Raw genomic sequence first — 61,339 nt, 5'->3', positions numbered from 1 at the left:
AGAGAGAGCTGTATGGCTCGGGGTGGGGCTGGGGTGAAATGTTTGGGTGGGGGGCGAGAGCTGTATGGGCGCAGGGTAGGGTGCCGCGCTTTGGGGGGGGGAGGATGTGGGAGCTGGTGAGAGGAGTGCGGTGGGGGAGAGGCCAGAGGCAGGATGGGAGTGGGATGCCAAGATTGGAAGGTGTGGAGGGAGAACAGCAGCTCTGCAAGGGATGAGCTGCGTGCAGGGCCGTGGGGGGAAAAGATTGGAGAAAGAGGGGAAGATTTGGGGTGGAGAATGCAGGCCTGCTCAAGAGGATCTGGGATTTGTACCGTCATATTCTTGTAGACGCTGGGGTGGGCGCTGGTGGTGCTGGTGGGGGGAGAGGCGGGGTATGGGTAGGGCCTGGTGCATCCTGGTGGTGTCAGCAGTAGGTCCTACCTGTGTATAACTGCACGAGGGAGGAATCTAGGATTTGCTTGTCTGAAGCCGAGCCTCGGCCTGTGATAGAGCCTCGTGTGCAGGTACTGGATGGTGAGGCTGAGCATCTGCTTTATGGCAGTTCAGATTATTCTTTTCTGAATGAATAGGGACATGTTACTGAGCTCAGCCCAAAGCCTTTTCCTTAAAACTGGGAGCCTGGTAAAAACCGTAAAAGTCTGAATAAAACCCTCTAATAAATGCATGTAGTTATACAAAGATAAGGAGTATGAAATCTAATGTTAAACAACAGAAACCTGTGGTGCGGGAATTGGGAGGGCCATCTTCCAGTCCTATGCCTTGATGCGAGGCACTGCACTCTGGGGTCATTAAGACTCTCCCCTCCTCCACCTTTTAAAATGCCAGGAAATGGCTATTGCCGGGGGCAGGACACCAGACCTTTTGGCCTGATGGTGTGTTGGGGTATGGCAATTGATTTACTAGCCTGGCTAGGTGTGTTGGTAAATCCATTGTTTTAAGAAGTCCTGGTGAGTTGTTAGTAAATGCTGGCATTATTTATAGAATGACCCAGTAAGTGAGCATAGGCATCCGGAAGTGGGCATAAAGTAAAAAAATCTAACATTTTTCCTGGGATTTTGATTGATCTTCCAATGTTACTGCTGTTCAGCTCTGAGAATCGAGGCTAGGCTTGACATGTTGGAGTCTAAAATGTGCAGTGCCTTTTATAATGCTGGGTTCAGAGCCCTAAAAGTAGTGCAGAGTAAGAGCATCGCCGAAGTTGCCTGCAGTCCTTGGGGAGTGTCACCTCGCCACCTTCTTTCCCTCTGGGAGCAGAGCAAGCAGGGCTGATGGGCATACCTCATCCAATTGCCCTGCAGGCTTATGCATTTCAACTTTGCTTTCTCTTTTCCCTGTATTGTTTATGCATGTGGTGTCTGAATCTCCTGCAGTAAATGCTAAAGCAGGCAGAGTAGGTGACTTCTTTAAAGACGTATTAAATTACGTTCATGCCAAGAAATTACTTTGTCTTGGCTGGCTCAACGAAAGACATGGTTTATAGTTGTGCCTTGCTGTGCTTGTGATGAGCTTTGATCACCTTCTACAGAGAGATACTGGGATAAAGAAGTCTTTTGAGAAGTGCCAGTGGCCCTCTTACAAACACTGAGGGCAAGCATAAGTGCTAACGTGGGAAAGGTAGTTTGAGCATGGAAGCGTGATCCTCTTGGAAGTAAGTTTAACTCGCAGGTACAACTTGTAAGAATGCACATCTTCTTTCTCATGCATGTGATATAGATGTGAATGTCAGCCTGTGTTTGGCCCATAACCTGGTCTGTTCAAAGAAGAAGGTTGGCCTGAAAAAAAGCTTTGATTACCTTGGCGTTTTGAATTGCAGTGGGATGGGTTTTTTGGGGGGGATACTTTTACAGCTTCGGATCTGCATAGCCAGTCTTTGGCTGTATACCCTCTCTACCATGATATCACCGGCAGAAAAGCCAAGACTACTGTTGTATTTGTCACAAGTTAAAGTAACCTCTTTTAAGTGTGCACTGACTTCACAGTTTTGCTCGTAGGCAGCATCTGAAAGCTCTTAGGTGTAGGCTGAATTTTTAAAGTCTTAAAGAGTTAGTTGTTCAGTCTGATTTGTACAGGAGGAAAGATTTGGCTGTGAAAAGCCTTTCAGATTTCAGTTAGACTTTAGCTGTACTTATGCACACTTATGAGAACACGTCTGAATTAAAAATCTTTTTAGTAGTTTAGCAAATTGCCAGGCAAACACAGTGCTCATGAAACTAGTGGTGGGAAGGGCTAAATGAATGGAAGGTGTTGAAAATGGGTTAGTTTTCTGGGCCAAGTAAATGAAATTACAGGTGCAAATAAAAAAAAATACTTGTGTGCATGTTTAATAGATGATGTGTTTGCCTTTCAGAAATGTGTGCTCTATCTGTGTGCGTACAGTACATTTACCACCGGATTTGTTAGTCTGCATAATTAGCTGGTGTTGTCAAAGCATTCGTGCATCTCTGTTTTCGGATGTGACTGATGAATTTCCTATGCAAGTTGATTCTTGTCCAAATATTTTCCTCATAATGTTCTCCATAAGCTGCCTGATGTATTCCTGTCTTTCAGATTCTTTCGCTTGAAGTTCTAATTTTTGTTAGTACTAGCCGTTCCTTCTACAGTTGTCTGTGGTCACATATAGTGTGGACATGAAATAGCCCTTTTCATCACTGTGCAACAGGATGTTCACCTTCAGCTGAATTAGGTGACGCTTGTGCGTTTATCTACGGAATAGAGGTTAAATGTGTCTTTGGAAGCTGAACTTGTTGTCAGATGTCTTGCGAGCCTGCAAGCTTGCAGTGACGAATAGCACAGTAAGCAACATAGTAATTTCCTTGCAGTGTCTTGAACTAATCTATATGCTTTACTAGGTTCAAGTGGGAGGAACTGCTGTTATCTGGGCAGCAGATAATGCAGACCACGAGTTCATTGCTGTGGATGGTATTTGAAGAATGGGTGGTGCAGTCACAAATGGCTCGGGATGAGGTATAAGGGATGTAGCAGAAGAACGGTAGAGTACATGTGGTAAGACATGGAGGAGGAAGATGAGCTTTGAGATAAAGCTTCTTTAAAAAGTGTACTGATGCCACTCAGTTTCTAAAACTGATAGAGAGAAATGCCACTGTAGGTCAGCTTTATTGTAAGTAGAAGAGAGGCCAAATACAAATTCAGCAGGAGATAAGAGAAGTTTGAGTAGGTTTTCTTTTGCTGTTGGCTTAAGATGAAATGAGATGTGATTTCAATAAAGCAGTTAGCTATTCAGCTCTTAAAGGAAGGAAGGAACTATGGCTTTTCAGAACTGTGCTGAAGGGGTCTGAGGTGGAAGGGGAAAAAGCGTTACCTGGCACAGTAGCACCTGGGGGCTTGTCAGGCCTGGAACTCTGTGACACTGTCCCCTGTGTGAGGCAAGCAGGTAGGTGGTGTCTGCGCCAGGGACTTTCTGCCAGAACAAGAAACGGGGTGCCGTATCAATGGCTGCAGCAAACAGGCTGGCGCTAGCTTTTTCGTGGGTGGGGCTGGGGATGAGCAAAATGGGGAAAGTAACGAACCAAGACGATGGGACGGGTAGCCAGGAAGCTGAGAGAGGGGGATTCAGGGGGTGTTGGAGGAAACAGCCTGCTAGTGTGGCAGCTGGTGAACCTGCCTTGAGGGGCCGCGATTTGTATAGCTTTGTCTCCTCTGTTAAGCAGCACTCTCTGCACTTCCTAACAAATACTGTGTATTGTTAAATGAGTGCATTTGCTTAGGTATCTCATTTTTCCTGAATGCTTCTTCCTTGCTTCTACTAACATGTACCTAATCCAACCACATAACCTGACTGCAGTATTTAAAAAAGCTCATGGTTCTTGCTGTGTTTCTCAGGTTATCTATACGTTGTGCCTGTGACAGTGCTCTGTATATAGTGTCACTGCTTTCCTACGCTAGTTACCCAGTTCCTTTATTTATGCAAGTCTAATGAAGCAGTGCTGAAGAGAAATATTTAAATCCAGAGATCAGTCAAGGCAAGCTGCAGAATCTTGAGTGGAAAGACTCAGTTTCAGGCCTAGAAAATCTATATGAGATTTTTTCCTTGAATGAGTAGATAACAGATTCTTTCTTCAAAACTGAGGGGGGGAAACTGTTTTTTGATTATCTTCTTCTCTTGAGTTTGGAAAATGAAAATCGGTGAAGTCAATTTTAGGGTTTTTTACAGGCCAACCTCTTAGAATCTTCGTGCTAAGCTTGAAATGCTTTATTGGTATTTCTAAAAACCCAGAAATGTCTCCATAAAAGGCTTATTCCTGAGAGAACAAAGCATAAGCCAGGCAAACTTGGATGAGTTTGGATGGTAGTTTAAAAACATGGATTGCTTGTGTTTGTTGCCATCACACCTAATCAAAAATATTTGCTGCTTTTTGCTCAATTTCCTTCCACATTGCTGGTCCCTGTGGAAGGCAGGGTAGCTTGCTGAGGGGCGGCTGTTCCCAGGGCTGGGAGCATTCCTTTTGATGTTGTCACAATGCTGCAAGTGCACACGTAGAGAAACAAGCAAAATGCAACTGGTTTTGTTGCTGCTGTGTTATAAAATGACCAAGTTTGCTCAAGAGGCAGCAGTTCCTAGTTATGTAGCTCTGTTTAAATGCTTATCTTAGCTAATTTAGGTCTACTTGGTAAATAAAGCTCATTTGATAATAAAATCACAGCAGTTTGGCCTTTGTCAACTATTTGAGGTATCTTTGCAAGTCACTTCTTGGGAAACATTTTATAGAGGCTATGAGAATGAGTCGTTTGCAGAACTTCTTGCTTCTGCTGTGGGGAAATTTTTCTAGTTGATATTGAGGTTTGTTACATTACTGAAACACATTGGGTCTGCTTCTTCTATAGCTGGGTATTTTCAAGGGGTAACAGCCAAACTGTTTTCTATTACAGATGACTGAGAAGTGCATACTCTGACTGGTATGCTTGCTTAATGTGGCTTCCTCATAAGAGCTGACTTTTTATTGAGCTGTGTTTTTATTAAGGTTTTAAACCCACTGTGTAATAAACAATTTCTGTTGAAGAAAAGGTTTTGCTATCCATAGCACAATTCAGCTGTGTCTGAGGAGCATATTTAGATCCTATTCATGCTGCATAGTGAAACTAGTTTTATTCAGGGGACAAATGTGTTGACTCAATTCATTGATATGGTTCACTGTGCAATGTTCACAGGCTCCAAGGAAGCAACAGTTGAGGCATCAGAATCAATTGGATAAGTCAGTTGTCTGACCATCCGTCTCCTTAGCTAGACCACCTAATCCTTGGCAGCCTCTTCAAAATCGAGGGAAAATTTTGATAGTTTTCTCCATGTATTCTTGCAGAGGCTTTTTTAGGCATGTAATTCTTTTAATGGCAGTCAGATTCTTCTGTTTGAGTTTTGATACACTGGATGCCTTTCTCTTCACTGAAATTGAGTCTTTCTCAGTCAGCTCTTATTAGAGGCACTACTGTAAGTCAGATATAATTGGAGATGTCACTTAACTTGACAAGGTTGCTTTTTGCATAAACACTGAATGGCAAAGTTAAATGCTGAAGCACTGTTTCAGTATAAATTACTTTGTTTACCATCAGCATTTAAGTGTTCAAGGGAAGTAGGTATTTAAGAACGTGTTGTAGGGAACTAGTCAATTCCTCCTGAAGGTTTCACAAGATTTTGTGGAAATGATGTACTGCAAAAGGATGTTAGTGTTCTTTTACCTTTTCCTATCCACTTCCCTTAAGCTTTGCATTCTGCAGCGCTACATTGTTTGATACCTGTAATACCCTTATGCCTGGCAGTGTCATTCACGTGCTTGGTATTAAGCAGTCAGATAACATTCATTGTAGTGGAGAACTTCAGGAAACTGTATCTACGTTTTGTACATTTTGATGTAAATCACAGAAGCTGTTAGCCAGCAAGACAGCAGTAAGACTATCCCAGCTGCTGGTTCTTAGCTTGTAAGCTTCATCTGATACTGGCCTCGCAACTCTAGAGTTTCAACCCTTTTTATAACTGAAAGTGCACCACTCATTTTTCAAATTGCCGTTTTGCCATTATCTCTCCCTATCATTCTCTCAGTCTAGATAATGGAAAATTTTGGCTATGGTGGATGGTGAAGTGGCTTCCTTTATCCTCCCCTATCACGTAAACTTATTACCATGAGCTTTTGGCATGTAAGCTCTACGTTCCTGTACATTAAAGACCTATATTAAGTTTAGCTTGCATCCCGATTTGTTTGTGTACAGGTATAACAGCTGTATTGCTTGTGAGTTCTGAACAGGAATATTCTACTTGTTACTTGTGCCTTAGCAACATAATGCAAAAGTGCGTGCCTAAAATTATTTTATCGATGATCCAATAAATTCACTGTAGATGGCAAAAATTTGGGTTGACAGATTCAGGTTCTTAACTTTGAGAATATGTGATCGCGCTGCTAAAAAAATAAATAGAGAACATGCAGCTTGGAAGGAAGAAAAGTGAGATGTTTAGTTGTATGCTGAGTGGAAGACAGGTTGAAGTCATCTAATAACACTTTAATCTAATTACTAGTATCACTGTGGATGTCTTGTTATTAAAAAAAAAATTCAAACCCACAGAAATTACTGTGAAGAATCTAGTTTTGCTACAAGATTCATCTAACGGAAGGTAGAAGCAAAATTGATGCATAACTGGGGACACAAGTTCTTGCGAGCTAAACTTTTACCCAGATTTCTCTTACCGTATCTATTATGCTACAGCTTATTTCTCATTCTTGCACAGAAAAATTCCTTTGCATTCATTCTTTCTTGATGGTCATCATTATCCATAAAAGCTATTGTTCCTCTTAATCCTTGTATGTATTCAAGGATGAAGAAAAGGAGATTCTTCTAGCACTGCCTTCAAAACACTTTCAGCCTGGGAACGCTTACTGGCATCAGTGACATCTGTAGCAGTGGAACTTCCTCTGTGGGCTTATTTGTCCTGGATATATGGGTCAGTGTGAAAAGTCACTTTTGCAGCCAAAATCAGGGCAGCTAGACAGGTAAAGTTCTGCCTATGGGCATGTTCAGAGTCTGAAACGTGGCAGGTAGTACTAGACACGTATGTGGTAAGTTACATCCTTGCCATTTACAAACTCCATATTGAATTTTCTTGAATTTTGTTTTTGAAAATGCACTTGGGGTGAAGCGCAGCCTCATGAAATATAATCATATGTATGTTGGGAGTTTCGTCAGTCCACATGCACTTCAGTCCATAAACTCGATTCTTCTACGGTGGCTGGGCTCCCTATCTGGACTTGAGCAACAAATGCGGTTTGTTGAGGGTGAATCTCAGTGTGGTGTGTTTATAAGGAACGCTGAATTGTGTTTAAGTAACTGATCACTACTTGCTATTTTTAGGTTTTCAAAATGGTGTTTTCTGCATTAACCGTAGGTGGTGCGTTTGTGTCAGAACCCAAAACTGGCATTGAAGAACAGCCCACCCTATATCCTAGATCTGCTACCTGATACCTACCAGCATCTACGAACCATCCTATCACGCTATGAGGGGAAGATGGAGACCCTAGGAGAAAACGAGTATTTCCGCGTGTTCATGGAGAACTTGATGAAGAAAACGAAGCAGACCATCAGCCTTTTCAAGGAAGGGAAAGAGCGGATGTATGAGGAGAACTCTCAGCCTAGGTAACGGGGAGAAATGTTTTCAAATACTTGTGATATAAATTTGCTTTAATGAACAAGAGCTTGAACAAATGTCTGCTGGTTGATATGTTGTCTGTACATGAAAACACACTTTGAAGAGATGTAAGTCTAAGTGTAGAGTTTTAAATAAACTGTACTTGGGTATATTGAAATCTGAGAGCAGAGTTCAGAGCCTGTATAGCCTTAGTTGTTGTGTAGTTCAGTATGCTAGGTTAATATAAACAATTAAGTCTGCTGTGAAAAGGTTTTGCAGTCCTTTGCATTCTCACATAGAGAATGCCTTGTGAGAGAGGATGATAAGGTACAGAATGACATTTCTGGCAATTTTAGGAAACAGTAGAATATTTTATGTTACATAGCAAAACAGTCATCCAGACTAAAACTTGTTGTAATTGGTCTTTAGGCTTTACAGAACTTTTCCTTTTTCTGGAAACAAACTGTCCAATATTGCCGGAGGTGTGGGGAAGTAACCTTGTTTTATGGGTATAAAACATCTTACTAAAACACCATAACTTTCATACCTTGGAAACTTCATCTTTAAGGTAGATCAGGGTGCCACACTTGTGAGCTCTTCTTTCATTTTGTTCAGAAGGTATAGCTGAGATCAAGGGACATCTTCAAGGTGAACAGCACTTACTAAAAAAGATAGGTGGAGGTAGAAACTGCAATTGTATCTGAATATAAAGGTCTCTTGAACAAAATAGCATGAATTTGATGAGCACTGTGCTGTACCTGAAAAGGTGCTGCTTTCCTTCATCCAGCTTTAAGGAAAGGAGAGCCAAGGTGATTTAAAAGTAGAAAAAAGCTCTGGAAAAGGTTAATCTTTCATATTTGTCTAACTGTTGGCAGCAGGTCTAACGGACAGAGATATACAAAGCATACATTTGTAACTTTATACTCATTTCAGGATTTTGGAGTAGGTGCTGAATTAAAAAAAAAAAACCAACAAACAAACCAATGGAAAAAAGTAAAAACCACCCAGTAGCTGAACATAATTGCTCTGGGGAGAATGTGGTTAACACCCTGGCAACTACTTGCTTGCATTACTTGGGGGGCAGGGGTGCGTGAAGTGCTGGCACGTGTTTCTGGTATAATGTTGAACTCTATGTAGCATATTCTATAATACTGAACTCCAGCAAAAGACTGTGACAGTGGCTCCAGAAGGCATTGTTAGTGCTGTTTTATTTTTCACCAACAGTGTTGAAGAATGAATTAAGAAATGGAAGTTTCTTTCCGGATTGTTGTTTAGTATCATTTTTTTTGTGAGGTGATAAGACTTACTCTTAGAGTTTGTTTGAGACAGGGTTTGGGGAGTGTAAATATGGTATCTTCATGTGGTACACTTCCTTCTTTTACAAGTCCTTAGTTATCTGTATGAGGCCTTCAGGAATTAGGTTCAATGTAATGTGTGAACTCAAAAGTTAGATGTAATATTATCCACTTGTTGTCTGTGTGTGTGTGTCCTGGCCTTGGGAGAATGTGGTTAGTATAGGCACAATTGGCTCGTTGCAGGTGAGAAGTGGGTTTTGGGAGATGCTGCTAGCTGGAATTTTCAAAAAGTGTTATAGAAGATAATGGATATAACAAATATGGGGAGAAAAGAGTTCATTAGTCTGGTATGTTTTGCAGATGAGGTGATATTTAATAGAAAATTACCTTTTCCTTTTTTTTTAGCCTTCACTCAGGTCAAAATGAGCCACAGTTTATAAAGCTCCTTTTATTGTGAATAAATTGATTAAACTGATTAAAATTAATCTCTGGGTCTTCTGCTAGAACTGGTCATTTTCTTGTATCATCCTTTGAGATATTAACAACTTGGATTATAATTCAAGACTGTGATTTTTACAGTGCAGGGGGTTGCTCTTAAAATATTTTAAGTAGCACTTATCTTGAAAATGGTTTTGTGTGTTACTCCCATGTAATAGAATGGATGTTATTTTCTAGAACACTTACTGTTGCCTCCAGAAGTAGGCTAAAAGGGTATATGAAACCCTTCAGAATTTACCTGTGGTATTTGTTCTGGTTAACCGTGTGTGTACTGTGATCTGTCCATCATAAATATGGATGAGTAAATGATAGATAGCTATGTCAATCATAAGTCCAACATCTCATGTCCAGTCCCTTGGTTTTTTTCGGAGAGAAACAAAGAGAAATAATTCCAAAGAGTTAATCATCCTAGTCAGTTTGTAGGCAAACGAATTGACAAAAGGGGGCGGGGGAAATCCAAACCGATAGACGTGAACTTCAGAAACAGGATTCCAATAGATGCTTGCTTTCTCACAGAGGTTATGGGCATCTTTGGGGAATTGCTAATTGTACCATTTATGAATAAACAGCTTACCAGGGAATCAACTGTGGTGAGACTTGTAAACATAAGCGTAAAAGCAGAATCACATGCTGGCTGGTCTCATTACATCTTCCTTTGCTTTTCACTCAGCTCAGGAAGCAGCAGTTACTGTTTTGTCATAAAGGGGAAATTTCAGACACCCTTTTCCTGGTGCTGGTAATGAGTACGGTAACTTTCTCAATTATCTAATTTGTCATAGAAAAGAAAGAGGTTAGAGTAATCAGTGCATATGATTCGTATACCGGTTCAAGAGATACCTGCACAAAGAATGGCACTTTTGGTTCAGCTAGGATGCTGTGTTTCCAGCGTCAGACTTTGTGGTTGTGTGAGCTTTTGGAACCTGATCACTTTAAGTGCTATTTGTTTCATCTGAAATTTAGTTAAATGAATTTTTGCTATAAATGCACCTTTAGATTTAAAATGTATATAATAATTTAAGGTGAATAAACTTAAGAGATTTTCTCACTGTGTTAGGAGTTGAAGAAAAATATTAATTTTTTCTTTTGTAAGAATTAATGAATTCAAATACTCAAACTGGGGGGGGAGCTTTCTGGAAGGTTGTCAGCAGCCTGTAAACCAAACAAATATAACCTGAACCTGGTATTCACTGGAAATGTACTCATGGCAGTGTATGTATATGTACATATAAAAAAAATCGGATTCGCTCTTGATCTCATGCAAATTTGCAGCTAACGTTAGTCTGCAGTGTTTTGAAAACATGCCTTTAAAAATCTAATCTGGTGTACTGAATAATCGTTTTGTCTTGACTTTTTCTGACTTTTTTTTTCCTGTTGTCCTTGAAGCTTCTTTCTTCCTGTCTTCCAGATTTAGCATTCATTTTGTTTCCTGTTGTGTATGCTCTTATTTTCCTCCCCCAAATGTCTCTTGATGTGGAGCAAATGCACTATTTTGACATTTGCATAACTAGCGTGAAAGCTATGCAGGTGTTTGCTGCTAGCAAACAGACCAGTAATTAGAAATGACTGAAGGCTCTCTTAGATTGTTGGATGAGAATTGTCTTGATCACTTTGAGCATCAACCTATTTTTATTATTTCTGTTATTATTATTTTATTATTTTGTTATTATTATACTATAATAAATAATAATTTATTATTATTTTTATTATTTCTGAATTGCTCTTTGTGTATTTCCTCTCAAACTTTTTAGACATTCTCCAGTGTGTTCCTCCAAGGTGGACTAAGGCAGAATTGGAGCACAGCTGCGGAGAGCACCGTGTCTTGTAGCTGCTTGTGCTGCTTTGAGAGTTCATAATAGCTGCAAGATGTGTGTCGTCTAGTGTTGAGTGGTTTGGTACACTGTTGTGTATGTGTTTAGAGTAGACCGTGTGGGAGTGCAATAGGGATGCTATTTGGTGTTTGCTGTAAGGCAGGCAGTTTAAAATCCAGTACTACAAAATAAGATTGCAGTTGCGTATTGAACGTTTAGAGGTGTGTTTGTAAAGAGAACACACATCCTGATGTATTCTTTGCCTTTCAAACTACAGTAGAGGAGCAGAGGTGCTGAGAACAGGGTTAGAAAAGGCCTGTGTTAACACTCGCTGTGTTTACGGATGTGGGTGAATGTTTGTTTCTTCAGTTTTAAACTAGCTACAGTCACAGAGCTGTTAAAAGTGAATGCAGCTCTCCTCCTATGTCATACCTTAACCGTCAGCGTGCTGAAAGCATCCTCCTGTTGTGGCTAACACCACAGTTAGCGTCATGTCCAATGCTATGAATGCTCAGTGGCTTCCTTTCTTAGGACTGTAACGGCTGTTTTGTCTCTGTAACACTGTGGTTTTGATGTATAGTCGTTCAGATGAAGTTGTTACCCTCTTGCATAAACTCATACTGCGATTTTTGTGAAGAGAACTCACTTATTTTATTAGGAGAGCTTTAAAGATGCTACTTAAATTCTGCTTTAGCTCACTTCCATATCTGTTTAAAAATTAATGCTGTTGAGGGTGCTTTTGAAGCTATGTATGCACTTCCTGACTAATAAGTACATGCAGTAACATTTAGTTACTGTTTAAAGACTGAGTTTTAGCAAGTAGATCGGATTCAACTTGGTGACTTCTTCGTAGGTGTAGTTTTTTTAGTGGAGATAACTATATTGCTCCTCTTGAGTTTTGACAGCTTAGGAAGCTTATTTGGGTTGTCCCTGTTAATAGGTAGGTTGGTCTCTTAAAACAAACTGTATATATGGGGATCTGGTAAAATTAAATGGTAACATCTGCAGGCTTTGATATTGGAATCATAGTATTTCAAGAGCTAATAATTCTGGATATTTTGTCATATGCTTGCAGTAAGCTAAAAGTAAGTCATTCAATAATTGGTTGGCTGTGCTGCAGTAATTAGCAGGTATTCTTGAGGCTATACACACTTCCAAAGCTGTTGGTTCCTATGCTTTATAGATCCACAATGCTTTCTAATGCAAAAGGCATTTTAAGACTTGTCACTTGAAGTTTTAAAAACAAAAGAAAACCACTCAAAGGTGAAGTTTGTAGCCTGTATAGCTGAAACAGTGCAATAAAAGAAATTCTGTAGAGGGTACTTAGCAGGTCTATATGCAAAGGAGAAAGGTACACCTGTTTAGCACTGAGTAGCTTGCTGTGCTGCCTACGGTGGTAAATATGTGACTTCTCTGATGCTGTAAATATTGTGAATTTCTTGAGTTTACTTTTTAACTAGTGGTAACAAAAACTGGTTAAACATACATAATTTTTTCCTGCAATGTGATGGTTCCATTGATTGATAGTGCCATGAAGGCTAATGCCACAACTACTCTGAACATGCTGAACTTGCCTAAGCTCTTGATTACAGTTTAATTTAGAGGCTCAGTGGTTATGTTGGAATATTTTTTTTGTTTCTATTGCAGAAAGCTTTTACTTCTCCAGACCTTACTTGCACAGAGGAGCTGTCATTCGTCAGCTTTCCCCACTACATAAATTACTCATTGCAGCAGCTTTTTTGCAGTTGTGTAAATAGATTATACTTCACATGGCAAGACAGAGAAATAGCTTGCTGATCAGTAGGCAGGGATAGGAATTGTCTGTTACTTGGGAAAGGATGAATTAGGCTGAAGAGTCCGTTTTTCACCAATGAATCAAATTTACTGCTTATGTTAAAACAGTCTATTATGAGGCAAAATTCAGGAAATTTATTTTCTAAATAAAATCAGACCACTGCAAATGTTTCCATGCGAGAATGCAGTTATGTAGGCTGGAGGGTGGGGGTTAGGTGAAAGGCTGAGGAGAAGTAATTACGCAGGATGTGGATTGGATGTTTAGAAAATAGCACAAGTTATTCTCCTGGTTCAGCTTGCGTACTTTGGAAAACAAACTGTTAACAAAACTAACATATCTGTAGAGGAGAAAATGGGGTTAGGCAGGGAATATCCATGTAACATGGAGTTACAAAAAAGGTTTGGGAAGCTAGTCAGAAAGACAACAGTTAAATATGGACAATAGCCTTATGGGATGCTGGCTCAGCAGGATTTCATATTCTTCTCTAGCTCCAATGTGAAGACTTACTAATTTATACAGGAAAAAGCTACCAATATTTAATGTCTACTGGAAATGACCATGCATATCTCTAAAGGGGAAGGAAATGCATGAAGAATGACTTGGAAAAAAAAAATTGGATTTTAAAGAGGAAGAAGTTGAAAAACACTTGTGCTAAGCCATGAACGAGAAAAGCCCTCTGAGGGGAGGGGGGGGTTAGTGCTCTAATCTCGTATTTTAGAGTGCTTGCACACACTCCTGTCCAGTGAAAAAGAGATAGTATAAAATATGGCACTCAAATGGTGCATGGTGTGTGCGAGTCCTCCTTCTGTCACTTCCTTCTAATACAGCTAAAACTTTTTTTAACAAAACCCACTAGTGTGAAGTCTACATCTGCATTTAAATTAGAACATCTTAAAGAACAGGCTCCAAAGCTGACCACAAGAAAGGTTTCCTTGCCAGACTCCAGCATATGAACACTATCTAACTGCTTATTACCCAAGAAGAAATTCATTATCATTTAAATGTTGTTGGAGAGAGGAATGTGAATTATTTCTTTTTAATTTGGCTTTAAATTGCTAGTTTAGGTGATAGTTGTGGAACTTAAGTAACACTTAGCATAATTGGCATAAGATTGCACTTATTTTACTTTTCTTTCCCTCAAAAATTGGAGCACTGTCTTGAAAATCAATTTATGGGCAAATGTAATCTTTCAGATTATTGCATAATAAGGAAGTAAGATTTTTATTCTTCTTTGCTCTAAGAGCCTATAAAATTGTAGAGTTTTATGGAAGACTAACTCTGTGGACTTGATGTTGTGGATGGAAGCGCTATTTTGTTTGTAGTAATTATCATTTAAAGTGTGGATAGATTTCTTGATGCTGGCAAAAATGTGTTACTGCTACTTTGCAACTGTACCATGTTTCTTGGGTGCTTGGCTTGTGTATTAAGGGCCAAGATGCCATGTTTTGGATTTCCGTTGATTTGAAGAAGTCTGCAGTCATGGCCCTTTCAGCCAGAAAATGGATTGTGTTTTGGTGCATGAAAGTTTTTCTGAACTATAAGATAGTGTTGGAAAAAAAACCTCGGCTTGCTAGAAGGTACTGAACAAGATTAGGCCAGCTGCTTCCCAACAGTTTGAAGCAATACCTTCTGTGGTGGTAGTTTGTGAACTTGCTGGCTTTGCCCTGTTTCCATCCCTGGAAGGTGGACCAGATGGCACTCAATTATGTGCCACCCACAGCTGGCTCAGGTAATGCGACTTCCTGACTGCTACCCACCTGTAGAAAGGACTGTAAAATTATTGTAGAGGATAAGTTGGTCATGGTAAGTGAGTATGGTGAGTATGGTGTGAGGGGAAAAATGGAGATCTGTTACCAAATTACTCAGCAGGACAGCTACAGGCTGGGCAAGTACTGCCATTAGCTGCAATCCTGGAGTCTGAAGCTTGAAAAGCAAACATATGCCAGAGTTGTATGTTGTACTGGAGTATGTATGTTGCAAAATATCTTGGGTTTAGTATTTTGACAGGATGCGAGTGGATGAAGCGATAGAACTTACAGATCCTTCTGCCAAGATATCCCCCAGTGGCGTCATATACCCAAGATATTAGTTTTGAGGCGGATGAAGATCAAGCGTGAAATATGGAGTCTTCCTTGATTTGGAAACAGGGCTTTTGTGCTTTGTTTTTCCCTTTAACTGTAGCAAGTAGCCTCTGAAATATAAATTTTGACTCCAATGCAGAGAGCCAGAATGTAAGTATAATGAGTAGTGTTGTTATGAGCAGTAAGTTTTGCTGTGTAGTCCCTTGAATCTGGTAAAAGAATTAATGTTACCTAGGTGAGAGGTTATCCTTTATCTTGTCAATCCTCTGAGTTTACGTTGAGCTCTTTAAAGACCATTAATCATATCAAATGAATTATTCTCTTTACAGTGCTTTCTATAATATTTAAATCCAGAAAAATAAGTGGATTTTTACCCTCTTAACATTGAAAGAAATCTAACCTGTTAAAAATATAACACTGGCATTTGTGCCTAGAATAATAAGTCCAGATCCTTCAAAGGTCAGTAGGTTGGTGCTTCTGGTCAGCACACTGGACTGTGTTGTCCTTTCTGCTTCAGATCAGTCACATCCGTTTGCATAACGATACGAGTATGCCAAAGTTTTCTGGTCATTTGTGGCCTGCAGTATATTTTGCGTGACACTTTAAACTGGTTGGCATGCTCTACTCACAGAACTCAAGGTATTTAAATGTGTGTGTGTGTATATATATATATGTTAGTTGAAAAGTGCCAGGATTCAGAAGACTGTAAGGAAGCATGTATGTTTTGTGTAATGTTTCTGTCCTGTAATATCTAAAGCACTGATAAAGGAATTAGCCTATATAATTTCTTGCTCCTTTAAAGCTACAGTTGGTGCCATTTAAAAAAAATTAGAATGGAAAGAAATACTGCATGCAGAGAATGCCTTTCACTAGTTAACTATTGCATTTTTGGACGTAGACATAATTAATTGGTAAAAAAGGGGGAGGGAGTAGAGGGGAAGCTTCACAGCAGTCACAACTTGTACACAGATTTGTTGCAGATATTAAATAGAGTAAGTGTCTAATGTAGTGGTTGCAGTCGTTTCTGATTTGGCTTTGTGGGGGCCAGCTCAGGTGCAATGTCTTACGAATGTGGCAGTTCAGCTTCCAGATGCAGTTAGATGTGTGTTCTGTGCGGGAGCTGACATCCTTAGCCAGGCACGCTGGCACCTGCGGCATCCCCCGATGCAGACCAGCTCCTCCACAGAGGAGGTGACAGTGCTACCCTGCATTCAGGTTATTCAAGCCTGCTGTTGAGACTATTTAATGGAACTGGGACTGCACCAAGAATGGACAGAAATATCTAGTCCTGTGGTTTATGTGTTCCTGTTCCCATTTTGCTGTTACAGTAAGTGAAGTCTTGAAGTTGCAGCATTAACTAGCTGGTTTTATAGCTCTACAAAGAATGAAACAGTGAAGCCTGTAGTTCTTTAAATGGAAAAGTATGTTTGGAGCCGAACCTTGTATTAACAAGAGGTGATAAACATGTTATGTGTTTGTTTCCTTTTTACCAAAGGGTGCCGGGATGATCAATGTAGCATTAGCTGATGCTGTAAAATTCTATAGTACAAGCAATTAATTTGCTGATTCTAAAATGTCTGGTTTGCTGTAAGTCTGCTATATTAGTTGTCCTGTGGAAGTACTGTAAATGTTAGAGCAGTGGCCCAGCATAACTTTGTAAGGTGACTTCTGTTGAGCCAGTAATAGTTAAATGGAATTTCGTTCACTTCCTGTGTTGCAAGTTTTGTTGAAAGTAGTTCCGCTGTTTCTATTTTTGAAACTGATTACTGTGTGTAGAGGACTCTGAAGCTGTCTCAGTTATAAAGGACGTCTTGGGATCACCTCAAACATTCCCACTTACTGCTTACGTGCATAGGCTGGAGTTTTATGTTAACATGAAGAGCATGCAGAAAACTTCTTGCTGGTGTGGTAGCAGGATGTAAGATACAGTTCTTTCTGGAACCAGGCACAGCCACCTATCTGCTGAAATTGGGTCTAACTGCTCATGTCTGGTGCGTAGGCTGTAACATCTGAAAAGCATGTGTTATATGATAACCTCACACCTTTGTGGTTTCTGAAAGGTGCATTTCACTTGTTGGAGACTCGTTAAAAGAGCTGGGGTTTTTTTAGCTCTTAAATCTTCAAAATATCCAATTGTAAGAAGTAAAGTAGTTGCAGGAAAAAAATAATGTTTGGCTGTTCGCAGGACACAAGAACTGTTTTGGTTTGGTTTTGTTTTTTTCTTAAGTACCGGAGCTTGCATTTACCTGTAGTGGATGCTGACCCTGTCACCTAAACATCATCTGGTGGTGCGTAATTCCAAAGTAACTCTACAAGTGAGAGGGTAGGAAACTTGTATTTCCTTAGTTATAATTTCTTGCATTAGTACTTAGTACCTGGATAGTATTCTGCAATAATGAACGTGTGATAAGGAATTAGAAATTCCCCCAGTTGTAATTCTAGCTTCCAGCACTTTTTCTTTCTGTCCTTCAGCTGCCTCACCTGTAAAATGAGGTAAAAAACTTTCTCTTTTTTGCCTCAGAAAATTTAATATGATCTTATATTCAGAAGACTGTCAAAGTCCTGAAGGAAGTCTTACCCAAGAGTTGTTGAGGTGTGATTTACAGAAAAGCAAGCATTAATTGCTCAACTAGTGAAATAATTATGGTGTGCTTGCAGCTCTGCATGTCATAAACTTACATGGAGAACCACTGGAGGCGTAAGACTGCGATACCACAGAAGCCATTTTGGACTGTGAGTTGTTTTAAAAAAAACAACAAAACAGAAAAACCAAGTTTTCAGTAGTAGCAGTGAATGATAGTACAACGATTAGAGTGCATTTTCCCTCAGTTTAACTGGGCAATCGTCTCATTTCTAAGCCACCAATTGTAACTCTTTCACCAAATAAACGTAGAATTTCTGAAGAAACTAAGTGGTGCATCTGAGTTGTCCTGGGTGAACGTGTTAATTCTGCAATTCTGTGAGGACAGAAGCAATTGGAAACCACATGATCTGTTATAGGAGCCTCTGACTTTCAGTCAATGAGTTTAGTGCTAAGGTGTCAGACACTCCCACATTCTCTGTAATGGTTTTTCTTTTAATTTTCCATTAGAATAAATTGGTATACTTTTTAAAGAATGCTCTGTGGTCATTCCTCCAGTGTACTGAGATTACATTCTTGTTGTGAGCTGCATTTTTGGGTTATGCCTCTTTAAACAGCTAAATTGACCTGTAGAGAGAGCCTTCTCTTGAGTTTTGAATAGGATGGTTTTACAGTAACTTAGGTCCTCTGATTTGGATTCTTTTTACCCTCTTGAATCTTCATTGTTGATATGTAATTTTAGCCAGTTTGGCGCTGACTTTATGAAACAGAGCATTTTCTCAGAAGTATGTTGTGATGAAGTCAGTTGAGTCACGTTCAGCTTAATTTTGTTTTGGGGCCGAGGTGGAGGTGTGGCTGTGTTTGTCTTAGCTTCCTGTGAAGAATCTTTGTTAAACGCAGCCTATTCTTAGAGAGGCTGAACGTTATTTGTGAAAACTCAGTGTTCACGAGTGTAACTGAAGTCAGTGGGAGTGCAAGTACAAAAATCCCTTTCAAGGTTCAGTCATAAATAAGAAATATACACAATAACTTCAGAGAATTGAAGCATTTTGTAGTTGGTTGTCTTGTGTTACAGCTCTTAATTCCTCCGTACAGTGGTGTTTGTAGCATGCTTTCAACAGAATGAGCTTTACAGACGTGACACTATGTGGATGTCAAATTGTAGCATGTGAGCACAATATTGTGACTAAATCATCCAGTGGAGCAGTCTCTTTGCTATGTGTGAGGAACAAAATTATACTGTGTCAGTTGGTTAGCTGTGAAGTAGTTGAGAAATATTGGAAGAAAATGAAAAAATTCTGGCTGGCAGTGGCAGAAATGGTAGTACTATATTAACATTGCCTTGAGGTAAGAAAGGCATTTTAGTCATGAAGTGCATTAGGTGCTGTATGACTTTGTAACTTGAATTAATTTAACTAATTGTATCGACGTAACTGAAAGAGGCAACGCTCTGATTAAAACAGTCCTCTGCTGTTAATGGTTTTGAGCCCATACGGTGGAAAAACATTTTTGTCCAGCAAACAGGAAACTGGAAAAGAAAAATCTGCCCTAGGTCTGGGGGAGGCAGCAGCACCAGAAAACCCAGCTGGGGCCCGGCCTGCGGAGGGGCCGCAGCAAAGAACTGCGGTGCAAATGGAAGTGCCTGCTTGACCTTTTGACTTCCGCTAAGATGCGCGGAGCAAAACCAGTCATGAAGCAGGAAGGAAGCAGCACAACCACAGTGGAGGGGGCACGGAGGAGGGAGGACGAAGGAAGATGCCTGTTCAGCCTGCAGAGCCGCCTGCAGAGCCGCCGGCAGGCCTGGCCTGGCCTTGGGGAGCCAGCTGATTAATAAGCACTGGGTAATTGAAGAAACAGTCCTTGCTTCATGCTGGTTTTTGTTCCCCAAAATGGTTGCTTGAGTCCTGCACCTTTAGAGCCCTGTCAGTGTCAAGGTAGTGCAATTTTACAGGCTAGTGTAACTGCAGCTAAACAGGCTCTGGTGATGTTTCTGGGTTGTTAAAGAAACGGTTCTCTGTTAACACTGTGTGTATGGAAGGAATAATGCCTCCATGCTAGAACTGGAGATGTTTCTTAGTAAAATATTTGGTTACTGTATAGAGTGGAAAAATATTTGGCTTTCTAAGCTTTCACTTTTTCCATATGTGGTTGATTCACTATCTAACAATAATAAGCTGAATACTGTGCATGTATGTGTGAAAGCACTCTCACGAACATGAAATCCTACCTAAACTGTAGCTCTTGCTCTGTCTCTGGACCTAACTACTGAACAGAAACATGCTGTAGTTTTTCATTTGAGGTTGGTACAGGTGTTGCCTTCAGCTCAGTTGCAAACTGATGTGGCTTGCGGTCCCTGGGTAATGTTTTCAAAAGTGCTTATATGACAGGTGTTTAAATTCTACTGACTGTCAATGGGATTTAGGTGCCTAAGTCAGTGATTCCCAAACTGTGGTTGGCATACCTCTGGTGCAACTCTTGGTAACAGTATTTGTGTTTAGCTACAAGTTTGAAAGAGGGCCATCCTAGTCTATAAGAAACATGGAAGGTTGCTGGAGGTCTGTGGCCAAAAATGTTTGGGAATCTCTGGTCTAAGTCACTTAAGTGTTCTTTGAAAATATTACCCTTTTTCTGGGAGAACTCTTGCTTCTGTTTAGTTGAAGCAATGGTGATGAGGACAGTTGCTGATGTTACTAAAAATAAAATACAGTCATAATCACTACACTTTGATATGCCAATAAAAAATGTTCACTGTAATTGCAAGCATTTATTTGGTCTGTATTAATTTACAAATGTGTAACTTGGCTTGTTCAAATAAAGGAGTGTACTCCTGAAAGAAAATGTTTGTCCTTTTAGCACAGGACTGGTAACTAGTTGCTGTATGTAGAAGCTAGTTACTAGCATAAAATGTTCTGCAGTTTGCTGCTCTTTATGTTCACTTCCTGTGTTTCCTGTTATTGCAAGCATTTATTTGGTCTGTATTAATTTACAAATGTGTAACTTGGCTTGTTCAAATAAAGGAGTGTACTCCTGAAAGAAAATGTTTGTCCTTTTAGCACAGGACTGGTAACTAGTTGCTGTATGTAGAAGCTAGTTACTAGCATAAAATGTTCTGCAGTTTGCTGCTCTTTATGTTCACTTCCTGTGTTTCCTGTTTTTTACCTAAGATGCAGCTGAATGTTTGTAAAAAAAAAAAAAAAAAAATGATGTTAACCCTAAGAGAAAATGGTCAATGTTCACTGTAATTGCAAGCATTTATTTGGTCTGTATTAATTTACAAATGTGTAACTTGGCTTGTTCAAATAAAGGAGTGTACTCCTGAAAGAAAATGTTTGTCCTTTTAGCACAGGACTGGTAACTAGTTGCTGTATGTAGAAGCTAGTTACTAGCATAAAATGTTCTGCAGTTTGCTGCTCTTTATGTTCACTTCCTGTGTTTCCTGTTATTTACCTAAGATGCAGCTGAATGTTTAAAAAAAAAAAAAAAAAAAAAAATGATGATAACCCTAAGAATTGAAAATGTTCAGGTATTAGAAACTTTTTTGGAAACAGAGTCCCTCAATATGTGCTTGTGTGTGTAAAATCGTTTGTTTATCCATCCTTAACCCTGCAGAAGTTTTTCTTTCTCTCGCTGAAATGATGTGCTCAGCTGAGTGCAAGCGCTTCCTGAAACTCAGCTAAGGAAGAAGGCTCTTAGGCAGAAGCCGTAAGCAACTGGACACAGGAATATACCTTGTCTTCTTGCAGTATTAACTGTTGCTTTGTTTAAACCGTGCACTTGTTCACTTAGCTTCTTGTTCGAGGGTCAGAAATGCATGAGTGTGCTTGCCTGGTCATACCCAAATTTTCACACTGTGCTGGGCAGCAATAGGAGAGTATGTGCCTGAAATGACTTTCCTTCTGTCTACCAGATACTGCATATGTTGGTTTCAAGCATGCTTAGAATTTTTTCACAAATAGGACATGATTTTTCAAGTGTTAAGAGTGCTATCAAGTCAGTGCTAGCTTGTGCCGTATACCTAAACAGCTTTAGGATTGCTAGCTTTCTGGAAGTCACTTGGCAGTAATGCATTGCTGTGAGATGCCACTTTACCTGCTAAGATTGCACACAAATATCGCATGCTAACCCTTCAAGGAAATGATTCAGAATTACTTCCACATTAGTGTAACAAAATAATTAGCATTTTTTGCTCAAGCCTCCATTTTTATAAACTTAGTAAAAACAAATACCATCTTTTTTTTGCTTGAGTTGCAGATGGATTAAATGATTCATAATAGCATGGTGTTTGCTTTTTTTTTTCCCCTCCTTGCACTGCCATAAACTGTCATCTTTTCTGTCATTTTATGGAAATGAGGACTTTCGGAAGATGGCTTGGGGAACAAGCTCTGCAGCTAGAACCTCTGACTTGCAATTTTTCTAGTGTTTGTCAGCCAAAGGCATTGCAGGGATATGGTGGGAACCTACCCCCTGGAGGGAGGAAGGGAGCTGGGGTGTGAGTGTACAGTTAAATCATCTCCTCTGTAGGATTAGCCAGTGGCTGTGTCTCAGAATCTGACCCTTCCCCTGGTGAATGCAAAGTTGCTTATCTGCTACTGGAAAGAGGAATACACAACTTTGAATTACATAACATTACACCAGGGTGGGGAAGTGCACAAACAGATACTACTGATAAGGCAACAGCCTGGTTTTGTACTGCTGCAGCTTCTTTGTGTATCCATATATCTAGGGCCTGAGCCACTGATCTTCATAAATGTGATTGTGATCACATAGGAAGCCGCTACTTTGCTGTTCTGATACAGCTTAGTTTTTCCTACACACGGAATCCTGTATAGTTGTGGTTTTTTTAAGATGTGCTGAATAAACCTTCCTAAAAGCAGAAGGCAAGGAATTACAGTAGCACTGCAAAGGTATAACAAAACTGCAAAAGCAAGATGACTGGAAATTGTGATACACTAGTAAGGCAAGGGGACTTTCTGACAGCCCCTCTGTGGAGGCTAGTTAACTGACAAAGAGTGGTGAACAACAAAGCTTTTCAGTCGGTGTTTATAGAATCAAACAGCCAAATTGTATAGCTGCTTTAAACTACACACGGTGTAACGCATCCAGTAGAGAGCTGCTGAATGGAGCAGCCTACAGAAGAGCATCTGGGTGGTTTTACTTATGTTAATCTTGAGCACCTGTTGTTATCAGATGTATGAAATGACAAAAACCAGAATCCCTTGCTGTATAGCTGGCACCTTCTATAAACACTTCGAGCAGCTTTCATTGCTGAGACACAAATTAAAATGTAGTTGAATAAATAAGGGTAAGAGAGGACAACTACTGTCAGATACTGTGGTATCTTAAAAATGTCCAAGATGAAGTAAATCAGAACCAATCCAACCAGAATACTAAAAATTGGTGAAAGGCTGAAACCTGGGGGGAGCTTAGTTTTCTGCCAAACACGGCTGTCTTCAGCAAGATGGCACACTACAATAGTAGCACACTTAGTGAGAGAGCTTGGAAAACAAGGCATTAAGGAAATGCTATGTGACTGGGGATGCTTCTAGCCCCTTTCTAAATGGTTCGGTATTTTGCAGTCTGCAAAATAACTTGTTGCTCAGTGTCATGACTGAGTCTGTGCAATGCCTTGATGGTTGATGCAGTCTTCTGAGCAGCTCCAGTCTGTTGGGACATAGAAGTTGTCCTTTCCCACGTGATACTAGTTCCTTCTTTTACCTTCAGGCATGTGACGTGGGGGTGAAAAAAAGCCTCTGACCTAGAAATATCTCTGTCTCTCTTCAGGAACTCAATTTTCCTAGCATCTGGAGAATATAATGGAGTGGAGGAGAAGAGAGTCATCCTTTATTTGGATAAAGGAATGAGAAAAAGAGGTGCCACTACTGAACAGATTTTTTTTCCATCTACGAGTAGAAGACAACCTCTCTAGTGTGTCATAGTGCTATTGTTTGACTCCTAAGTAGGAAGACTGTTATTTTGGTATTCCTGTAGTGCTACAGGCACTGATGCTTTGAGGTACCCAAGCTAGCTCTATTTCTGCATAGCACAGTTACAACATAGAGCTTACCTCCTTCACATAGTTGCTAAGACTGCAAGCTGGGAAGCAGTCCTGGGCTGCAGTTTGTATTGCTGGGATTTGATGCCAATCCAATGCAAGTTTCTTGTGAAGCATGTAACCCAAAATGCTCGCAATGCTGCTGTGTCCTCTCTGCTAAGCAGTAGTCCTCCTGTCTTCTATTTCTGGAAATCTTTTGCACATTGACTAAATCCAAAGCAGACAATATCTCTTCTCTTCTTCTCCAACTTTCTCTCTCCAGTTTAGATAAAGGGCATACCCTGATGGACTAGAGCACTCCTGATATATGTGTGTCATCAGGCAGAGAAGGGACTTGTGGTACCAATTTGTAATTCAAATTGGATAACTACTCAACACAATGTAGTTGAGCGCCCTAACTGTCAAGCTTTTGTATGTAAGTTATTACCATTTTAGAAGAAAACTGCAGGTGTTTTGACCTTCCCTTGCGAGCTGGGCCTGTTATTATTGGTTAGATGTTCTTTGAGCAAATCTACTGTGTTGGGACCCTCTGGAGACTTGGAAAGACATTCATCTTACATGATCCAAGGCAGTAGTTTTATGTGATCTCATAAGGAATTGTCAGACCCAAGAGAAAAGGAGTCTGATGAGGTTTTGGCCCCAATTATGCTGTTATTTAATCGGTAATGCATGAATATTGGTTTTGGATATTTTCTGTGAATGCATTTCCTTGGGGGGGGTTGCCTTGGAAATAACCTGCCCGCCTCAAAGAGATTATGCAAAGGTAGTCATTGTGGAAAATGTCTTGACAAACACAGACCTTGCCGATAAGTACCGTGTGACGGATGTGTTCTGAATGCTGGGTAAATACTTGAAAGGTGGTCCCAAATAAGAGGAGTTTTCTAGGCTGGGATACTTCTTGAATTGCAATAGGTACTATTTCTGTTTTGTTCAGAGTGCTAAACCAGGTCTGTCTTTTCTAAAAGAAATGTTTGTTTTTGTGGTCCTTTGTAGACGTAACCTGACAAAGTTATCCCTGATATTCAGCCATATGCTGGCAGAACTCAAAGGTATTTTCCCAAGTGGCCTTTTCCAGGGAGACACGTTCCGGATCACCAAGGCAGATGCTGCAGAATTTTGGAGAAAGGCTTTTGGCGAAAAGTAAGTTTCTAACTGTGTTTAAAAATAGAGATGTGGGAACAAATTGCACACAGCACTGTGTATTTTTAAAAATTCTGTTTTGCGGTTCAGAAAGGTCTTTGTCAGGTTAAAATGAGCGATGGGAGAGAGCTACTAGTCATTTGGTCCACTCTCTGGGGTGAGATACAGGATTGTTCCTACATTATATTTCCTAGTTCTTTGTCCTGTCTTGTTTTAAATGTGTCAAGTGATGGGTCTTTCCCCACTTTCCCTAGGAGACTCTTGTACTGTCATGGAGTTTCCCTCTATTATTCAGCTTAACTTTTCCTCTCCTTAATTTAATTCCTTAACTTGTAAGTAAGGTCCACGAACTATGCAAAATAATCTGCTTTCTTCTTCCAAAGGTTACTATGCCCCCAATATTAGTTGTCCTTTAGCTAAGCCATTATATTAAATTCTTTTCATCTTCCCTCCAATTAGTCTTTCCAATCACTTAGTCACCTTTCTTCTGGCTTCTCTGAACTTTTGTCAGTTTGCATAATGGCTTTGTTAAGATACAATGAAGGAGAAAGTGAAATGCAATGTGTATTTGCGTGGAAACTGTTGAAATGTCAGGTTTAATTTTTGTATCTAATAAAACGCTAACTAAATGAGCTGTAGAGGTGTCCACAGCAACGTTTGAGGATTAAAGTTAATGGAATTGGGTACTGCTTTCTAACTAAGGTAACTAAGGTACTTCACTTAAAGAGTTTAATTAGTAGCTGTCAGAACAAAAAGCAATAATATATTTACTCATGAATAACACAGTTGTCTGAAGCTAGACATGTTCCTTCTATGTTTCTATTCCACTTGATATTTTAAAAGAAGGAAAATATTCCTTTAAACAGGAGCCTCTGTTCTGGCTTCTGATTATCTTACTTCTCCAGTTAATCCCTCTTTAGAGAATTGTTTGCAGCTTTTTTATTTTTTTTAACTGTCTAGACCTCTATTACTGTTAACTCCTTATCTACCAGCTGCAACATTATGATATTCTTATCAAGTGATGGTGTTGTATACAGCCCAGGGTACATACAAGTGTTGACATGATAGGACTGCACAGAAAGGCAAAGGAGAAAGCAGAGCTGGACTTCAGATTCCAAAATTTTGCATGCAGAGAAATTTGTCTAAAGTTCATTTGGCTGCTAATTTCCTGCAGTACCAAGAAATGCCATGCTTGCATAACATGAATAAATCTCTTGCGGCTAATTTTGATTTTGCTCTCTTCCATTATCATGAGGTGCGTACTCACAAAAAAAATGTATAAGGTATGTACGTAGTGGTGGTCTTCAGGCATATCACGCTTACAGATGGCTTGGTTTTCCCCAGGACTATCGTTCCTTGGAAAAGCTTCCGTCAGGCCTTGCATGAAGTGCATCCAATCAGTTCAGGGCTGGAAGCTATGGCCCTGAAGTCAACGATTGACTTGACATGCAATGACTACATTTCAGTATTTGAATTTGATATCTTCACACGTCTTTTTCAGGTAAGAATTGAGGAACGTGAATCACTTGAAATGTGTCTCACTGCTTTAGGTTAGACTCTTCCCAGGACAAACTATATTTTACACACTAAAATGACATTATTTATGCTGTAAGGGATTTGGTCATCTTGCCCTTCATCCCCTAAACAGCTCTAGTAATACTCAGGACCCTACATTGCAGTAAAAGTATGTGATACTTCTGGTTGTAGAAGAAAAAATTGTCTAAATACATACCGCAACTGTAAGGCACATTCAGTATCCTCCCATGAATCAGTTTTTCCCTTTCAAAGGTCACTTTTAGACTGAAGTTCTGACACAATTTCTGTAAGCCAGGAAATATGAAGCTTAGTTTATCAGTCTGTCTTTCCTTATCCTTTTCTTTCTCGTCAGACTTTTTTTTTTTGGGGGGGGGCCTTGTTCAGGATGGAGCACAAGCATGGAAATTTGGGCTTCCTAGCTTTTGAACTGACACAGCCAGGATGTTGTGGACATGTCTGTGTTCTGTGCATGAGAAATATCTATATTACTGAAGTGATATTAGTAGTAGGTAAAATTCTAACCCACAGTCTTTAATAGTGCTAAACTCAAAACCAGAGCTTCTGATGGTGCAATTGGGTATTTACAAGAGCAAACACTTACTTCTTTGGCTCTGACTTGCCTTTTCCCATGTGATAGTTGAGTTGTAATTAAGATATGTCTAGATGAAAAATTCCCATGTTCGGTGTTGCAATGTAGCTGATCTCATTCAGTAATTTTTCCAACTATAGTACATAAAGAGCAAGTTAAGAGTTGCTGCAATTTCCAAGAGATGCAAAGTACTTAGGGAGAGCTAATATCTTCTTTTAGACAAGTTGAGAAATTTGGAAAAATTGGATGAGATTTAGACACCCAAGCCCTTCTCAGGATTGAGAGCTTTCAAACTGTTTTTATGACTTTTTGTGCATCATTTTAAGGAATATTTAACCTGTATGTGCTGGTTTATTTATTCAAATCTTAGACTAGCCAGTAATCCTTGCCACACCCAAGTGAGATTAGGTGGTTAAGGAATAGTCACAAGCATCTTACACACAGTGAAACTGAGACAGAGAGGGGAGGTCACTTTCCTGAGGCTGTATAGGAAGTCGGTGTTAGAGATCAGACTAGTCATGGTTTCTGGTCCTGTGCATAATCTTATTAAACTCCTGTCTTTATCCCTGTCTCAGGAATGAGTCATTGTCTCTGCAGAAGCAGCACAAATTGGTAGCTATTCTTGAGCTGTCTTTTTGTGACCTCAGTGACTTCTCCCTTGGCATTTATTAAAGGAGTTTTGATTAAGGTCTGTCTTAGGTGATGTTTTTATCACCGACAAGGGAGAAAATCAAATGCTAAGGCTGCTGCATGAGAACGTAGGTTTTAGTTCCTCTACTGGATTTATGGTGGGATAAGAAACCTGCTTCTTTAACTGAAGAACTGATCCCTTTGATTAAGGAATATTATATGTGTTGATACCTTTTAGAAGTGCATGGTTAATATAATTCTTTGTTGTTTCTATAGCCATGGTCCTCTTTGCTCAGGAACTGGAATAGCCTAGCGGTGACTCATCCTGGTTATATGGCATTCCTAACGTATGATGAGGTGAAAGCCCGGCTTCAGAAATTCATTCACAAACCTGGCAGGTTAGTGCTTGGCAGCAGTGGCTTTTTTGATCATTCTTGATAACGTCGCTGATTACTACACTGTCTGAGGAGATTGGTTTTATTTTGTCTTTGTCCTCCTTCCTCAGAAATTTAAACTGTGAAAAACCCTAGCTTGCCCTGTACTTGGAGATCATCCTCTGTGAGGTGACTTACCTCCAGCCCACCCCCACAATTGTCACAACAGCTCCCTCGGGCACAAGCAGAACACAGACACAGACACTGCCAGAGTGAGCCTAAACGGTGGGCTGTTTAGGACCATGGATAAGGGAATGTATCTATAGGACCCGTAACTTTCTGGTGTATATGCATAAAGCCAGGAGAGCTGACCAGATTGCAGCCTCCAGAAGCAGTGTGTACATTTGAAGCCAACTTCAGACAGACAAGGGAGCTGACCAATGTTTGCGCTGGCAGAAAGCAGCATGGTAGGCAGAGTAGACTGCAAGGTAATGCTGCGGGCTGGGTGGACTTCAGAGGCTGTGGGGGGCAACACATGCTTCTGGGGGGGACTGTGGACCTGAGCAGTTTTGGGCTACCCTACCTGGGTAGAACTTGGCCCAATGCAACAGGGCTAACAGATTTCTTTTTACGCAGGAAGGGCCAAGTGTTCATTTCTGGAGGTTGTTACTATACTGTTAGTTCTGTGCTGGTTTTAAAAATGGAAACCTTGTGTAGTCTGTTTGTTGGTTTTGTTGTTTGTTGGGGTTTTTTTAAAGTTAATTTGAAACAAATGATTTTAAGGATGCTAACTTTTCTTGCTCTGGATTCTGGGTTTAATTTCACCTGGAGGCCAGTGCTTGGATGCTTTTCTCGCTTTGTATCAGATTGCAAGTTCTCCTTTTATCTGCCTGGGGGTAAATTGAGGAAAGCTGGTATAAATCATCAAGTTATTCCTACTAGTTTTTATTTGCTGTCTTGAGATAGCCAGACAAAGTCTGCCTACTTGACATTTAATCTTTCCTGTCTGTTCCAGTCCAAACTGAAGTTTCTTTTCCTTTGTGCTTTTTTAGTTATATTTTCCGATTGAGTTGTACACGACTCGGTCAGTGGGCTATTGGCTATGTCACTGCAGATGGGAACATTCTTCAGACAATCCCCCACAACAAACCTCTTTTTCAAGCACTGATTGATGGCTTCAGGGAAGGCTTGTAAGTAACTTTATCAAAATTAAGTTTTTTGCCCTTTTTCACTGTGAGTTTGTTTTATAAATCTTAATCCTGTGGTGAGGTCTTAAAGTCAGTTGAATGGTAAAACGTACCCTCTGGGTTCGTCACACATTATCTACTTCACAGGAGAGGCAGCATGTTGCAGAGGTCAAGCAATCACTGTTGACATCACTGAGCCCTTTTTGGACATCTCTCAGCTCTTCCTTTTTATTTAGACCTTGATTCAGCAAAACAGTTCAATCATGTGAACAGTCCCATTGATGTCAGTGGAATAATTCATATACGTAACTGTTTTGGCACTTGAGAATACTCAGACAGCTATCCTTTGCACTGGAGAGCTGTACTGTCCTTTGCAATAGCAGACGATAAGTGTGTGTCAGCGTTTCCCTTGTCATAGATTCTTTTCCAGTCGAGTCCTTAATTTGAGCCACCGCAACTGATATTATGGCGTTAGTTTTCTTACTCTGGATATTACAGTTTCGCTATAGGATGATTTAAGAGGAGGAGTCTGGGACCGTAACATCCTGTTTAAAATAAAAATTGCTGCCAGGAAGAAAAACAAGCTTATTATTATTTTTAAGAATGACATGTTTGATTTTTGTCCGATAGTAAAATTCTTCCAAAACTTCTTTTGAATTCAGAATACCTTGAATTCCCACCCCTCGCTTCTCACCCTCATTCTTTCTTTCCTCCACCATCCCCAAAAGAAACCTTATATGTGTGTTCCTATGGGGGGGGGCGGGTGTATGTATGCGTGTGTGTATATGCACATATAGAGAGAGATCTTTTGTTTCCCCAACTGCTTACAGTTACTTATTTCCCGATGGCCGGAATCAGAATCCTGACTTGACTGGCTTGTGTGAGCCCACACCTCAGGACCACATTAAAGTTACACAGGTGAGCAAAGTATTCTATCCCATCAAACTTGCTTGCTTTCTTTCTAATTTCCAGCCTCCTTAGCTGTTTATACAATTCTGTCATACTTGGTATCCCCAAGGCTTGTTTTTAAGGCTGATGTATTGTATTTTACAGGAGTTGCAGAAATCTTTGAATGGTAGGAATGGGCAGAGGAGATTGCAAAGGTTAGGTAAAGCTTTATGCAGGGCTGACAGATTTTAAGATTTTTTTTTTAGAATGTTCTGCCAAATATTCATTCTTTTGTGCCATCCAGCATGTCTTGAGCCCTGCTTTCCTAGGCTGTTCTAGGGACACCTAAATGAAAACCTGGGATAACTTGAAGTCCGCTTTTTTCGGAGCTTTGACAGGTGTATCTAGCACATAAAATTATAGTGAAATTTTTGCAGATTTCTGTTCTCCTTTGTGTTCTTGTGTTTAGAATTTATTTATTCCTGCAAATCTTGCATTGGGTTTCTTGTAGCTATGACTAATCATGCTTGTTATTTTACAGTATTAACCATGTCTGTCTGTCTTTTCCCAAGGAACAATATGAATTGTATTGCGAGATGGGCTCCACGTTTCAGCTGTGTAAAATATGTGCTGAAAATGACAAGGATGTGAAGATTGAACCATGCGGCCATCTGATGTGCACGTCCTGTCTCACTGCGTGGCAGGTGAGGCATTGCCTCTCGTTAATCTCTCTGAGTGAAGCTAGTTGCTTTTTTACAGAAGCGGTATATGCTCTTCTCAAAACTGTTCAGTTTCCTTCAGGTATGGAGATAAGATAGCATAACTGAGGATGTAAGCTCATAGTTCAGTAATATCAGTGCATCAGTGCCAGCTTCACCAGCACAGGAAGAAGCTGGTTACATGCCTGATCTCTTAATCTAGGAATAGACCAGAAATGTGAGGACTTGCTAAAAAGCTGTTTTTCTACTTGAGAGAAAATACTCCATATTTGTAGCACAGTTTGCCTTTCTGTCTTCCTCTCAGTTGAAAGGTACCTGCCAAAAAGCAGGTTTAAACCTCTTTGTATATTAACTATGTGTTTAATTTCTGCATCATAGTGGCTGTTGTAACAGATCTCTTCTCTTCCTTGAAGGAATCAGAAGGCCAGGGTTGTCCTTTTTGCCGCTGTGAAATCAAAGGCACGGAGCCAATTGTAGTAGACCCATTCGACCCCAGAGGAGGAGGAGGATTATCACGGCAAGGGGCAGAAGGAACTCCCTCACCTAGTTATGATGATGATGATGATGACAGAGCTGATGATTCCCTCTTCATGATGAAAGAACTCGCTGGTACCAAAGTAAGGTCACCAGAGTGTGTGCTAGTAGGTGTGGCAGTATGTACAAAGACTGCATGTTCTCCATAGTTTTCTGTGGTCTTAGCGATTTGTGTGTGTGATGGTTGTCAGACCTTATAACAGGAAAGATTTTACTCAGTATGGAAAACAGGGATTTAGGTTCAGTTTCGTCAGTTCAGTTCACACTGTCAGTTCTATTAAGCAATGGTGATCACACTTTGAAATCTTTGATCTTTTGTGTGTTGTCTTGAAAGAATCTAGAAGGGTGAAAAGGCTGGCTTGACCTATTGGAATGTAAGATCTAGGTTTATAACACTTCTCTGCATGCTTAGCAATGCTGCTTTTGATTTATTAGCCATAGTTCACCCATATCAGCAAAAATCCATCCATTTTCCCCAGGGATGAATACAGCCAACCAGATATAGTCTTCCCAAAGTCCTGATGACTAACTGGGTAGAGGGCAAGCTATTTTGCTGAGGAAGTCAATTTGACTGTCATCTTTTTATATGGTGTCTGATAAATTTGTATAATAAAGGTGTGATAACTCACTGCCATTAGTGCTACTTCCTTCCAGGAGATGTGTACAAGATAGGCATTCTTTGTGGATCCCTGCATGTTTTTTCCTAAAAGCCCATTGCTGCTCTTGCACATCTGCACTTAGCATTGTTTTACTGCATAGGGAAGTGGGTTTGAATTTGGCTAATTTTTAATAGTTCAATTCGCTAAAATAAGCTGCCTTTCCTGGTCAGAAAAAACCCTCTACACTGGTTTACCTCTGGTCATATTTCTCTTTAGCTTCCACCCTGTGATATAGTGTACTAAACAGTAAACGGTATTCCTGGAGGTAGTTTTTTGTATACATAGCTTGGGGAAGCAAAGCAGTTTCCTCAGTGTGACATCCTGTCATGGTCTGCAGTAGGCTAGTACTTCGTATTTGTTGGCATTAGTGAGTTCAAACCTGTGTAAAGCTTTTCAAAGTTAGAAAGCACTAGCCTTGTTTGTAAAATGACATCTATGAAAAAGAGAAGAACAAATCAGAAGGGCGCTGTTCTGATTTGTTAGGTGGAAAAACAGCTTTCCAGGGACAAAAATGGAGGTTTTGGTGCACGCTAGTGATTGCTGCAACAGCCGTGACACTGTAGTCGAAGTAGTTTGCACAGTGGTGCCTGCAGTGATAAGTAGGATTTGCAGCAGATCATGCCCTCTTGTGTCAAAAAGAAAAGAAGCTTGCTTCTGCTCAGGGCCCAGTAAGGCAGGTTTGTTACTCCAGCCAAACAGCTTGTCTTTTATTGTGCCATTGCTAAGTGTGCATTTTTAGTTGTGTGCCCCAGCTAAGCCCATTGGTGATCGTCAAGGCTTGCTGCAAGTCAAATGCTGTTGTGCTGTGAAATTGCCTTCATTTACTGGTGTGTGATTGTTACTAATACAGTAATTTGTTACCGATAGCGATACTGAAGCCAGTACAAGTCACAGAGCTTGAAAGCCTCTCTAGAGAAAAGGAGTTCTGCTGGATTTTGTCATTTGTTGATTTTCCCCACTCTTTTCTTTTTCAGGTCGAGCGTCCTCCTTCTCCGTTCTCAGTAGCTCCACAGGCCACCCTTCCTCCTGTGCCACCACGACTGGATCTTTTGCAGCAGCGAGTGTCCAATCCGCCTGGGGCTTCCAGTCCTGGGACCACTTCAAAGGTCAAACACACTGTTTGCCCTTTCAGCTATGATTTTGGTGGGGCAGGCAGGAAGAAGAGCATTCTGGTGAACGCTACGTGTTCTCTGTGACATCCCTAAGTACTTTCACACAAGACTTTTTCTTCTTCCTTTTCTGTAGTCCTGTTAGGCTACTTTCCTTCCATTCCCCACAAGAGCCTAGTCTGTCCTGAAAGCAAATGCTTCCTTCTGGAATCCATGGTAGGAGAGTCCCTTTTTGCTGTTTAAAGGGCCTGTCTTTTCTTCACATTCATCCATGCAACTGCTAGAAAGAAGCTGGTCCTAAGCTGAAGTACTTGCTCACTTAAGGTGATTGGTGTCCTCCTGTTGAACTACCAAGTTATTGTTATTACCAATATCTTCACTGGTTTTCAGCCTCAGCCACTGCTGCCTGTGCCCTTTGGACCCACATTTATGGGCTTGTGTTTTGTTCTAGCTAGCAGGCTAGATGTGGGAAGGTGTCATATTCCTGTCCAAACTTCTCTTTTCTTCACAAATTTTTCCATAGAAAAATAAGGAAGGAATGAAATGTGTGTGACTGGGAGAGAGTAACTGGTTTTCTGATTGACTAGCAGAAGGCAGTAGAGTGATCTTAGTGGCATTTGGTCATTGGCTGTTGAGGTATGGCAGCGGTTCTTCAGCTGGTTTGGATGAATTAATAAAATCATGCTTGAAAGTTCAGGCAGAAGAAAATACCCAATTCTATGAATATTCATTGCTGACTGATGAATGTTAACTTGTATAAATAACCCACAATTGAATCTTTTTTTTAAATGATGGGTATCCTTTGTTTGGAATCCAATCTAATGCTGCTGTAAGCTTTTTTTTTTCCTTCAAGAAAAACAATCTGGGGTGTTTAGTGCCTAGCTGTAGCTGCACGTAGTTACTGCGTTATCTCTTCAAGCCTGTAGAGAAGGTGTCTGGAGGGTTAACTTGTGGAGATGTGGAGAGTTATCTCCACATCCTTTGAGATAATTTCTTGTAAAAATAGATAAAACAAAAACCAAAACTCACCCTGCTGCCACCCACCTCCCTCCTTTTTATGTTTTGTGGATAGACTACCTTTGTTAAGCAATATTTTACATTCTTCTGCCTTCCAGGCTGCACCTGGTACTCTTCACAAGGATAAACCTTTGCCGATCCCACCCACGCTCAGAGATCTTCCGCCGCCACCGCCTCCGGACAGGCCACATTCCATTGGGACTGAAGGTCGACCTCAGAGACGGCCCCTGCCCTGCACGCCAGGAGACTGTCCTTCGAGAGACAAACCGCCCCCTGTGCCCTCCAACCGTCAGGCAGATCTGTGGCCATCCAGGCCAATTCCAAAAGCCCCATCTGTAGCTCTCAGCCCTGGTGACCCTTGGGCTGGGAGAGAACTGTCAAACAGACACTCGCTTCCCTTTTCCTTGCCCTCTCAGATGGACTCCAGGGCTGACAGCCATCGGCTTGGGAGCACGCTCAGCCTGGACAACCCAGTGGTGAGTACGCCTATTGGAGGTGAAGGTAATTTGTGAGGAGTTAAGTCTTCCAAGGTGCCCTCTTCTTATAGTTTACATCTGAATAGGGCGATCTTGTGCCAAGGGAGAGATGGAAAGGAACTGGTGAATGCCGGGCAAGGGAGAATAATGGGAGGGCTTCTTAGGGACGTGCTTTTGTGCCTCTTGGGAGCAAGGCTGAAATCCCAGTTTGAGCAGTTAAGCCACAATTTCATGATCACTGTTCACACTTCAATTTTGTAAAACTGAGAATGTTTTGTATTGGGAGCTGGTATGCTGAAAAAGTGTAATTTTCTCAGTTTTCCATCCTGTAAAGCCTGCACACAGTAGCTGTGGTTAGTTTAACACAGTAAAATCTGAGTTTAATTTGGATCTGTTACTATTACCAATGTCGTGATGTGTAACTTAGTAGTCCAACGTAATTGTTCTCTAAAAGAAATCCCAGGCAGTTTTGCTTTCTTTGATTTCATTCCCCTAATTTTTCCTTTTAAAACCTCCAGCTTTCTAAAAATGAAAGCAAGTACATTTTTAGCCAGATTGGCTAAGAAAATGACACTTGCACAGTTGTCATTCTGTCCCTGTGTGCTTGTCTGCATCCTTTTCCTCTTGTCCCCCATTAACATTTTGGCCTTTTGGCCTATTTTGGCTGAATTTGCCAGAGCCATTAGAGTCTCAAAAGATATGAAGTTCCTGCAGTTTTTGTGTAAACAGGCAGTTGGCTACAGGAGAAAAACCCTGCTTGTGCCCTCACTGAGGGAAAACTGTGACAGACCTACTGGATTTCTAAGGTGTCAGTAAATGCTTTGGAATAATGAAGATGCTTCATTCCCCCAGAGGATGTGTTGAATGACTGGCTGATAGCTTTGCAACTACACTGGTATATGTGGTGTTTCTGATTCCTGGTTTGAAATTTTTTCTTTCAGAGCTTGAACAGTGGTCCAACAACAACCCCAGAGTGTGAACACCCCAAAATTAAACCCTCCTCATCTGCCAATGCGATCTACTCCTTAGCTGCCAGGTCTGTTGTTTTCTAGCAAAAGTGCTGTTTATGGTAATCGTAGGGCTCTCTCCATGCTGGTGCCAGGGACAGAATTTGACACAACTCTGTCAGCCTTAGTTTCAGTCTCTGACAGATTCAAAATACACAATCTAGAGAAAGTAGATGAAATCAGCATCCCAAAGATCTGTGGGTAGTGGTGGTAGTTACCCTTGGCTGTGGCAATAGGAAACAGGCTACAGATGCCATTAGCTCTTTTATGAATTCACTTCTGAGTTGGTCTTTATGTGAAGTAGGTGATGTATAAAGTTTATGATATTGTCAACTTCCTTTTGCATAATGACCTTGTGCCAGTGTGACCTTGCAGCTGGGCTGCTAAGAATCCTGAAAGCCAGGTTATTTCTTTAGACAGAATCACTATAAGATGACTGCTTGTTACGTCCGCTGTGGATTTTAAAGGCCACTTTGATATTAATTAGATTTGGCATAAATGTTTTTCTGATGTTTATATCTTGTTTCTTCTGCCTCCAGACCACTGCCTGTACCAAAACTGCCTCCTGGGGAACAGTCTGAAAGCGATGAAGACACTGAATACATGTCACCATCCTCTCTGCCTGTGGTGCCTCCAGGTCCTGCTGTACAAAAACCAGAGATCAAAATGCCTTTGGAAGCGACTCAGAGTTTACGGTGAGATTCTGTTTGTATGTACTGTGCTTCCTCCTCACAGCTCTGGGAAAGCATATTTGTTTACTAGGGTGGAGATTTTGCTTGCTCCATTTGCTGAATTCCCCCAGTGGTGTTCACCAGATCTAGACTAACATAGCTAACTGTAAATGAAATGTGACTACTGCTCTTTTGCAGAATCCTTACAGAGTATTAAAGGAGTCAGATAACCACTCCCACCTCTTTCCGCCAGTAATGTTTTGAGAGCAGCAGCAACTGAAATTCAGAATTCTATTAAAAGGTTGTGTTCTGGTGGTATCAATTAAACTCTTTTAAGCTGATATGCTGTATTGCAATAGACATTACTAGAGCATTTTCTGGAACAAATATTCTTTCACAGAACGGTGGTGATTTCACTTTGAAGCAGGGATCTGTGCAGAATCTCACTCGCAGAACTAGGCGGTGGTGGTTGACCACTGTCGCATGTCTGAAGGGAAATATGTGTTCTCTCCCTCAGAGTTTTAGACTGCGACCAGCAGACGGACGGCTGTATGTATGAAGCAATGTACAACATTCAATCCCAAGCAGCATCCTCTGCCTTTGAGACTGTCAACACTTCTGGTGAGTCAGTGTGCTAAAAAAACAACTGAGAAACTGAGGTACGATGAATTGGTCCCAGTCCCAGTTGGAACAGCATTTTAGGCTAAATTAAATGTTACTTGCTTTCACTGCTAAAACAGCTAGGGTGTATGTGGAAACATCTGGGTCTGTGTACTGCAGACTGCATGTGGGGATGTTGTTGAGAAGCCTGGTTGGAACGCACTGTGAAAACACTCAACAGTTGTTAAAAGAACTGCTGTTTTGAAGATTTTTTTTTTTTTCTGGGCAGCAGTTGTCAGCCCACATCTATCATAAGTATTTTTAATCTAATACTACCTTCTGGAAAGAGCTTCCATTGAATGTGGGGTTTTGGCAGCAAAACTTCAGTTCTGTGTCCTGTCAATGTTTGTGGACTACAGGGGAACAGAGTCTGCCTTGAGAGACAGAGGCTCTGTTCAGTCCCAGAGCTCAGAATGCACCTCTTATTCTAGATGAAGGGGATCTGGCAGCAGCCACTGCCAGCAACGGCCCTGAAGAGTCAGAAAATGAAGATGATGGTTATGATATCCCCAAACCACCACTACCGGTTGCTATTGCTCGTCGCACACTGTCTGATATCTCCAATGCCACGTCTGCCTTCAGCCGAATGTCTTTGGAAAATGACCCTGTAACAGGTTAGAGAACACCTGTACTCTTCATGTTGTAGTGGGTACTGATGGCTTGCTACGCATGTTTGAAACTTCTGTCACTGACTCAAGGTTTTGTATGTAAGCTGTAAAATCAGCTTTACAAGGCAGAATTACACTGGTTCTTAGGTGTTCAGTTTGGTTTACAACTTGGAATGCACTGCCTTGGTCGTTTCATCACTGAGCTAGGAAATCACATTTAAATCACAGTTAGGAAAAGCTTTCCTCAGCTTAAAGGATATTCCTTAAGCCACTGTTTCCTCAGGGCATGGCATACCTTTTGTACCAGGGCATGAAACAGAACTTCAGAACAGATGCTCTGGGAAGCATCTTACCACTGTTCCAAGCGAAAGGTGACATGGCTGGCCTTGCACAGCTTCTGTCTGGCTCAGTCTCGGCTGTGGCTGTTGCCAGCAGATGGCACAAGTGTACTGTTTGATGCTGTCAGTTCCTTTGAGCAGGGACCTAGTAGCTCAGCAAGGTCAGCTTTTTGTCCCTGAGGAGTAGAGGACATCTTGTCCTTCTGGCTGCAAGGCACATTCTCCGAGGGAAAAACCAAAGCCTCGTCTCTCCAAGAGCCTTTCTGAATAATGCTTGACTTATTCCCTACAAGTGCCCAGCAGCTCTAAAGGAAGTTCTGAAACTCTTCCTGTTGGGGGGCTTTCAGCATGTCTGAACACTCTGGCGATTTGCCAGGTAAGAGGAGTGAGTTTCTTGTTCCTTTTGGAGGCAGACGGGAGGCAGAGCCACCTGTACCCAGGACCACTTGCCCCAGTGAGTCTTCTGTTCACCTGCTTCATCACTTCCCCTTCCCCGAGCTTGCCCTTCTTCAGCGCAGAGTTTACTAGTGCAGAGACGTTTATTAGCTTTTGCCACTCCTCCCTGCTCCCTGCCTCACCTTTTAAGTCTGTCACTTTGTCTGTAGAATGTGGCTGACAGGGATAAGAAGGGGCAGAGGGAGCTCACATCCTGCTCCCAGATGAAGTACTGAGCTTAATCATTGACCCTTCTTTGTTTCTACAGCCCTGAAATAACAGTGGTGGTGTCCTGCTTTGTAGCGTTAGGAGATCTGCTAATGAAGAACGCTGTGGAAATGCTGATTGTTACTGCTCTGGGAAGCATATGCAGTTTTCTGAAACACTGGGCATTGGCTACTGCTGAAGCCTGGTGCTAAGCAAGCCTGACTAGTATGGGATACATTTTGGCAGATTTATGTTCTCATGCATTGTGCCCTACAGTTTGGTTTCTTAATCATTTACCAAAAAAAGCTGTGCTAGTAGTTGCCCTTTCAAATTGACCCATGGTCTCTGAAATTTGATCCAGTTCAAGCTGAAACAGCGATTTCAAAAGACAATTTGGAGAGAAGTGGGTAGTCCTTTTTCTCAAATGTACAAAAAGCTTTTTATGTGTAAGAAGCTTGTACTTTGAAGATTAGGGAGTTGAACTGTATTGTGGTTGGTGAGGAAGCTTCAATGAATTTGTTTCCTGAAGAGCCTTCTCTATCTTAGTGCTTTTGGTAGTTTTTCAGAAAGGCTCCACAATGACTGCTTCTTTTCTGACCAGTGCTGCAGTGCCCACTCTCAAAAAGGGATTGTTTGGACATTCTTAGTCTTACGGACTTGTCTGTCGTACACCAGTTCTACTGCTAGAAAACTATCTTGAGTGCCTTGAGGAGTTTCTCCAGAAGACAAGTAAAACTTTCTTTAAGGTGATGTCAAATGTTCATGCAGGAAAGTTTCTTGTGATTTGCAAAGTAGGAAAAAATGCTTTCTGCAATGATACAGGAGGTTAGAACTCAAAAATTATCAGATGTTGGATTAACACATTAAGCTATGTGTTGGAGCGTTTGTTGGCTGGTTTATTGGCTATTCTTTTTCCCCCCCGGGAGTAGCGCATGATGTGGCTACTGGCAAGTAACACATCTGAATGACTATGAGGAAAGGCAGAACAGGCTGAGCTTACTGATCTGCCACAGCAGCCAGCCGTTAGGTAGGGTGAGCTTCAGCAGGAGGTCTTGTAGGTGGCCCTGGCCTGCTGATGGGCTGGCAGAGGAAGAGGAGCAGACCCTTCAGAGAACATAATTCAGTTGCTGGAGCAATTGTGGTGAATGAGTTGTAACTAATAGATCTGGTTTTGTGCATACACTCCCTCAGCACGCTGCAATGTGGGCAACAGTTCTGTGAGGAGAGATCAGCATCTGGACAGTTAAACTGGGGGTTGCTGTCTGTTTCTAGAAAGAAATGGGATGTTTGGTGAAGTTGCATATTCTGTGTGTCATATTTTCCCAGCAGGTCTCTGTTTCTTATTCTAAGGCTGATATCTGAGCTCTGCTCACACGCACACATATATCCCTTGTCTATTTATGTGGTCTTATCTTAATAAATGAGCCTGATGTGGCCTCCTAATTAAAAAAACCTCCATAGCCGTTTTTGCACACGAGAGGGGAAGCTGAGCTAATCTGTACCATTGTGTGAGAGGATAGGCTGGTTGGAGAAAGTGGCGTAGCTTTCGGTGGCATGTTTTTGAAGTGCCATTTATCAGTCTAATGTCATTCCCGCTTTGTTCCAAGCAAGAATCACATGTCCTTTTTTGAAGTGATGTGTTTGTTTCTCCTTCCAGGTTTTTCAGATGGCTCTCAAGTTCCAGAAAGGCCGCCGAAGCCGCTACCACGGAGAATAAATTCTGAGCGGAAAGCAGGGAGCTGCCAAACAGGCGGAGCCAGCAGTGGGACCAGTGCGTCACTGCAACTTTCCAGTGAGATCGAGAATCTAATGAGCCAAGGCTACTCATATCAGGACATTCAGAAAGCACTGGTCATTGCACATAACAATATTGAAATGGCCAAGAATATTCTCCGGGAGTTTGTTTCCATTTCCTCCCCTGCGCATGTGGCCACATAGCACATTACCTCCACACCTACAACTTCTGTGGACCAACTGCCTGGGCAGCCGTAGCCCAGCTACGCACCAAAGGGGAAGGGGGTTCCTTTAGAGACTTCGTGCTGAGGTCAGTCCTGCCTCTTAAGAGAATCAGTTATCAGGTTTTTGTGGTTCCAGATTTCAAAGCAGTGGAATGAAATGGAGCAGAATGGTGTTTTATACAGTGTATGTCTTGGAGTCCTTTACCCCTACCTCTTGTTTAAGAGAAGAGATTTATTTCCAGGGTGTTGGTAGAGAAAGGTATTGCAACAAGGGATCCCCGAGCTGATGCCCTGGAGGCTGGGGGGAGTGTTTTGTGCTGTGAATTCTAAGTGAATCCTCTGAGAAACAAAGTCTCGAGGTCGGTGTGGTGTGTCCTGTGGTTCATGGTACTAGGTTTGGATCTGTTCGCTGCTGTGTGTCTGGCTCAGGCTTTTTAGAGCAGCTGGGAGGTCACTTTCTGCTGGGAATAAATAAGAGACCTTGGAAGAATCTTTTGATTGCTTCCTGTTTGCCATGGCCTTTCCCTCTTGCCTGTAATAATAGCATTTATTGCTTGTGATTCAAGTCCTCCCTTTTTGCCTGGAGATAGCATGACTAGCTTCTGTCAGGCATTTTGATCTTGACAGTGCTGGGAGTTGGATTTCTCTCATGAGTCCTCTTGCCGGCAGCACTAGATTCCAGGCAGCTAGATGTACTGAAAGTTTTGCGTGTTTTTGAGGGGTGGGAGAGGGTAGCAAGAATTTGAGTGAGAGCAAAGAACTGGCTGCTGCTTCTCCTTTTATAGCCTTGAGCATTTTGTGCTTCAATGCTCAAAATTGATTGTGGCCCTGCTGGGCTTGAGCAGCCGTCACTGGACACTCCCATGTGCTCTTTCTCTAGGAATGTTGCACCTGGTAAATACGATGTTTTATTTATCTCAATTGCATGGTTGCTGTCGCAGACTAGTGGCCTTCACGCACATTCCATCATCTCCTTCAGAGAGCTTTTGTGGGAGCCAGCTGTCTTTGTGCCAGGCTGTTTTGTGGAATTGGTAGATGCAGCTGATGTATTCGTTGGTATCTTACCTGCTTTGCAGTAAAAGAAATGCAGCAGTTCCCTGCATGGCTATCGAAACAACATGGGGGCTCTTCTTTCCGTTTCCATTACTCTAAGGTATTGCCAGAGCTTGTGTTAAAACAGATCTGGGAAACTTCTGTATTTGTAAAACGATCACACAGCTTTGAAAGTCAGTACTCAGCTGTTACTTTGAAAAAAACTGACTTGCATACGCAGCTACTTAACTCTGTTCCTATATGCTTGATGTGCGAGAAGTGCATGGGTCCTTTTGAGAGGGTTTAAATGAAGTAGGGATGCACATATCAGAGCCTGACAGACGAACAAGTGCTCTGTGTACACTGGGAGGCTATTAGCCTTTTGAAGCATGTCTAGCATTATTTGCGTCTCTCTAAGGGCAGCAGTAGTCACTAGGCAAAGGGTTGCAACTTGAAATATTGTTGGAGTGATTATGGCAGTTGGATGCAGTTTCGCCTTTTAAAGAATCTAGTAGCTGGGCCCAGATCTCAGAGAAACGGCTTGCAATTTGCAGAGAGGACTTAACAAATATTAGCAAAGGAAACTAAGCATAAAATGTTTGTTTTATGTAGAGTATAGGTTTCTCACTAGATCTACAGCTTTATAAATTGATGCAGTGGGTTCCAGGCAGTTTAAAAGCATGAACTGCCTCTCTTTACTCCCCTCCTTTCTGTAGTAAAGCAAATGTTCTCTGAAACCGTAAGGAGATCTCCTGCAACACTTACAGGCCATCACCACCTTTGCTATTTTGAGGCCAGGGCTGAAACTTGCAAATGCAGCACACTGATGAGATTTATGTCAGTGGGCATGGTGCTCTGCAGTGGTGCAGAGAGAGGTCAGGCACAGCCAAGAGCAGTGTCTGGCCTTGGTGAAGGTGCTGAGTTACAGAGAAGGTGATGTCAGTGCATATTGCACTCGGGGAAGAAGAGCTGTTCTTTTTCCCCTGCCCACACATGCAACAGTCAGCGGTATCGTGAAGCAGTCCTGCTCCTTCTGTGTGAAGTGCTCTGCCAGTTATGCCTGGCAGCCTTGGTCAGTGTGTCTGTGGGAGCTTCTAGAGAAGCAAGCCTAGCACTTGTGCTGCTGAGGCAGGAACATGGGGCAGCTCTGGTTGTTCTCTCAGTAGATCTGCATGTTACACTTCTGAGCCTGAGCAACCAGTCCTAGCGTATGAGAGTTAGTTCCTGGCTTTGTCCTGGAGAACCAGGTAAAAACCCTTTTGTGAGGGAGCACTACGGTTTTATTTCTCTCTTTTTCGTATTCTCTCCAGTGCTGCCACTAGCTCCGTGTTGAGTTTGGAGCCACTTTGTTTCTGACGTGCTGTGTAAACTCAGTGCAAGTGTATTCAAGTGTGGCGTGTGACTCTTGCCACTGCCAAGGCTGCGTAAGAGCCCAAGTCCAGCCAGCTAGAAAGCCTTAACTCTTGTCTTGCACAGTGTGTGTGATCGGAGTAGTGATGCCCTGTCCCATACAAGCCCTTTATTACAGGCTTGTAATGTTAAATTAAATCATGCCTAGCAGAGCTATCACAGGCCTGTCTCTGGGGTTTATGTACCGAGAGACGTTCCTATGGGTATTGTTCCAGGTATTAGAGATTAGAGAGAGCAATCTTTGTGGCATGTATCACTAATTTTTCTGCATGAGTCCTTTCTGTGCACTGTTTGTGTCTCAAACTGATTTAAGAAACTTAAGTCTTGGCTTTTCTTCCTTAGACACGTAAGCGTTTGCTAGCACCACTGAAGTGCAGCAGAGTCCTGACCATGTCTTATGGCTGTGCTCTGTGAAGTCAATCCAGGCACTGTACAGTGTGTTTTTCTTGTTGTTCTTTCAGAAAGGTAAGCCTAAGATTGATTTCTCTTTTTTTCCCTTCACCTCCTTGATCTTTATTCTGAAGAAGTTAACTTTATGACGCTACTTTAAAAAGAAAAAAACAAACCCAAATGTCTAGTGCCTTTCTTAAGAATGCTGCATCGCTAGGCTGGATCTGAGTATCCACCCCTCTGTGAAAACGAAGAGCCCGAACTAGGCAAGCTGTAAAGATGCCTTTGAGCGCGAGACTGCTTTGAAAGGGGTGAAGAGAAGGGGCAAGAAAGATGGGCAATTGTCACTTCAACTATGACACTGTGTTTTGTAGCGTTTCAACCGTGGAGGTTTCCCGCTTTATCTGTTACTAACAGCGACTTGTCTGGACTGGTGCTGTACTAAGCTTGGTGTGAAGACAGTAGAATTGTAGGACAGGATTGGTTTTGCTGGTAACAAAATACGAGTTCTGCTCCTAAAAAATGCTGGTTTTCCCCCTGCCTGTCAACCTGGACACAAAGCAAGCAGAAAACACTTTGTACAGTAAGAGGTGGGCACAAAATCTGTGGGACCAGTATGAGCCTCTGCACAGCGAGCAGCAGGTAGCTGTGGAAAGCAGGCAAGTATCATCTGTTCTGAACAGGGTTCCCGGCTGACTTAGTACGTTCAGTGCCACTGTAGCTGAATGGGAATCTGAAGCGAGACGTATCCTGCCGGGGGTGTGGTAACTCTTGTCTGCTGCACTGCCCTTGCGTGTCTGTCTCTTCAAGTGCTGCAGCTTGAGGCAGGGAGCGTCTCTGCTGGGAACCAGCGGACTTGCTTTCACTGTAAACAGCTTTTCTGCATGTCCTTCACTGAGCCCTTACCTTGGGGGAGCCAGACAGGCTCGGAATACAGCATGTTGCTTCCTGCACTAGACTGATTACATTACTGTAGCTAATCCTGAGGCAGGGTCATTACTGTAAATGTTTTTTTTCGGTTGAGCAAGAAAAAATGCAACTCCCAAGGCACTTTCTTAAAGGTGCCACTTTAAAAATTAGTGGGGAATAAGGACACTTATTTTTAAAGTTCCTAGTAGAAATCTTTTTTGAAATTCCCGGTGGGGGAGGAGGAACAGTTGTTCTTTCTCTTGAATGACAAATACCAATTTGTATAATATCAGTGTTAAAAATGTTGAGATTTTCACAAAATATTTTAAAAAAGTATAATAGTGTCATTAATATAAAAATATAATAGCAGTATTTAATCCTTTCAGATCTGTAAAGAATAAGGAAAAACAGAAGGTAAATATTCTTACAGAGAGTAGCTGAGCTTTAAGGTTCACTTGGTTTAAAGTCCTCATTTTGTTTGCAAATGCATTGTTAATGTTTAGAGGTTATACTAATGTTATTTATTAATTGTTTCCATTCTTGTATGCTGCCCACTAAGAGCTTCTTTGTTTGGGATTTCATTCACCTGTGTCAGTAAAAAGAAAACAAAACAAAGTTTTATTTTTAAATAAAATTTCCTTTGTTGTAGCATATCGTCTGTGTTGTGTTGTTTCTGTGAGTCCTGAAAAAGAATATCCTGCTCAAGCCTGTCTCAGTCATCTTGTTCAGGGTGCCCAAGTCTGAGACGGTCAGTTAGTCTCCTGGATCTCTTGCAGACTGGAACTGACTTTGTACCTATTTTAACTATTGCCACAATTATCTGTTAAATTCTAATTCATATCATGGACACTAACAAACAGAGGGCAGGAAAGACTTATAGAAAGTTTATACTCGTAAGTCTATTGATAGAGTTAACGTATTGTAATAGAATCGATTAATGGAGTCTGTAACCCATGGGGCCCTATTTGAGTCTGGGAACGACATTAACGGGTTTGTTACCACCCATGAACAGAGTCTCAGGGAGTCCGTAGGAATCCGGTAGAGTCTAACGGGTTTTGCAGTGTCTGTTGGGGTCTAGTAGACCCTAACGCGTCAGTCCCGCTCTGCTGGAGTCCGTTAGGCTCCATTTGCCTCTCACAGACTCTGTTAGTACATGACTATAGACTCGAAAAGACTTCTATAATTATTGCATAGCGTTTCTGTGATTATATATATTACGTAATTAGAGAATATAATTATATATGACATATAAAGGATATGTAATAAATCCAAACTTATATATACATTGATAATATTACACACTTCTAATATTGTGTGGCCTAATGGGTGCTAATGGAGTCCAACATACCCTGCCGGAGTTTGTGAGACTCTGGGGGCCCCGTGCGAGTATCTTACAGAGGGCGAGACCCCGTGAGACTCTGACAGGCGCTGCCAGCCTTGAAGCGTGTGTCTCAGACACCGTGGAGTCTGGAGAGCCTAGAGCGTCCGGCCGAGTCTGGCAGGGTCCGCACTGCGTTACGCTCCAGCGCCCCAGAGGGTCCATTAAATGAGACGGACCCAAATGAGGACAAGCTGGCCCAGCTGACCGCCCCCCAGGCCCTTCGGGGGGGCAACGGGTGTTACTTGGGGTCAACTAAGGACACACAGGTCACATGGGGGCGAGTGAACCCCTCAAACAAGTCACACTGGGGCCAAAGGAGGACACGGGGGGTCAACTGAGGTCACTCACACTGGGGCCAAAGGAGGACACGGGGGTCAACTGAGGTCACATGGACCCCTCAAAGATGTCTCCATGGGGTCAAATGAGGTTAATTGGGGTCAAATGAGGACACGGGGGTCAACTGAGGACACAGGGGTCAACTGAGGTCGCGTGAACCCCTCAAAGATGTCACTGTGGGGTCAAATGAGGTTATTGGGGTCAACTGAGGACACAGGGGTCAACTGAGATCGAGTGGACCCCTCAAAGATGTCACCGTGGGGTCAACTGAAGTTAATTGGGGTCAACTGAGGACACGGGGGTCAGCTGAGGTCACGTGGACCCCTCAAAAACATCTCCATGGGGTCAAATGAGGTTATTGGGGTCAAATGAGGACACAGGGGTCAAATGAGGACACAGGGGTCAAATGAGGACACAGGGGTCAAATGAGGACACAGGGGTCAAATGAGGACACAGGGGTTAACTGAGGTCGAGTGCAGCCCTCAAAGACATCACCGTGGGGTCAACTGAGGTTAATTGGGGACAAATGAGGACACGGGGGTCAACTGAGGACACGGGGGTCAGCTGAGGTCACGTGGACCCCTCAAAAACATCTCCATGGGGTCAAATGAGGTTATTGGGGTCAAATGAGGACACGGGGGTCAACTGAGGTCGAGTGGACCCCTCAAAGACGTCTCCATGGGGTCAAATGAGGTTATTGGGGTCAACTGAGGACACGGGGGTCAACTGAGGACACGGGAGTCAACTGAGGTCGAGTGAACCCCTCAAAGACATCACTGTGGGGGCAAATGAGGTTAATTGGGGTCAACTGAGGACACGGGGGTCAGCTGAGGTCACGTGGACCCCTCAAAAACATCTCCATGGGGTCAAATGAGGTTAATTGGGGTCAAATGAGGACACGGGTCAACTGAGGACATTGGGGTTAACTGAGGTCGCGTGAACCCCTCAAAGACGTCTCCATGGGGTCAACTGAGGTTAATTGGGGTCAAATGAGGACACGGGGGTCAACTGAGGTCGCGTGAACCCCTCAAAGACGTCTCCGTGGGGTCAAATGAGGTTATTGGGGTCAAATGAGGACACAGGGGTCAACTGAGGACACAGGGGTCAACTGAGATCGAGTGGACCCCTCAAAGATGTCACCGTGGGGTCAACTGAGGTTAATTGGGGACAAATGAGGACACGGGGGTCAACTGAGGACACGGGGGTCAGCTGAGGTCACGTGGACCCCTCAAAAACATCTCCATGGGGTCAAATGAGGTTATTGGGGTCAAATGAGGACACAGGGGTCAAATGAGGACACAGGGGTCAAATGAGGACACAGGGGTCAACTGAGGTCAAGTGCACCCCTCAAAGACATCACCGTGGGGTCAACTGAGGTTAATTGGGGACAAATGAGGACACGGGGGTCAACTGAGGACACGGGAGTCAACTGAGGTCGAGTGAACCCCTCAAAGACATCACCGTGGGGTCAACTGAAGTTAATTGGGGTCAACTGAGGACACGGGAGTCAACTGAGGTCGAGTGAACCCCTCAAAGACATCACCGTGGGGTCAACTGAGGTTAATTGGGGTCAACTGAGGACACAGGGGTCAACTGAGGTCGCGTGAACCCCTCAAAGACGTCACTGTGGGGTCAAATGAGGTTATTGGGGTCAAATGAGGACACAGGGGTCAAATGAGGACACAGGGGTCAACTGAGGTCGCGTGAACCCCTCAAAGACGTCTCCATGGGGTCAAATGAGGTTATTGGGGTCAACTGAGGACACGGGAGTCAACTGAGGTCGAGTGAACCCCTCAAAGACATCACTGTGGGGGCAAATGAGGTTAATTGGGGTCAACTGAGGACACGGGGGTCAACTGAGGACACGGGGGTCAGCTGAGGTCACGTGGACCCCTCAAAAACATCTCCATGGGGTCAAATGAGGTTATTGGGGTCAAATGAGGACACAGGGGTTAACTGAGGTCGAGTGCAGCCCTCAAAGACATCACCGTGGGGTCAACTGAAGTTAATTGGGGTCAACTGAGGACACGGGAGTCAACTGAGGTCGAGTGAACCCCTCAAAGACATCACTGTGGGGGCAAATGAGGTTAATTGGGGTCAACGGAGGACACGGGGGGTCAAAGGAGGATAAGAGGGGTTAAATAATATGAACTGGGTTCAACTGAGGGGGCACACAGGGTTTAATGGTTTCAAGCACTAGCCATCTAGTTAAATGGAGTCAAAGGCATCAGATGGGTCACACAGGGTCCTGCGGTGTCATCTGTAAGTTGAACTATGTCTCCCTGTCAGAGCCGTGGTTATTACCACCTCCTGAAGGTGTTAGCGCAGTTAGCTAGCGCGGTCTGATGCATTCTAACCAGTGTACTGACTGAGTCGTCTATTAGTGTTTATTATCATCCACCCTAGCAGTCAGCACAGCTATGGTACAGAATCAGGTAACGGTGCAACAGCAGAACTGGATTTATTTATTAGTGCCTTATTAGTATCTATCATAGCTAGTAAAACAGTTCTCTGTTAGAACTTGCTAGATTCTAATACTACAATTATCGATGAGTAACTATTAGTATCTACAGAAGCTACTAATAGAGTTATTTGTTCAGGTTATTGGTATCCACTAGAATCCACTAACAGAGTTGGTTTTAGCATTATTACTGTTTATAGTAGCTATCGCTAACAGATAATTCTGTTTATTGATTATATTAGACTAGAGTATCACAGCTATCAGATAACAGTTACTGTAGACACTAACAGTTACTAATAGTAATTCAGTCTATTAAAATAATGGTCTATTAGTAATTATTAGCATCTACAGCAGCAAGTAGCAAAGTTTTCTTATAGATTCCAATAATAGAACTATATATTAGTACCTATAGTAGGGAGTAACAAATAGCTATTTCAACCTATACAGTATCTATTAGAATCTAACAATAGTTATCTATGAGTAGTAGTTACAGTAGTTGGTCCTAAAATCAGAATTTATTGGAATGTATTTGTAGATTTGCAGATTTATTAGTATCTACAATAGCTGGTAAAAAGATTTTCTTGTATAATCTACCAGTAACTAATAATGCTATTATTCATTAAGTACTTATTAGTATCTATTAGCTAGAAATACAATAGTCTAGTAGAATCTGTAACAGAATCTACTTATGGAATTATCGATATTAGTTATTAATGCAATTATCTATTAGAATTATTAGAATTCATTAATGGAATTTCTTACTAGTATACTTAGTAGCTAGCCATACAATTTTGTCTCATAATCTATGAGAATCTTTTAACATAATTATCTATTCATACGTGTATTAGTATTATTGCACTTATCTATTAAAAGCTATTACTATTAGCATCTAATAAATTAACTACCTATTTGTATTTAGTATCTATAGTAGCTATTAATACAATTACCAATTAAAATGTATTAGAATATATCAATAAGAATTATCTATTAGGATCTAGAGTAGCTAGTATATGAATAACAGTTATAATCTATTAGAATTCTTTAAGGGAAAAAAGCCATTACTATTTATTAGTGTCTATAGTAGCTATCAATACAATTATCTGTATGTAATGTCTTATTATCTATTAGAATCTAGTGACAGACTTATCTATGCATAGTTATTAGTATCTACATTAGCTATCTCATAGATTCTACTGTTGGGATCTATTAAATTCTACTGACGGTATTCTAGTATCAACCATCACTAGTAATGTAATTACAGATTACAATCTAATAGTACGATTACCTATTAGAATACATTAGTAGATTTATTGTATATTGGTAGTTATTAGCGTCTGTATTAGCTGTTAATGCAATTACCTATTAGAATCTATACAATTATCTGTAACCAGCTACAGGGGCTATAAACGTGTCATCTGTTAGAACCTCAACAGGATTATTGACTAATAGCTATCTGTACCTCGTTAGCCATTACCTACTGCTACCTCTTAGCATTTGGTATCGGAGCTGTCCACCACCTGTTAATAGCACCATCTATTACCAGCAGACAGAATACATTTTCCCACCCCGGCCGCGGTGCAAAGGTTAAGCAGGTTAAGCCAACACTGTTCTGCTGGCTTCATCCGGGAGGCTAAGGGCTGTTTCTGGCAAAAGCCGTACCGCAGCAGCGTGTGCCGCTGCAGATGCCTTGCTGAGAGCATCTGGGCTGAGACCCCGGGGCAGCAGCCGCCAGCCCACCGCGACCTTCAGCAGTGTCCCGAGTGCCGGGGCCCGGGTGAGGAGGGGTTCGAGCTGACACTCGTCTGCTGATTTAAGCCCATTTCCTAGGTGAAAGTCCCACTGTTGTGGAAGCAAACCTGAAGGTGGGAGTGTGCACGGTGCCACCCGGCCTTGCTAACCTGCTCCTGGGGAAGGGAGCCTTGAAATCGAGCAGGGAGAGGGGAGACACGCCGCCCTTACAGTCCCGGTGGGGCTGCTGCTAGCGGGAACAAACTCAGAACCCGGCTTTGAACTTTGTACTTTATTTTCACATATATAAAAAAAACCTTGCAAGTATCAGACAAAACTTCTGGAAATTTACACACAATCCAACAAAAATATATATAAACCAAAGCTTTTGCTTCGACAACACTTGTAGCTCATGAGTATAGCTCACCGCTTGTTAGGGCGCTGGCCGCCGGGCTGCTGCACGGCTCCCTGCTACCGGCAGAGGATGCTGGGGGTGCGCGAAGGGACATCTCTCCTGTCGCCCAGGGTTAGCCTCAGCCCCTTGCCGAAGGGCTGGGGGGGGTGACAGGCTTGTGGACAGCACAGCACTGAGAGTATGTGACTTAGAAGAAGGAGGGGCTGATCTCTCTAGGAGGAGGCAGGAGGGAAAGCCATGTTTCAGGGGGAGGGCTGGGACAGACCACGGCAGCGGAAGCTAAAGGCAGGCTGCTTGCCCGTCTCCCCTCTCCACCACTCAGCTGCTGTAGCACCAGCCTGGCTGTGGGGCCAGAGGTGCCACCGAAGCACAGAAATAAACCAGTTTTACCTGGGGCTGGTAATTGTTCAGCACAAAAAAACCCCTGAGACATCGCCAACTGGCCCTGGCCTAATATTCCTTAGTTTTAAATCTGGGGGGGGCCTCCGAGAGCCGCTGTTGCCAGCAGCTGTGCAGCCTCCCTAAAAGCAATCCAATTCCCTGGGGAGTGGGGACAGAGAAGCCCTCCCCCTCACGTCAGCAAGGCTACACTACAAACCAGAGAACCTAAGCCCTTGGTCTGGCACGTGCCCGAGACATGGGCAACCCTGCCCTTGCTCTGCCAGGTACTCGCCTCGCATAGGATCACAGCTACCCATTGCGGAGCTCCCTACCCACACAGCACCGTCAGGACATGCTGGGCTAAACCAACAAGACAAGAACAGTTCAAAAGGAAAAGCAAAGCACTAACACCTCCCCAGCAGCTGGCAAACGCCACTCTAACAAACCACTTCCATTCTTCGCTCGTCTAACCTGCACACCACTACATCTAAGGTGCCTGGGACATCCCAAAAGTAAAAGTAAAATTTCACCAGCTTTTCTGAGCAAGTTTGGGGTAAAACACATCAAAACCTTCCCACACACGTACAGGACAGATTTCCTGAAAAAGCCTCAAATCCTTCCACCAGGTAGCTTAATGGGATATTTCTTTCTAATATTGCTATTGGCTTCTCTGTAGTAGTAAGCAAGTGCAGCTTCGCTGCTGCTAAGTCGACAACCTGCAAGCCCACGGTTGAGGTAACGGACAGGTGAGTCGGGGGGTGTCCCCCACGCGTTGGGGCTCAGCACTGCGACGCAGTAATCGTCTCTGGCCGTGCTCCCCAGGTACTGGAGCAGGGGTGGGACAAGGCAATCCAAGAGCAGGAAAGGTTTGAAGGAAGAAAGCACTTAGTAGATTCCCTCTCTAGTTTCTCAGATCGATGTATTTCTCGCTCTTCAGTCCGCCAAAACAGAAAGAGGGGGAAAAAAAAAAGCAGTTAGGGGTGAACATAAAATCAGGTCCTCTACTGCAAGTGTCTGCATGACAGACAGCAATGCAATGGGGGAGAGCCGCCGGCCCAGGCCACCCCATGGTGGCTGAGCATCTGCCCCAGGGCAAAGGGTGAGCGTGAGCTGTGTGGGCAGCAGGACCAGGGTGGGGTTGGCCTAAGGCAAATAAAACCGCACCGGGCTCAGGTGCCGCATCCTGTGGCTCCACAGGACGTGCAAAGCGTGGCAAGCCCTGCCTTAGCACGGTGATGGTCCGGCACTGATACCGTGAACAGTTGCTCGAGCCCCCAGTGGCTCTTGACCCCAGGTGAGAGGTAAGCACGTGGCCCGGGAGAGTTATCTCATCCTTCACTGAGAGCTTTGGCTCAGAGATGCCAGAGCAGGGCCCATTCCTGCAGCCTCCACTCTGACTCCTGGCCAGAGACGTTTATGTAGTTCCTTCTCCCAGAGCCCCCCGGGGAGCCCGGCTCCTGCTCCAGGGAGCGCAGAAGGAGGCAGTGCCAAGCAGGTCGGGCAGTGGGCAGTGTGCTCCCAGGAGGTGCCAGGGGCTGGCACGGAGCAGAGCTGCACGTTTGCAGGGGAGGGCTGCTCCTACATCCTTGGAGCAGAGAGCTGTGGCTTTGTCACCTCCCCTCCCTCCCACAGCCCCTCTCGAGCGCTGATGATGGATGGTGGAGGCCCATGCAGGGTGGGGAGTGCTGGGAGAGGAGCTTGCAGAGAGGAGAAAAGCATTACCTCGATGCACCCCTGTACACTCCTCACCTCCGCTCCCAGCCCTGGGAGCAGCCCTGGCCCTGGGGAAGGGCAGTGCACGATGCTCTGTCCTACCTGGTCAGCGGCAGGTCTCTTCTCGCCGTTGGCACCCTGCAGGAGCCCCGCCTCTTCGGAAAGTTTATCTGACTTAACTTCAACTACAATCTTGTCTTTACGTGCCTCTGGCTTTGTGCTAGGGGAGGGAGGTGACAATTTTGAGACATGTTGCGATACCAAAGAGGGCACGTGGCCAGTTGAGCGAGGCCAAGCCCTGGGGCTCCATCTCAGGGGATGCTCTGGAGCGGGGCTGGGGCAGAGGAAGGCCAGGGGTGAAAGAGGCTCCGGCTCAGAGAAAGCTTTGGGCTGCCCAGCCCCTCCCTGGGGAGGAGTCCCTTGGCTGCTCTACCACTCTGCTGTCCTCCTCATCGCCTCCCTGTGTGGGCAGGGTGAGCAGTGCGGACCCCAGGCTGTGGGAAGCTGGAAGCGCTGCCGAGACCCCAGCGCGGTGCCCCCCCGCGGCTGCACTATTGCCTCCCTCCACGTTGGGCAGGGAGCGGCTGGTGCAATGAGATGGGAAGCATGAGTGATGGCAAGCACCTCTGGCCCCAAGGGTTCCCTGGGAGGGCGGGCGGCAGTGCTTACATGTCCTGTTTCCCAGCGCGGCCACACGGGATCTTGCCTTTCTTGTGCAGGAAGTAGATGACAGACCCCAGCACAGCCACCACAAGGATGCAGACAATGATCGCCACAATGATCACCCCTTTGCTCTCTGGTGTCTTTTGATCTAAACACAATGGGAGAGGAAGAAGTTAATGCCTGTCCCACCCTGATACTCTCCAGCTTCTGCGTTACTGCAACCCCTCGGGGGCAAGAAAAGGATCCCTTTCCCCAAGAAAGCACCATGGGGACTCCAGTTCTCGGTGCTTCTCCAGCTCCCTGCAGGATGCAGATGTCAGTACAAAAATGCTCTGTTAGGGCAGTTTCTGCACTTTGCATTCTGCTCCCGGCTGCCATGCCCCTGCGTGCCATAGGAGGATGGCTTACAGGGTTTCCTGCAAGACATCAGGCCATCCCTTTGCTTCCTTGCCCAATGGGCCTGGGCTGCCGGAAGCCGCACTTGATGGCCTCGCTGGGCTACAGGCTGAGGACAAGCAGGCAGCTTTCACACTTCTGCAGAAACAGGTGGAGACAGAGCCTCCGTTTCCCTCGTGGCTTGGCAGAGAGAGAGGAGCAGTGACAGATGCGGTGCAAGAGCCAGCAGCCAAGGCTCCCTCCCCAGGCCAGAGGCGAGTGTGACTCCCATCAGTGGCATGCTCCCACCACAGCCTGGGCTGACGGACACACGCACCCAGCGCAGCGAGGAGACTGACCTTTTCTGATGGACTCCACTGGCAGAGCAGGAAGGGAGGGAAAGAGACAGAGCTCAGCCACGCCACAGCAGCACGGCACACAGGGTGCCTGTGCGAGGGGGACTAATACTTCTCTGGGTTCCTGGGGCAGAGGGCAGTGCCTGAGACTCACCGAGCAGCTGGATGTGCTTCTCGCTGACACCCAGCGCGTTGGAGACCCTGCACATGGCTCCCGCCCGCAGCAGGTCGTGGCTCACGCGCACCGTCAGGTTGCTGGCGATGTGCTGATTTTCAACATACTCATGAGCCTGCAAGGTGGGGAGGCAGCGAAGGATTCAGTGCCCGAGGCAATGCGCAGCCCCTCTGAGAGACCACGGCCTGGACCCAGCACCCTCCCCAGTTCTCACCGTCCCGTTGACATTCCAGTGGACAGAGGGCCTGGGGAAAGCGATGGCCTTGCAGGTCAGGTTCACCACCTCGTCCTGCCGCACGTACAGTGGGGAGCTGATGGCGACGATCCGCGGCTTCCCTGTGGGGAGGGCACATCAAGCACCCATGGCTCTCGGGGGGGAACAGGGCTGATGCTGGGCAGGATGGGGCTCGCTCTGGCACGGCAGCATGCCTGCACACATGCCAGTTCTTACCCTGAACAGCCACGGCCACCTGCTTGCTCTGCTCCAGCCCCGGCACGCTCGGTGCGATCACCTTGCAGCTGAAGTTGCTGGAGGTTTCGAAGGTGAGGTTGCTCAGAAAAAGCTGGTTCCCTTCTGCGACCTTCCTGCCCTGTTGGGAAGGGATGCCCCCCAGCAATGAGCCCTGAGCGCCAGGCCCTTCTGCACCCAGCTCCCCAGGCTCTGCAGCTCTCCCAAAGGGGCTCAGCCCTCCCTCCTACACACAGCAAGCGAGCCTGCAAGCACAGGAACTCTCTGCAGTACTGGCCAGGAGGTGAAGAGGTAGAGATGAAGACGCAGGTCCATGCAAGGGGGAATCCTACCCCTGGCCTCTCTCAGGAGAGATGGAGCAAGCTCCTGGCTCTGCCCAGTTTACTGCAAAGCCCAGGCTCGCCCAGCCTGAGCGTGACAATACCTGAATGCCTGCTCACCTTCTCATCCCTCCACTGGTAGTCCAGGGCCACAGGGCTGTGGGCATTGCAGCTCAGCCTCACGTTGTCCCCTTCCTGAAGGGGTGAGGATGGCTCCATCTTCACATGGACCCCTTCAATGTCTAGGAGAGGGATGGAGACCAGGGCAGGGTGAGCAGGAGGGACAGGGCACCCACCACGAGGTGTGCAGGGTCCCATCCCCCGCCTTACAGTTCACAACAAGCTCCACATCCTTCTCCAGCTGTCTCATATCATCCAAGTCCAGGGTCTGGCATCTGTACAGGCCGCTGCTGCTCTTATTCACATCGTGCAGGTTCAGCACCCCGCTGTTGGTGTCTGCCAGTGACGTCAGGTCCTGCCAGCTGTCCTCCAGCTGCAGGCAGTGGGGAAAAAGCAGAGCCCTTAGCCCCACACAGGCACCCTCCATCCCAGCCACTGCATCCCACTGCCCAGGGCCCTCCAGGCAGGGGACAAGGAGCAGCCAGGACACGAGATGTCTGCCAAGGGAGAGGTGCCCAGGTCCCCTCTGGCCTCACCTCTCTCTTATAGAAGCTGAAGACGGGTGCTGGGTTCCCGTCAGCCTCACAGACCAGCTTCACATCATCCCCTTCCTTCACCAGTGCCGAGGACGGCATGACCTGCAGCTTCACGTGCTGCGCAGGGTCTGGGGGAGGAGGGAGCGTCGGTGTGGGGCCCCACCACGCAGCACCGGGCAGCGGGCACGGCCCCCAGCCCCTGACTCACAGAAGACGGTGACGTTGACTCGCCGCGACTCCACGGCACGCCTCTGTCCCCGCAGCCAGTAGTGCACGGTGCAGTGGTACAGGGAGTTGCGGTCCTCCCGGGTGACGTGGGCAAAGAGGGTGCTGCTCACCGTGTACAGCCCGCTCGACTCGCGGGTCAGCGTGGCCGGGATCTTCACCACTGCAGGGGACACAGCTGCTGTTCCCAGCCCATGGCGAGGCCATGGGAGGCAAGGAGGGCTCCCTTGGGAGCACAGGGTTCCTTTGGGTGGCCACGGGCTGCCAGTCCCCAGCTGAGGAGGCCCTGGATAGCACGAGTGCCCCAGCCCCTCTCTCTTGAGCAGGCAGGTGTAGTTCCCCATCCCCATCCTCATCCCCATCCCCATCCCCATGCAACTCACTCTTCTCCTCCGGCTGCAGCTGCTCCCTGTTCTTGTGCCACGTGATGTTGGGGGGTGGGAAGCTGTTCCTGCTCACGCACTGGGCAATCTGCGGCAGCAGACAGAGCCTTGAGCATGGGGTGCCCCCATGGGGAGAGGGAAGTGGGGAGCCTGGCATGGCTGGGAGCCTCCCCCTCCCCTGTGTGGGGCCCCTCCTCACCTGCGGGATGTCACTGCTCTGCACGGAGATGCCTCCTGGGTTGGCCGTGATCTCAGGGGCCTCGGGGACCTCTGGAAAGAGAAGCCACCCCACACATATTAGGAGGGATGGGACGGGACGGGATCCCCCACCGGCCCCGCAGAGCGGATGGACAGCCGTGCTGCCCTCCTGCCCCATCACTCACTGTAGACGTGGAGCTCGGTGTGGTTCTCGCCCATGCCGTGGCTGCCCGCCTCAACCTGGCACAGGAAGGTCCTGGCGTCCTGCACCGTCACCCTGCTGATGGACAGGGCCTTGTCCTCCCCCACCGACAGCCGCCCCTTGTAGTCCATGTTCTCTTCCAGGATCTCGCTGCCCATGATGCGGCACAGCCTCACCCGGTTGTTGCGGTCGATCTGCAAGGTGAGGGGCCAAGGCCAGGCTGACGGGGAGCCCGTGAGAAAGCCCTGGGCTAGCTGCCACCCCAGCCCACCGCCCACCACTCCTCTCCCAGGTCAGCACTCACGTAGGACCAGTTGATGTAGGTGTAGGAACCATTTCCAGGGATGTAGAAGTTGCACTCGATCCTGGCCGTGCCCCCGCTCTCCACTTCGACCACCGCTGGCATGGAGACCTCCAGCTTGCTGGCTGCAGCTGCGGGACAGAGCCCATCAGGGGCAGGAAGCATGGGGAAGGCCCCGTATCTGAGCTAGCGAGGGAGCTGAGCCCAGGCCTGTCCCTGTTTCCATCCCCCAAAGGGCGTGGGGCAGAGCCATGTCCTGCGCCGGCATCCCCCAGGCACTGTGTCCCAGCCCAGCAGGAGCACCAGCCAGGAGCACAGTCCCGCTCCTGCCGCCACGCTGCCTTCTGCATCCACAGAAAGCCTGCGGGCTCAGGCCACCACCCCTGTTCCCAGGGAGGGGATGAGGCACACCGTGCTCGCACCACCGGTCTCCTCAGGACACCTGGAGACAACCACTCACGCCACTGCTGTTGCAGACCCCACCAGACCTGCCCTCCCCATGGCATCCCAGCCTTGCTGAAATGGGCAGCAAGACCTCTGAGCCCCCAAATCCACCCGCGCCCATCCACCTGGGCTGCACCCTGCCCAGGATGGGTATGGGAAGGGGCTGCATCTCCACAGCCTGCGAGCGAGCAGATCACCTTGCCGGCTGCCTTAATCTGAGCTCGGGGCAGCGCTGATCCCCCTCACACCCCAGAGCACACACCTACCCTCCCGGTCCGAGCCAGCATCCCAGACCAGCTCCCACCGTGCCTTACTGGCTCCAAGGGCCAGGCAAGGAGGTGTCGGGAGGTTAGCAGAGGCAGGGGAAGGGGCCGGGTGCTGGAGACTGAAGCTGGCAGCACAAAGGCTGCACCTTCTCGCGGTCCGGGACCAGAGCCCTGACGTCAGCCTGCGCAGCCCCCGCAGCAGCCCCGGGAGCTGGGGCATGAATGAGGCGCTGTGTTCCTCTGCAGCAGGATGAGGCACACAGGGCAGCAGCTCAGAAGGGGTGCCCCAGCCAGCTGCGGCTGCCTGCTGCTCCCTTTCCCCCTCCAAGCCAACAGGGCCCGTGGGGGAGGCAGCATGTCCCCGACCACCGCGGCCGTGGCGCAGCCGGGACTCCCGGGTCCCTCCCCAAGCTCCGACCTTGCCACCCGGGCTGGAACCCAGAACCCAGCAGTCAGAGCATCCACCCCTGCAGTGTACCCAAGGTGAGCCCCTCGCTGCTCCTCTGCTCCCTGCCCATAAAGTAAACCCAGTGCTGCCCACCCATAGCATGGGTGGCACGAGGGACCCGCAGCTCTGGCGAGCAGAGTCTGCCAACCCTGGCACCCCACCTTCCCTCCCAGCCCAGCCACCCACTTGCCCGCAGCAGTAATGGAGCACCTGGCCATGCTCCAGAGCAGCAGGGGAAGGTAATGGCTATCGATTCAGGACAGGGAACAGAGCAGCTTCCGGAGGGGCTGGGGGCAGAGCAGCCCCAGCCGGGCACAGCAGAGACAAGGGCTGTGTCACAGCAAGGCTGGGAGTGCCATTGCCACTGGCCCTGTGGATGCCAAAGCAAGGTGGGTCTGTACGCCCTGGGCTGGTACACAGCCCTGCAGGAGGGGACAGCGGTCTGTCCCCCAGCAACAAGGCCAGCCGGCTCGGCACCCGCAGCCCAGCCCAGGTATGGGAGCTGGGGACAAGAGGCTGGAGGAAGCCAGCTGTGTCAACAGCTCCCTTGATAGTGCCGCTCGGTAACAGCCACGGAGCCTTGCAAGTGAGGCAACTTCAAAGGGCAATGCTGTGCCCACAAAACACTCTTTGTCTGGAGCGGGTATGTGGTGGCAACAGCCCCAAAATGCAGCCAGGAGCCCTTCTGCCACAGCAAAGGCCCTGGCTCACAGGACTAGCTACCTCAGGACACCCCAAAAGCCAGCTTTTGGCCCTTACCCGTCCCATCAGCACAGTACCATTTGCACTAAGCAAAGAGGGATGAGCAAAGCACTGCACAGGAAAGGAGGTGCTAGAAAAACAGGTGAAAGCCCCAGAGATAAAAGCATGCACTGCGTCAGGAAACTGGACTGAGCGTACATAGGAAAAGATAACTTTGCACCGGAGGCACCTGCCCACCTGTATGGCCACGACTTGGCTGCCTGGTGCAGCCGGGCACCCGCAGACTTGGGCAAGCCTGGGGCTGGGGTGCACCCCTGCTGCACCCCTGCCCCCTCCCCTGAGCCCTGACACTTCTGGGCTGCAGGCAGCCAGGCCTGGCTTTGCCTCCCCATCATTTTTAGACCTTCAGCATGGGCCCCAGGCAGAGCCAGCCCCTGGGAGAGGGAGAGCTGCTGGCCCGCCCCGCTGACCCGCTCGGCATGAGAGCCCTCATCCAGGCAGCGAAGCAGCCGAAACCATGAGCTCAGAGCTGGAGAATGGCTGGCATCTGGGGCTGGCATGAGGCACACGTCCCTCCCACCCATCCACTGCCCTTGAGGAGGTAGACATGGATGCTGCAGCCCCCACCCTGCCTGGAACAAGGGCCCACTGCTCCCTACCTCCTCCGTGGCAGGCTGGATACTAGCCCTCCCCTGAGCTGGAAGGAACACCCAGCGACACTGCAAGTGCGGCTAGCTGAGGGACACAAGGCCCCCCACAACCCTGGGAACACAAGGCTTCCTCCTGCAGCTCCAAGACCCCACAGCCTGTCAGGTGCATGGGCAGGCTAGAGAGGCACAGGGCACAGGCACCCTGGCATAGCAGGCTCTGGGGACATGGTGATCCTCCCTTGCATCCAGCACGGCTGCAGATACTGGTTTGTTGAGGGAATCTGGGCAGGGCTGGAGACCCATCAGCCACGCGTGGAGCAGCCCAGCTGCAGAGCTGAGCTCCAGCCTGCACGGTGCACGCCAAGCGCCTGGCACATCTCCAGCAGGAGACCTAGAGATCTGGAGAGGACGTCTGCAGCAAGCAAGCAGGGAAGGGAGGAGAGCCCCCGTGCCTTTCCATCTGGCTGGCGGACAGCCGGCTGGCAGCCAGAGCTCCACAAGAACAAAGATTTGCTTTTAGAGCCGAGGAAGGGGGTGGGGAGTAGCACAGCCCCTCCGCCAGCCTCCTGTGGAGCAGAGGTGTGTGGGGAGCTGGCGAGGAGCACGGCTGCATGGGCGGCGCAGAGCCCCCAGCACGGAGCAGCAAGAGGAGGGGCACCACAGGGGTCAGGAGCTGCACGTGGGATGCCTGAAGTTTCCATGGGTTTCTGAATCCCTCTCGGGGAAATCAGCTGTGGCCAGATCCCTCCTGCTCCCAGCTCATGCACACATGCTGCCCTCCTCTGCCTTGGCAAGGCCACCCTTCCTGCACAGATCCCTGAGCCGGAGTGCCCCAGCTCCCCCAGAGCAGGATCACCTGCACCTCTCCTTCCTCATAGAGAGGAGAAACAGGGTGCAGAGCCCCAGCCCTGCAGCAAGCAGCACCACCGCCAGCGCCCAACAGCTTCTGCCCCAGCCCAGCCCTCACTGGGCTGGGGATGGGGAGGGAGCCAAGGCTCTGCTGCAGGAGGGACTGACACCTTGCACCCCCAAACAAACCCCACCATCCCATCAGGACCCAGCCATGGGTCCTCGACCATGACCCTTTCCCAGGAGAGGAAAGGCTCACAACCCCAGCCCTGCAGCCAGGTAACATCACAGAGACCTCTCTAACAGCCGGAGATTGCAGTGCAGAAGGGGCCAGGGTGGCACTGGCAGCTCCAGTGTGGGCTCAGACCCCCGCCCCCGCAGCACGGTGAGCCCCCCAGGCCCGCCTGCGAATGGCTTGGCTGTGGCCCCTCAATGCTTCTGGGAAGCACCAAGCCTTTCGCAGTGGCTGGGCTTGCAAACACACTGATGCCGCCAACCAATAAACGCCTCACTCGGCACATGTGCTGTGATGAAGGGGATCCCAGCACGGGCCGGGGATGGAAGCAGCCTGCCTTTGGCTCAGGCATTCAGCTCTCCCGCGGCGCCAACGCCTTGGCCAGAGCAGGCTTCCCCAGCGCCTGGGGCAACCTCCGCAGCATGGCTGGGACAAGGCGAGAAGGCGGCAGGGAGCAGCCAGCGCACCGGGACCGCTCCCTGGCCCCCGGCAAGGGGAGGGCATGCTGCGGGAAGCAAGGCAGGGCAGGAAACGCAGCCCCCCCCGAGGATGAAAATGGACTGGAAAGAGGATAAAAAAAGAAAGTGTGAAAAAAGCCAAGAGAAACAAAGTGCTCGGGGAAAAACTCCTTAGAAGGAAAGGGGTGGATGCTTCCTAATAACTCGACCAATTCACCCTGCTGCACACTGAACACACGTGGGGGCACCCCTGCACCCTGCCCCTCACGCCCTTGCCTCTGCCCCACAGAGCACGGCCCCAAGGGCCTGCCTTGCACCAGCCACCTTCC

At 45.3% G+C, this 61,339-nt stretch overlaps 2 protein-coding genes across 2 annotated transcripts in view; one reads left to right on the top strand and one right to left on the bottom strand.

Annotated features, from left to right (window-relative positions):
* The first annotated feature begins 7,391 nt into the window (after positions 1-7,391).
* Positions 7,392-41,024, top strand: CBL (Cbl proto-oncogene). The gene is made up of 15 exons (XM_009287955.2): positions 7,392-7,635; positions 24,731-24,877; positions 26,222-26,378; positions 27,909-28,030; positions 29,059-29,196; positions 30,024-30,111; positions 30,654-30,785; positions 31,214-31,417; positions 32,968-33,099; positions 34,218-34,595; positions 35,537-35,631; positions 36,142-36,297; positions 36,791-36,894; positions 37,365-37,547; positions 40,179-41,024. Exons 1-15 carry the CDS (start codon positions 7,508-7,510, stop codon positions 40,457-40,459), a joined length of 2,445 nt encoding a protein of 814 aa, XP_009286230.1. The 5' UTR covers positions 7,392-7,507; the 3' UTR covers positions 40,460-41,024.
* A 9,383-nt stretch (positions 41,025-50,407) lies between these two features.
* The window catches only part of MCAM (melanoma cell adhesion molecule), a 28,203-nt gene continuing 17,271 nt past the window's right edge, over positions 50,408-61,339 (bottom strand). The window contains exons 3-16 of the mRNA XM_019474295.1: positions 56,962-57,089; positions 56,641-56,851; positions 56,457-56,527; positions 56,258-56,345; positions 55,858-56,037; positions 55,650-55,777; positions 55,324-55,486; positions 55,114-55,235; positions 54,656-54,794; positions 54,419-54,540; positions 54,184-54,319; positions 53,305-53,446; positions 52,738-52,855; positions 50,408-51,853 (exon numbers count right to left, since the gene is read on the bottom strand). Of these exons, the coding sequence (XP_019329840.1) occupies positions 51,824-51,853; positions 52,738-52,855; positions 53,305-53,446; positions 54,184-54,319; positions 54,419-54,540; positions 54,656-54,794; positions 55,114-55,235; positions 55,324-55,486; positions 55,650-55,777; positions 55,858-56,037; positions 56,258-56,345; positions 56,457-56,527; positions 56,641-56,851; positions 56,962-57,063 (1,752 nt within the window). The 5' untranslated portion in view covers positions 57,064-57,089 and the 3' untranslated portion in view covers positions 50,408-51,823. The remainder of the gene's footprint in view (positions 51,854-52,737; positions 52,856-53,304; positions 53,447-54,183; positions 54,320-54,418; positions 54,541-54,655; positions 54,795-55,113; positions 55,236-55,323; positions 55,487-55,649; positions 55,778-55,857; positions 56,038-56,257; positions 56,346-56,456; positions 56,528-56,640; positions 56,852-56,961; positions 57,090-61,339) is intronic.

Source organism: Aptenodytes forsteri, unplaced genomic scaffold, assembly GCF_000699145.1.
Source record: "Aptenodytes forsteri isolate BGI_AS27 unplaced genomic scaffold, ASM69914v1 Scaffold841, whole genome shotgun sequence".
NCBI classification, from domain to species: Eukaryota; Metazoa; Chordata; class Aves; order Sphenisciformes; family Spheniscidae; genus Aptenodytes; species Aptenodytes forsteri.
Note: the sequence above shows the minus strand (reverse complement) of the source record. Positions and strands in the feature narration are given on the sequence as shown.

Excerpts from the sequence above, each read along its gene's own strand:
- CBL (XM_009287955.2), top strand. The coding sequence starts at position 7,508 with ATGGAGACCCTAGGAGAAAACGAGTATTTCCGCGTGTTCATGGAGAAC. Across the intron at positions 31,418-32,967 it reads AAGAACTCGCTGGTACCAAA|GTCGAGCGTCCTCCTTCTCC; the intron begins GTAAGGTCACCA and ends TTTCTTTTTCAG. Across the intron at positions 35,632-36,141 it reads ATCTACTCCTTAGCTGCCAG|ACCACTGCCTGTACCAAAAC; the intron begins GTCTGTTGTTTT and ends TTCTGCCTCCAG.